Here is a 72,089-nt window from a genome sequence, read left to right as displayed (position 1 = left end):
TGGATAGGTAATTTGAATACAAAAAATACAGGTTCCAGTTAAAAAAAAACAAACAGCTGCTAGAACATGATAAAAAGAGGTGCTCATAAAACTGAGCAGTCATGCAGCATTTCCTTCCTAAAGACATGGTGCCATCTAGCAGTGGAAAAAAAAGAGTTCTCTTTCAGCCATCAGCCGGTGTAGGAATGCACGGACATGGCATCAGCACAGCCATGGCATCAGCCAGCCAGCTCGTGGCCAATATTCCCAGCATCTCTCTGCAAATCCTGGTACACTGGGAATATCTCGACTCTCTCAGCAAGAATCACTGAGAGTTATGATGAACGCTGTGTATGAAAGCACTTACTGGACGCCAAAGCATAAGCACGGCTTGATAAGAGCAGCTCAGGAAAGTCAGAGTAGACTATACATGCTTCCACTGTTAACACCGTCTTCAGCAGAGCAACAAGTAAATGCAACACTACAAAAACATAATCTCATTTCTTCACTCATAAAAGAAACACGGATTGCATATAAACAAGAAAGGCGCACAGAAATCTCAGCTGTAGCTAACATACAAGTCAAAGTTAAGGAAGCAGGACAAATTTTCCTTGCAATCCCATCAGCGTGTGTATTTGTGGCTGTGCATAGTCAATATCTATATCCATCTGCATTGCACTTGAAAATTTAGGCTCCTGATTTTGACCATTTGAACTGTACTGAAGGAAGCTGCCTACAGTAGCCTGAAATCAGCGGTGAACGTACATCACCCTTAGTATATTTTTCATAGCAAAGAATGACTGCAGTCACTAGTTGCCATCTGACTTCAGTTGTTTAAGATCAAAGATAGCTATCTGAGCTGGAAAGGACAAAAATCAAATAGCCTTGAAAGCTCAATGAGAGTTTTTTTTTCTCTCTTTTCCAAAAAGACAGCCCGCCCACAGCTAACCAAACAGAAATCGAAAGAGAGTGTGCACGGTAAGCAAAAGTGCCTCTTAAGCACCAAAAATAGCAAAACCGGCAAAACACACTACAGCATTTGAAACATATTAACTGCTAACTTTATTTATTTATTTATTTATTTATTTATTTATTTTGGTGTGAAGAGGTTTTTTTCAGAGCCAGTATTAAAAGCCAACCTGCAGCTGGTCCTGGTCAGTGAACCTGCTCCTTCTGGATGAACCCAGATCACCAAGCAGGGGAAGAAACAAGAGACACCGCTCTGGGTGGGGAATCACTCGTACTTGCCAAGTGAGGTCTTCTCGATGCAGCCATGATGGGAAGCTGCTCAAACACTACTTTCTTGACTCTTGATAGGTTGGGAATGTGTAAAAGACAAGAATAGGAGCAGAGGAGGGGTGTTTAAGACAGAGATGTGACACAAAAATTGCCTCCCCAGCCCCGGGAAACTATCATTAACTCAACAAGACCTGGAATGTCATTGGTTTTTCTCAGCAATGGGCAAGTAAGTGTTTTTTTATCTGACCATGCAGCCAAACGAATATGGCCTTTTCTGAGCGTCTGAGTTGCGTGATCCCATGCCAAGGCCCGTGCTGGCTCTCAGAAGGTACAGGTGTGAAAGGTATCTACCTCCATCCCCTTGGAGCTGCCTGTTCTGTTCCATGCCCGTAAATGGTGGGTGCAAAAACCTTACCTCAGCCACCATTTTCTAGTTTGCTTTTTTCCTGGCATTGTCTGGGGACAAGAAGATTTTAGTAAAGCATTGTTAAAATATTGAAGAAAAATGCTAAATTCATTTTGAAACTCTGAATAAATTTTAAGACCTTCTAGCCCACTGTCTTCTCATTACACCCTAAACACACACACACATTGAAGGGGAAAAATTATATGAGGAGCACACCCATAAAATATATTAGTAGGTCAGACCAGTCAGGGTTACATGATTATGTCATGAAAGTGCCTGCTATCAAAACAAATGCACGTTATTCACAAGTAAGTATGATTAAGGTAACAACAAGCCACCTGAACTCTAAATTCCCCCTTTTCTTATTTATAGCTGAAATATAACCTAGTAAGGGTATGATTTAGTGCATTAAACAGAATGGCCTTTTGGAAAAAATACCCGCCAGCATTGCTTATTGCTGCATCAACACAAGATCTCTCTCCCTATTCTTAGCAGTCCCAGAGTGCACATGCTCTTTCACCCACAACCCAGCATGGATAAAGATAAAAGATCAGAGACCCTTTTGAAGGCTTTAGAATTTGGTTCTGCTTTGAACGGGTTAGTTATCAGGGCTATGATACAATTCAGAGGCAGTTTTCTGATGAAGCTGAAACGGCCACTTTCCTGAGCTGGGAAAGGATGTTACTTAAAGGGCTCCATTAGTCACCAAAGCGTTTTTCTCTTAAATGTGCAATTTTTTGACCTTGGAGGTCAGCAATAGACTCTGCATCTGTTGTTGGTTGGTTTTCCTGAAGACTTGCATCTAAACGCTCAGGCTGATGTTTCCCTAATTGCGTTTCCTGTCTACAACAATTTGCCATGGCCCCATTCAAGAAGGGGTTCATCCAGCCTGGAAGCGCTTTTTGAGGCACTTGGGACAGAGTCTGCCCCATTATTTCTGGCTGAAAAAGACCTGCTAAGCAGAGCAATCACAGACCTTCACATGCCAGTAAAACCAACCAAAGGGATCCATTCAGAGCAAGGGAGGGGAAAAAAAGAACAATAACAATATACAACTAAATCAGAGCCATCCCACAACAGGGTCCAGTCAGCATGTGCCGGGCCACAAGGGAGCTTTTATTTGCACTCAACTACAGGCAGGGAGCTCCTAGCATATGAACAATGGCATAAGAAGGGGAATGACACAAATTACAACCAAAATCAACAAAAACTGCAAGACAGACAGACAGACATCTTTTTCCTTTTCAAGCAAATGGAGTAAAACTACAAAGACAAATGTCTTCGTTAAGAATCTCTCTCCTTGCAAAAGACAAATACATCAAAGCAGGAAGCAAGCAGCGTGACGCATCAAGGTTATTGATTGTAAGTGTTCTTCTTTCCAGTAACTATTTTGATCTCAAATGTGTGTTTCAGATGGTTTAAATAGAAGAAAGAGAAAAACAAAAATACAAAAAGTCTTCTAACAAATACAGAGAAGGAATATTTTTTTTTGCCTTGCTTTTCTTTCCAGCTACTTGAATAGCTCCTTTTTTCATGTGAATATTTTAAAGCAAATATCTTCAAAAACCTGTTTGCATTCACCCAAATGGTGATATACAAGAAAGGCAAAACACTGAGTATCCTGTATATACCTTCTACAGGTATGTAAGACCTAATTCTTTACAGTGCACATCTTTGTACAAAGTTATACTATCGGGCGACGATGGAGAAACTCAGTTTCTGTTTACCCTACCTGCTGAGCATGTCATTAGTAGTCAAGACAATGCCTGAAATCACTCAGGATTTGATCATGTTAAAAACAGCCTCTCGAGGAACAGAAAGCAGTCCCCCATATCACCGTGAAGATGACAGATACAACATTATGGATTAATATTTTGAAACAAAATCTGAGAACTCGAAGTTCCTTTTTCTTAAAAAAAAACCCCAAACCAAAAACACACACACAAAAAACCCACACCAGAAAAAAGGCCAGCTGCACTTGATTTCCTGTTGTCATATCCTTAAACCCTGCCAGTGAAAATGTCACTCAGGAACAGCATTAAATGCACATGCTACCCCTCTGTGCACGCTTGAGCATAAAGCAAGTTTATACAGACACAGAATGGGAAACTTTTCAAAAAGGTGACGAAAAATAACTTGCACCGGCTTTATGAGAAATTACGTATCTGAAAAAAAAAAAAGTGATGTAATATGTATCACCTTGTGGCAATATTTTGCCAACTAGACAAGGCTTTTCACAGTAGCATAAATACAGTCTGTTATTTAAAGTCCAAGAATTTCAGGCTTGAATTCCAAGCAAAATATATTTACTTCTTCAAGCTACTCTTTTACACTTTATGATATAATTGTAGAAGCTGTAAATTCATTTAGTAGAGGGTTGTATAAATTTGCCAAGTCTTCCGTACTCACTAGGTGGCACTACTGGCCCGTCAGTCCGGTGCTAATGTATCTGAAGCTCATCAGCTTCTCCTCCTAGAGCTGTCGCAGACATCTGTCCGAAAAGCGATGTGATGTTTTTAAGCCTTCTTTAAGAGCTCTTCTGGGTTTTAGCCGGACATGTCATCTCGAGCAGGAGAGCAATTTTTTAAAAAAACTGTGGAAATTAAAGCAAAAAACTGCAGCACATACCTATATCACTTTATATTTATAATGCTCTGAATGGTGATATAAGCCCCATAAAACAAAAGATCCAGCATGGCGGGGGGGAGAAACAACTAGTGTGTATCTGAAGCTTGACTTAAAGTGTTTATGCTTTACACAAGTTTTCTGTGAAGAAATTACTGAAGAAGGAAAAAAAAAACCACTATTTTGAGGCAGCAGAAATTTTTATCCATTTCTAAATATTCAGTTATGGAGCCTCACCTGTAACAGTAACACATGCTACCTGGTTTTTTTGTAGCCATTTGGTTATTGATTACTAAAACTTAAAGCAATAGCCCATGTAGTAGAAGTTTGCTGATATTTATTGAGAAAACAATGTGAAAACGAGGGGAACTGAAGTTAGAGCCTGACTTGTTTTAACCCGAAGAGCTAGTAACGCGGGGCGCAACGCCCGGTGCTTTCCGCCGAGGACCACACGCTAGCGGGGGGGGCAGATGCGCCAGCCCAAGGGCTTCTCACTGAAGCGCGCAGCCAGACTGGCGGTGCGGTAAAACGCTCTGAGAGCCGCTCTGATCTCTGGGTTGGTTTGCTCAGTAAGTCAATGCTTCGCCAGGCTGATTAGAAAGCGAAAGGTGGAAAGAAAAAGCTGATTTTGCTTGGCTGGCAAAGGGGAGCAGCAGCCTTGCTGTGTGCCGGAGCCGTTTCTCCAGCACGCGTGGCGGATTACTTGCCGCGGAGACCCCTGCGGCTCTTCCGCGGGCTGAGGACACGGCGGGTGCAGCCAGGAGCTGGCACGCTCCATCCCCAGCACCAGCCCACAGAGAAGGAAAAGGCGAAGGAAAGCTAAAATAAGGAATAGCTTTCCTGGTTGCCCATGAAAGGCCAGCGTCTGCTCCTCAGGGGAGTCTTCTCCTTGATGTAAAGGTCGCGGGCAGGTTCTGCTATAAAGCTCCTTTCCACTTCCGCAGGAGAAAGGGCCTGTAGCCACGAGGAACAGTTTTTAAGTGGTCTGTGGTCTAGCTACGAAACAGAGCTAATGCCAGAGGCTGCTGTAGGTGAGACCTGAAGGGGAGAGGCCAGAGTGCCAGGGCAGGTCTGTCCCAGCACCTAGGGAGGATGGTTCTGGATCTCAGGTGATGCAGTACGAGTTGGGATAAATCTGACTCTTAGAATGTGTCAGAATCATGAATGTTAGAGATGAAAACCCCTGTTAAATCATCCCTTCCATATTAAACATATTTCCAGTGTTCCCATGCAGTGCCTTTTTTTAAATCATATATTAATATTCATGGGAACGGCTGCTTCTGAGTAATTCCTGAGGTCCTTTAAAAGTATTTATTTGAATGTTTTTCTTCTTCCAGTTTGTCACTTGCTCACATATCAGAAGTTTAGAAAAAGGCACAGAGCACCAGTGTGCACACAACCAGCGCTCTGAATAGTCCCTCTGCAGCTGTAACTCAGCAGGAAAGCTAAGCTGCTTGGATGTGTTAATTAGTTGGCAGCTCTCCTCAAATTTTCAGCAGTAATGCTTAGTGCTATAGGTCTGTTGGCAGGCATACACTTTCATTTTGCTGTTCCACCAAGCAAATCCTGCAAAAGGAAAAACAAGTGCCGAGTTTAATAGGAGTCAATGCATTAGTTTACAAGCGCTTCATGGTTGAGAGTCTAGAGTCTTCCTTTCAGTGATTTAACGCAGACAGCTGCAAAACGCTAGGAATGACCCCCGCTAAATGAGTCCGTCGGTTCAGTCCGACCCCCAGCAGATGAATAATGGCAGAGATATCTTCCCTTCAGCTATTTGACCCAGCCTCGGGAAGGAAACGGTGTACATGTGCCTTGTCCTGCTGTAGCTGCACGCAACCAGCTGTACCTAAGTGAGCAAGCGTGAGGTTAACCCCGCAACTGCGACCTTGCGGCCACGGCGTGAGTGGATGTCCCTGGCACACAAACCACCCGAGAGCATTAACAGACTCCAACATGGCACCAGTTCATTAAACATGGAACCCGGGTATCTTTCTGTTCTGTTTCGTGCTGTGTCAGTGGCTCATTGCGTCGCCTCAGCTGAATGCACAATCACCCAAAACTCCAAGATGGGGATTTTTATTTTTTTTTAATTCAAAGTAGTATCTGCAATGAACAGTTAGCTCAACTGGTTCTTTTTCAAAGCAAGATTTTAGAAGTGCTTACTTTGGACCTTTACTAAGTTGGTTTAAACACATTTTAGAGTATCATGCTCAATCTCCTCAACACTGGGGGTTCTTTCAGACAGCACCTACCACATTATGTGCACTGCAGGAGGCTATCTCAGTTTTCAGAAACAACATAAGACAAAACCAGATTCACCTCCGAGCACTGGAAGGGTCTAGTTTCCAAAAGCTTGCGAATTTTCTTTTCCTATGTTTCATCAAAAAGCAGTAAGTAATTAGCACCCTCAGTATTATTTCTACCTCTGTTTTCTGGACTCCGTTAACAAAGTACACATTGAAAAAGTTCTTTTCATGCGTCGGTTTTCTTCTGCAGCTTTTCCTTGTTGCAGGGTAACATTGTGAGAGAACTTGTCAGCTGTATGTAGTACATTCGAGCCCAGTTCACCTGAGATGACATATTGTAACCTACAGTCATATATAATTATTTGTACTGGTGCAAATTAAATGCATGAGGTAAAAAAAAAATTAATTGCATATTCAGAGGTCAGTGAAGGTAAATGGAGTTTACCTAGATTTGTTTGGACAATCCAGCATTTAGCCACTTCTCATATACTTTGGATAAGTGGGTTTATCCTTAGTTTGCATGTACGTCTATACAACTTCCATACAGTCTGTCTATTCTTCCCTCACAGTTGAAAAAAAGGTCATGGAAGAAACGTCAGTCCTCACAACTAATTTTGCATTACGATGGCATAGCAAAAGTGCCATTTCAAGTGGCATTTGAATAGCAGAAAACAGATGACAGTAAGTGTGGGCCTTCAAGACAACAGGTCACGAAGACTAACTTATGTTTTTATGCAAACTGTGCAAAGAGCCAAACATGTTGCTTATCTCTGTTATTAGTGTCCCAGGGGAGAGAGATCAGCCACAGCGAGAACCAGTAGCCAAGAAACAGCACAAACCTAATTCGGCAACGGGAGAGAGGACTGGCCACAGTCACCCGCGCACGTGGCCAAGGCAAAGGCACCCACCGAGGCAGAGGACCCACAGCAGGGCTCTGCACCCACAGTGGTCCCAGCCAGGCAGCTTTGAAAAATACTCCCTTTAAAATTATTAGGGATACGGTTTGTTTATAAAATACTGTGTCATAAGGTCTGTTGCTTCACTTTCTTCAGACTGACTTATGCCAACCATTAAATATATGTCTTTAAAAAGAGTATCTGCAGTAGGAGAGTAAATGTGGAGTTGCTTGCTCCTCTGGAAAAATATTGGACTACATGATCAGTGAAGTGATTCAGCCCCGATATCGCAGTTTCTGCTTTTTAAGGAAGTCACCTTTAGTTTGGAGCTGAATAAGACTGCGAGTGTTTACGCATGCTGTCATACATTGAATATTGAGATATTATTGAAGTGTTTGAGAAAATATTTGCTAGCTTCATTTCCAGGCATTAAATTGGGGGATTAAAAAGAAATTCTGAATACAAAGTATTACTGGTAAACATCCACATCGCTCACCACTGGTTTTTCAGAGAAATAGCTTAAAAAGATAAAATATGAAATACTTGCCCTTTCTTATCCCCACAGGAATATTTGAGGTGCTACGATCCTTTTTCCATTTTAAGGCAGCAAAGACAGCTCTAACTGGTTGCACTTTCCACACCTATAATTACTTAATGTCTTTAAATTGTTTATTATGCGTGCCCCCCTGTATTCTAGGGCTTAAAAGGGGCCACAGAGCTGGCTAAAGGTGGTAAACACCCTCGCTGTGATTTCCGTGGCTTCCCTGCGTGATACCCCTCTCCCTGGGGTATCAGAGACTCATCACTACGGGAAAACTCGGTCTTCGACCAGCCACACAGTTAGCAAGCACATAGCCAGAAAAGCAGACGCTAATACTTACTGTCGTCTTAAATCTGTTTAAAAAAAAAATAAACCCCAAATTGTAACGCATCCCATGCAGCTCAGTTTCCAAGGCTTTTCCAGAAGGTGGCAATCTCGTTTCGTATCTGTGCCATCTCCAGCCAGACCCCTTGCAGCAGGACTGCGATCTGTGTGGCTGCAGAATGAAGGAAAAAACAACTCGATTTTAAACTGGCAACTACAGGCTTATTGTAGGCACAAAATCAAAAGTAAAGGAAAAAACCCTCATCTCTAGAGATAAAGATATTATAAAGTCGAGCATTTGGGCTGAAAACAGTATCATTTTAAAAAGTTGTTCTTGGCAGGTAGAACTATTTTGCAACTGTCCTTTTATTTATAATTACATTTAGGACTGAGAAACTGAGCATGGGCCTATTTTTATAGGCAGAACTTTTTGAAGTGGAAGTAGGTGCAGCGGAAAGCTTTCGTGTCCTCACTGGAGGTGCGATTTGCCTGCCTCACCGAACGAGCACAGAGCAGCTCCGCAGGGGAAAGGCACCGTCAATTTTGTTTCCTGGAAGATCCCGGAGTCATACAAAAGTAATAAATGTCCGAACACACAAAAAAGTTATTTGAATAGGTATTTGAAAAAAATGAACACGCTGCAAAGCAGTTCAGCCCTGGTTCGCGAAGAAAATGAGAGTAATTTCCCATGAATAAAGGGGAAGGAGTTCGTTCTTGTACAGGGCCTAAACCCACCGGCAACACCTCACTCAGTGAAGAACATGGGAGATTTACCACAGCAAAGTCTGTGATCCCTATTCACCTGGAGGAAACACGAGTCTGGGATGATTTTTCACTCCTCAGGTCTATCCTTCTCCCACAGCTTTTCTGTGCGTTTCGGGGTAGTTTGGTCATTCCGCACTTCCAAGGTCTTGGGTGCAGACAGAGACGCACCAAGACACAAAAGTGTGTCACAGAAAAGAGTTTTATTGGGAACATCTACAGGGATCACAGCTGCAGGCCTGGTTATAACTTCTGCCAGTGCCTGTGCTCTTTGGAGGGATTACTGTAATACATGCATGGCTTCACATAATTCGGTATTTTGCACCCCAGAAATGTTCTCCAGACTGAGGACATCTTGAAAAAGAACTCCCTCTTGCACGCTGCGTGTAAAACACAGAGATGAGTCTCTACAGAGGTCTGATCAGGTAGTAATAAACCATTTCCAATGTTACAGATTTTGAAACGTTTAACATTAAAGGAAGAGCTTGTCCACAAAGAGCACCAGAAGCTGAGGTTTCTCAGGAGCATCCTGTAACGTGCCCGGTGTCAGGATTTCCCGTAGCTGTACCTCAGGCACGTGCCGAGTCAGGCTTTTGGTGCATTAATGGACTTCTGCACCTGCGAAGGCAGCAGCTGAACTGGGCTGTTTTCTCCGAGACTCAGCTGTGCCTCGCGGCAGATGCTTTTTGATCATCATGCAAAATTTTTTCAAAATTCCTCCCTGATATTTTAGGCAGTCATATTCTAAGGGAAATAAGAGCACACAAAAGTGCAATAAAACTATTTCTGGTTCTTTGAGGCATCATCCGTTCACGCCATTCTGTGGCTGCTGAACCACGGAGGTCCTCATCCCCTGGCTCTGAAAATGTTGGATTAATTGTTGACATGCAGAGGACACGTTTGTGCTAGGGTCTGTAAGAGCATCAATCTCCCCATCCTCTCTGCAAGTGGCTGTTGCTCTGGGCATCGGTACAGCACAGTAACTGTAAAGGACAGAAAGCAAGAATTAGGCCAATAAATTACATTTTCCAAAGCACAACAATCATTACAAATGTGCACAGACATTTGCAGTTAGCGTAATGAAACGAGACTGAAGGCCCCAAGACCAACGGGTGTGGAAACCTTCAATCTCCTGCAGACATGTAATAGCAGCAACCACCCAACTCAAAGTAAGGCCAAAATAAATGACTAAGATAAGATAAGATTTCTCCAGGAGACTGAAAAACACTGGAACATCTGGAAAGGAAAAAAAAAAAAAGAATTAGTTGAATGTGTGTTTTGGATGCTCTGCAGGAAAAATATCTGCAAGAGACTCTCTTGTCTTTAAGCACTGAACATTGAGACCCAGGACATTTCCTGGGGATTAATAACTACCTAGGAGTGTTAATGACCCAGAGAAAAGCTGAGGTTCATTAAAACCAGTCAGCCATCAGCTCATTGGGAAATGCCCTCTACTGAAGTTTGTTATGGTTGCTGCTAGCACCCCTCCTTCTTGGTAAATACAAGAAAAGAAAAAAGTAGCAGCATACGTTTTTCTGCATAGCCAGAAAGCCCTGCAGCCACGCCTCGGCGAAGGGAAATGGTGGGGGGCACCACCATCGTGCTAAGCTTTCCAAAAAAAGACAGGAAAAATTCTCCCCTTGAATTTAGATTACATTACATAGACACTTAAATAAAATAGCACTTTCTAAAAGCATTCAGCTAACAAGGTACCGATGAGCTTGATAGCTTGAGGAGAATGTCACTAACAGCGCAGCAGATTAACGCATGGCAGAAGCTGTCTCTCTCCTCACTGTTAGAAGAGCATCACGGGCTACAGGGGAGGGATGGAGAAAAATTTCTGCCAGTTTTCTATGTGTCCCCAAAAACGAACACAGCACAACTGAATTATAGAGGAGGTGGAAACGAACTACAAAAACATTTCTAGACCTGAGAACAGTTTCTCTCTCCCTTAGTTTTGCTCAGCGAGTCGCTGCCCCGCTTCAAAGTGCTCCCTGAGCTGAGCTGTGCTGTCCATCAGCCCACGCGTGGGGGATCAAAGGGACACCATGAAGCCCGGGCCCCCCGGGACTACGGCACACGTGTGAAAGAGAGACCGGCCGGGGCACAGCGGGCGCAGCTCGCGCTGGGGCACCACCAGGAATGCACCCAACGCCCAGCGGAGCCATAGAGAGAACAGAGAGAAGGAAGAGTAAAAGCATGATCTAGAATATACGGTGCCAGTGTACATTTCTTGCAAAATTTTGTGTAACCATTGCGTTCTTCTGGAGTGTGGAGATGCACAAGAGGAAAGGCGATGCTATGTTGTGGAAGAGATTGAATACACCAAGTTAGGCAGACAGGCAAATCTTTGCAAAATCAAGTATTTAATCTATAAAATGAGATATGTATGATTATGAAGGCATTTTACCAGCTTGCAGTTTGGGATACATACAGTATCTGCACATTTCAAACATGAAAAGTGGTATTGTTATATTTCAGTGCCCTTAGATTAGGTATAGTTGTACCTGGAAAGTCTCAGACATCTTTCAGTAAATGCTAGCTATCCATTAGTTTAAGTGTTATTTATTTAAGAGGTTCTTTACATGAAATATTAACTTCATTAATAAAGTGCACTTACAGTTATTAATAGCACTTTTAGGTGAACAAGGACGGAACAGGTTTCCGTCTTAAGGCACCCAAATATTATCAGTTACCTGAACTCTCTGATTCGGCAATGAACATTGGGAGAAACGTGCTTATCTGAACGTTTCGTTTGTCTGAGAGTTCGCCAGTAATAAGGGCAAGTACAAGATAGGCAACAGCTACAGTCACGTATTTCCTACCCTACTTATATCCCACGATACTGTTGCAGGAGCCGGCAGGCAAAAGCAAAGTCACAATTCATCTGGAAAACATGTTCTTTCAGGGAAATCTGCGTGTGTGTTTAAGTTAAGGTAGTCAGCCATAAAAACTTTGAAGCAGCAAAGTTTCCTTTAACAAGTAGATTTGGTAGTGTAGCATATCTAACTCATGCATTTTTACAAAACCTGAACAGTAAGAGGCAGGGGAAGCGTTTACCAAAGACAGCTTGAACAAGCAGCAGTTATCAGTTATCTGGGACAGCCATCAAAGCCCTTAAACACCAATTTTCATTCTCAACCATGCCGAAAGATCAAAGTGGGCATAGATGGTTGAGGCCGTGAAATAACACAGGCACATGACTGGGGTCCTCCATATCGTCCTTAAGGTAGATGATAGCAAGGCAAGAACAACCAGGAACTGCCCGGGCCATCTCCTTCAGCAGCGGAAGCTTCGGATAGTTTGGCTGCACTGTCAAAGGTCTCCTGCGTTCTTCCCCCACCAGACTGGGGTGGGCAGTGGAGCTGTCTATGAGCAATTTAAGAAACACAGGGCAGGAGTTGTTCACCTCAGACAGGAAAATTTTTACAGACACTGCAGTATCTGTGTAGAGGGGACCTTCTGGAACAGAGGCGCGATTCTTTTAGAAGTCTCATTTTATTGATTTATTTGGGCAAATTATTCAGAGCTGATAAAATAAGTCTCTTTATTTTCTTCTGTACAGAATCTTGGTGCACTTTCAACCGGGAAACCTTCTTGCTTCTCTTGACTGAACATATGGCTCCTCTCAAGAGAAGCATTCCACCAAATTTCTCTTCCTCCCCATCCCTTGCAGGAAAAGGATGCACCAGACTTTGTTTGGATGTTACTCCTCATGACTTTTCAAGATGTGTCGGGGCTGAAATACGCAGGATAGAAAATTCCTTTTTACTTCAGGAAAGGGAGACAACTTATTTTTAAGTGATCCTACTTCTGAGCCAAGTGCCTTAATCTTTGAACCTTTGCTGCAGAATTTCTCTGCACTTAGAAAAATAAAAGTTCATCAGGAGGCAGAACAATCTTAGAAAGTTCAATCTAGCCCACTCTCACCAGTCCGAACTAGGCAAATGTGTTTCCCCACTGCTTACTTCCCTTCCAAGCTTCACTTTTATTTTCCCCGTCTCAGTTTGACAGTCGTAGGCAGCAGCGTCCTCCTTCGGCAGAGAATTCTCTTTTCGGAAGAGAAACTCAGCAGCCTCCGCAGATTAACCCACACATGATGGAGTTTTACCAGTCTTTTCTGTCATCAGCAATAGGCATGCAAGTAAAGTATTTGCAGTATCAGCCCTGTGATACCTTTTGAAGGGATAGCGTTCAATGTAAGTGTTGCAATAAACATGGAAAAGTGAGGCAAGGGAGAGGGAAGACTGCCAGCAAGTCAGAATTCTCTTCCAACATTTTATAGAATCCTTTCACTTTACGACCTTAGCTGGAAATCTGTCAAATAGGGCCTTACCATCCGCACATTTTGAACTCAAAACCGTGGCAATCAGCACAAAACATATGTAAATACAGGCAAATAAACAAGAAAATAGTCAACATAATAGGTCTATCATGTCAAACTTCCAGGACTAGGAGAGAGGAAAAAGAATATATGCAAATTCAAAACAGAGAGAGGCTTCCAATTTCACAGGCATAGTATTGCCAAGTATCAGGGACTACGTGGTGAGCGAATGCCAGCAAAATAAACCTTTATCACTCTGTAGACGGGTCTCATGCATCACACCAGGGGGATTAGGAAGGTGATGCTGTGAGCACACCCGGGTCTCCTACCAGCTGCAGCAGCTGCGGGACTTCACCTGGGCACCAGACTCTTTGCTCCACATTTGCGTAAAAAAACACTTGCTGTAGACAGAAAGTAGGTCTAAGAGGAATGTAAAGTTGTATAGCTGGGACAGTTTCTGGAAAAAGAAGTCTACTGCAAATCAAAATGTGTACGTGGTGTTTTTTTAAATATGACATGCCAAAAACTGACCAAGAGGACTTTTCAGACTTTGTTATGGGATCTCTCTGCAGCTTAATATTTCCTGTTACAATTACTGCTTCTACAGTTCTGAGGGACTAAAAAGACCATGTACTGTGAAAACAGCTACAGCAGGAAAGCAGAAAATGACAATAGCCGAAGTTTAAAATATGGTCTTTGTGACAGCACTCTGGAGAGTTAAGATTGCACTTGCCAAGGCCAGGGGAAAAAGCAAGCTACAATAACCTATATGATGATAGCCTTGACACGTGTTAAGTTTCAAGCTTCGAGCAGTAACCGGCTGTGACAACGGTGACTTTTCTAAAAATTCCTCTTTAGTCATCATGTGCAAAGTAGAGACTTACTAAAAATCAAACCTTGAAGACTGAAAGATTGTTTCTTCTCAAATATCTGTCCTACACCCATGAAATACATGCAGAAGGGTAACATTTTAATAGGTGTCAGTTCCTTTGCCCACCAGGAGCTTTTACAGATACATGGAGGCAAGAAACTGATAGAGAAGGGCAACAGAGAGTGACCTGCTGAAATTTAAGTACAATATCGGGCCACCCTTAACACAAACAAGGCACTTGGTTTGGGGTTGGGGAAAATAAGAAAGAGTTTCTAGAGTTTCCTTACACAGTCCCTGCAAGCTGGCAGGGCTGACAGCTCAGCCACAGCTTCCATCTAGGTCTTTGCCCTTTCCACCTACAAGATCGTGTGTCTGATGCCTGCTCTGCCAACACCATCTGCAACCACTGTGCTGACCAAAATTGCTTCTAAATTAAATGTTTTTCAATTTTTTCCCATGAAACCACACACACACACACAAAATCTTCATGCAGCTTCTCAGTTTAGGAGCCATTTTCAGAAATATGTTTTCAATCTAACTTATTATTCAAAGACAAGTGTTAACATATTCACTCTCTGGAACAACTTATGGAGAGGAAAAGGAGCCGTATCATTTAACACACGGAATGTACTACTATACAGGGCTTTTCCCAAATTAAAATGGCAAAGCTTGGTAACAGCAGTCATATTCTTGCAACAATAATAGCAAACTAGTAATTGTGACAATGAGTTTTGTAAGACAATGAGCTTATTGGGATGGAAGTTTCCTGAGCTAACAGGTTTCAGTGGTAGTCAGAGCTGGTAACTTGGATTAGCTTCTGCAGAGCAAGTTAACAGCCTATTTAATAATGTGCACCACCACATACAAACACTGTAATTTTTAGAAATTCAGAGCACTGGCAGCAGACACGAAACATTTGCTCAGGGAGAACAGGGCTGGGCAATTTTCTTCTTTCTTGACCTGGAACGCTGAGATCCTCCACAAAGGGAAGCTCTGGAGATAACACTGGCTTCTGTATCTTGCAAATTCATCATCTTTCAGTCTCTCTGTTAATTTTGCCAGACAGCTCTGCGTCTTATTTTTGAAGATAGTTGTACTAGAGAGGATGGATTAAGCTATCATAGCCTGAGGTCCAAGAAATTAAACTTGCTACTTCTCTGAACGTCACTTTGGGACTGCCTTAAACTTTTCTGGGGCACAGGGGTGGGATGTTGGATTTCTCCAGCCCGGCTGCTTTCTGTGTGCTTGCACACGGGAGGGAAGGAGAATGCAGCCCTTGCACGTGACACACTCACAGTACAACTGCCAGGCAGCCTACCCTTCTGCAAATACCATTAGGAACCTTTTTGTTCAAAAAAACCCAAACTTAAATCAACATTAGCACCGTAATTATTGCAAAGCTGCTGAATGGGCCGCTCTGTTACCTAAAGTCCATTTTAATCCCAAAACAACATAGTTAGGATGGGAAAGACCTTTTAAAGGTATTTGAAATATGCATACCCCATTTCAGGTCCAGGGAATCAAATTACCAGCCTGTAAGTGAGATAAGGCAGCGAGAGAGCGCCGAGCCCCCGGGCGGCTCTGGGACTTGGGTAATTTGCTCGGCTCCGTCCTTGGGCCCAGCTAAACCCGCGGGAAGACCAGCTGGAACGTGTGCTCTGCAGCCCGTTGGCAGCTGGGAGGAGAAAAGGCCAGTCACAAATTAAATTAAGAGGTGTAATATGGTGTGAGAAGAAAAACAAATTGAGATTGTGAAAACAGGTGCCAACTGACATTTACTCAATACTCAGTCACACTTTCCTTTCTCTCCATGTGATTAGCAGCTAAGCTGAATTAGGATAGATTTCATGCTTCAGTGACCTTCCAGAACCCCCCTACAGAAAAAGAAAAACACCTGTAGCTAGAAGGTTTTTTCCAGGAGGGTAAAAGTGCCCAACTACTGTGGAGCTGGGTTTGCCAGACTGATACACTAAGGCAAAAATAGATGTATATGTTGGGTGACTGCAATCAGATTAACTTTTTTTTTTTTTAATTAGTCCAATAAGCAATGCTAGACACAGGGCTTTAAAGTAGCACCGGGCTGGCAATCTAATGAATTATCTCATCTCCATCATTTAAGACTGTCTTAATAGTTGTTTGGAGAATAAGCTGAAGCCCATGGGCACTATCCTGAAGTCCCTGGGAAGGGCTGAAGTGAAACGCAACGGGTCCAGTTGTTCCCTGCAGAATCTGGTGCTGTTTCTGTGCCTCTGAAAGCAGGACTGTGATTTTGTATCATCAGCTCCATTCGGGGCTCCTTGAAAGAGAAGGTTTAGCTGGGAGGGCACAGGAGATCACCCTGATACCACTACACCTGGACATCGTTCCTCCACCGGAGCTGGTCACATCGCATGGTGGGAAACAAAACTCTTCTTCCACTGCCTGGGCAGCCTCTCCTGCTTGAGTGTGGAGGCTCCCGTGGGCTCGGCCCCGAGCGCGGCCGCTCTCGGCTGGAGGCTCACCGGAGGTTTCACCAGGTTTCTCCTGCTCAGTGCAGGCTCCACACAACCAGGTCGTACTCTGAGCTTCTCTCCTCGCAGAGAAGCTACTGCAGCTTTATTAGCAAATCGAGCTGGAAACAAACCGGTTATTTCTCTTGAGCCAATTCAGATGCCAAGGAGGTCCCTGACACAAACCAAACCTCCGGGTGGCCTAATAGTAAGTAGGTGTGCCAGGTCTAACTGCTAAATCCAGGCCAATCTCCTCGTACAGCCCCAGCCCTGGTAATTGTAGAAAAGCCTCCTTTGAAACAGAAGGATCTGCAGGTCTGTTAAGTAGGGTCTGTGGCCACAGAGCAGACTTTTTTTTCCTAAAACCACCAGAATTAGTGGAACAAACTATTTTGGTGGAGCTTACTGCTGGCTATGTAAGGATATACCCATCCTGATCACTCTTGGCTCGCAGCAAATACTCAGCCCCGTCCTGTGGGGCTCAAACACGCTCGCTCCTGCCCCGCTCAAGCCTAACTGCAAAACGTGAACAACCCCAAACATGCTTCGATGCACAGATCCCAAGTGCTTCAGGGGAAAATGCTTCAAGGCACACCTTCCGCTCATTTTTAAGCTCAGTGATTTCTAGGCGATAACAAAAAACCCCCACGTTTTGGGACTCCGTTAAATGCAGCAGCATCGAATTAACATTTTTTTCTCAAAACCCTCCGCAGCTGAACAGATGATGGCAAGCACGTACCGTAAGACCACTTGATGAAAATGTCAGGGGCCTTAGAAATAGTTCACATTCTCTGGCCTTCGGTTTCATGATCATTATCATAATAAAATGTTTTTGCTTATTCCTTGCACACCTGCTATGTGTCAGTTTTCCCCCCTTGCAGCTCTGTTACCGCGTGCGCTGCTCACACTCACATATACAATCACTTTCTTTATACCAAGCAGATCTTAGGCACTGTTGGCCCATCACACACTGATAAAAACCACAGCGCATAAAACGCTTTGTAAAGAGAGAGGAATGTAGACCGGGAACGTGGTGCAGGGTTAGATTAAATGAGAACAGAGGTCTGGAACTTGCTGTCGTTAAGTTTTGGATCAAAATTCATAATTCTTTCCGAAGTATTTGTTTTCATCTCATATGACCAACTGTTCTTATGAAATGTCAGCAGCAAATCAAGCCAAGAGATGGGCTCCTTGAATCTTGAAGCCATAAACCGTAAGCAAAACACCCTGCAGGGAGCAGGAAGGACGGATGGAAGGAGTGTAGATCCAAGAACTCCATCGCCTGACTTCTATTTAACCTCGACAATTCAAGGGGGGTTACATTTGGAGTTTCAGTTCCTCTACCCCACTTCTTCACAATCGCGCTCAGTGACTTCACTGCCTGTCCATGAGTACCTTCGCACACGTGTCATTCAATGTAAACTTGCAGTATGCAATCTCCCTCAAAATAAATCTGTTTTTAGAAGCACACAGTCCTGGTCGTGCTTTTAACAAACCAATCCAAGGAATAAAACATGATAAACTATTGACTATATAATTGAAAGAGAGCACATTTTAAATAATGTTTTATCTGGTTTAAATGTATTTGAGACTGCTTTTAGTTTTTTGTAGGTTTAGCTAGTTTAACAAGAACCAGTCTCTCATACATATTCCTACACTGAGTAAACACTAACTACTGCAGCAAAACCTACTAAGCACAAACAAGACTAGAAATGTCTGGTTTGCTTGAAACACATAAAAGAAAAAAATCAATAGCAGATTTTTTTTGTTTTAACTTCACATGTTACACTATGCAAATGTTGAAAATCTCAGGTAGTTATCCTTGCAAGATCTTCTTCTTAGGTCTTGTGAATTGAAATGAACTAAAAGACGCAACAGGCTATTAGTATTAAGCAATGGTGTTTATCTTGCATGTGGAATTTTCAATAGTAAAGAGAACATTAATTTAAATGAATTTATTCGAGGCCCGTAAGAGACAGGCCTTGAAATAAAAGTCCTAAATGAGATTTTTTTCTGCATTAACTTCAGGAACTGCCACCACATAGACGGCAAAAGCATTCATGGTCGAGTCAGGCTCAAAGACAGAAAACTCATTCATTTAGCTCTTGCGTTACTGTTTTGTTACCAGCTTCTGTTAGCCGAGATTTCACTCTGTGTCCTTACCTGCATTTATACTGAAAAAAACCAACTTTAACAGCTCAGGTATTTCCATGCTCTGAACATCCACAACTCCCACAAAACACCATTCTTTCCCCACATCTTCTCTACAGACACAAAGCCTCTACTTCTAAGCCAGCCCAGTGCTCTTGCAATGCATGGAACCGTGGTGCCACTCACTACAGTAAAGTTTGAGTTTACATTGTCCATATTTCAAGACCAACTTCACGGAAAACATTCCAAGTATCAGAAAATACTCAATGTCACTGAAAAAGACATGCAAATGTCTGCCAGTCTTTTTCATGTAAGGGCTAGTTGCAAATATAAAAGTACTATGATAAGATTAAAAAAAAAAAAATCAAGAAAACAATCAACCAAAAAGACTACTTCGGAACGTTAACAGACGTTAACATTATCATATTCTTTATTTTTAAATGAAAAATAAAAAGCTTAAGTCTTTGTTTTCCCCATTCAATTTTAAAATAGTAAAGTTCCTCAAAAGATTGACAGAAGGATCTGTTTGTACTTAATACTTTGCATTGCAACATATATATATATAAAAATGATTTTTTTATATGAAGTATAAAACCTCCTAATGTTATAAAAGGTGATAATGGGTGTATGTATCAGTACTCCTTGTTTTACTTTTCCTTAGAAAAAGGAACATGGGATTTTCTGGAATTTTTTTGGAAAAAAAAAATTAATCGGAGAAAAACCGTACACTACCTCTGGCAATTCCTAGTGGTGGTACTTCATCCTTTTTTGTTAAAAAGGCAAATATTTTCTAGCTAATCTGACTGGCCAACAGAGATTTAACTAATTTTTTTATGTAGTCAACAAGAGCAGCTTACATAAACTATGCAGTTTATTGGGAGAGTAATTCTCTGAATCTGTGGTAAAACCTATGAACAGTTTACAGGAAAGGAAATGAGTATTTCTTGTGAAATAGTATTTCACTGGTGTGAAATGCTTAATGCGAAATGCTTGTCTCAGAACCACACATTCACACAATATTAGAGATGCACAAAAATATTAATAGCCCAGTAAAGAAACTGCCGTTCACAGCCTGCAAAGTTCATTTATTTACAGTCTAATTGGTGTAAGTGGTGTGAAAGCTTGAAGTGTTGGGGTGGGAAGGGAAGTTGGCGGGGTTTTTTAAGCTTCCAAAAGAATTCTGAAGCTGAGGGTTATTTCTGACCCATCTCAATTTTTCTTCCGCGTGCTTTCTTTTCAGTTTATTCAAGTCTCTAAGTTAACAGTGGTAATACTGTACTTCACAGGCTGTTGCTAAATGGGTACAAAGTTTTACTATTTGCTTTGTGAAGAAACTGGTTACTGGACCCGTTACGAGAGCACACCTCTTTCAGTTCAGTAAACTGTCACTTGACTCGGCATAAAATAAATCATCGGCACGATACTTTTCATTTAATTTCAAAAATTAAAAGATAGCTTCTTACGGATTCTTATTAATGCTAGGCCACAATACTAGAAGAAAAGTGTTATGGTGGCCACAAAAGTGCACACTTATTATATGTATTACTGAAAATCAGGTGAAGGATTTCTTCTCAACATGAATAGCCCAAGTTGCGAGTCATTTTGTCGAGATAAGAATTAGCAATCCAGTTTTCTTAACTATGGATTTAGTAGATGATTCTGCGTAAAGGACGTAGCCCAGTCACATTTTCTCATGCCATTTACAGTGAAGGGTATAACTATTGTCTTCTCTCTTCGCATAGAAGACAGAAAGCCTGGGCAGAGCAAGGTGTGATGAGACCCGCGTGTGCACTGATACTACTTCGTCTTTTGTTACACAACATTGCAAGAGCTGCTCTGGCTCTTCTCCCTCCCCTCAAACAGATCACTGTGCCGGGAGCAATATTCTAGCTCTGGATTAGAAGCTAAAACTAATGTTGATACCGTTTAGCCAGCTGAATTCAGCCGTGTTTCTACTTAGTTTTCTCTCCAGAAATACTGTAGTGACTTAGAAACGCATCTCCCTAGTATTACCAAGAAATGACACCACTCCTCAAGTCAAATGAGCATGCATGCGGTACAACTGATACTGGTATCATTTATGTGGAGAACTGTCCAAGATCAACCCCACTTTTTTTAAAAGTACAGTGGTCGAAAAATAAAAGCAAGCAGTCCCTCCTCCCCCACATTTTCAGACTGCAGGAACCCCCTGACAGGCTACACAGGCTCTATTTGTATTAGAACTCCCCTCATTACCCAGTATTCTCAATTCAATACGCTACGTCAAATGGAAAGAAGATCCCAGAGACTTTACACAAATCCCAGTGAGACAGAGAATCAGTCAAGCGAGTCACATATAAGACCTCACTTTGCTAACCGCCCGTATTGATTCCTTCAAATTCTTCCCTTGATTACAAGAAACCCAACTATATAGAAAATTGCTGAGAAGAGCTTTATATATGAATTCTACAAATTGTAGAGACTAAGTAGTCATCCCATACCCTTCTACCTCGCTAGCAAATAATGAATCATTTCAACTAGTGCTCAATGAGTAGTGGCAGCAACAGCGCAGGAGGAAGAAACCAAAAAACTTTCCATACAAATTTAAGGAATCAGATTCTTGACAGTGGCATCTCTTTACATACTATTTTAATGAGTTTTACCCAGGTTTTGTTTTGTTTTGTTTTCTCTCCTGTTGGTGAGTTGGATAAAAATGCAGAAGTTTCTCTCCCATCACAGTCAGAAAAAAGTTGACAAATGCCTTCCTGTCTGGTAACCACCTGCACTCTAGTCCATACAAGATAATCTGTTATGATAACCTGCTATGATTACCATGCAGTTGATTCCAGTGTTTGAATGATAATACAGCCTTTGCCATAATAAAAATGTTGCCGCATAAAGTACCATAATACCAAAAATTTAACTTAAGAAGTCAAATGACTGCTCAAGTAATTCTGCTTATGTATCCTTATTTCAATAAATTACTGGTTTATTTAGAAAGACTACTACTTATTACCCTCTATAGCATCATCCATGAATTTTACTCCTGTCCCCAATACTGTCAAGCCAAGAGTCCACCTACACAAACAGCCGCCTACTGAATATTACTATGCTGCTTTTGGCTCAAGACGACACACTGTCTAGAGACTATATTTTTGGTAGTATCAGTACTATTGGGGGTGGGGGGGCGGAAATGATGGAGTCTACAGCAAGTGAAATAGCACAAATATTTTTATGTGGAATCACTCAGGTACTTCAGTAAGTTCTTTCCTGGTGAGAGGCCACGTCTTGTTCTAAAGAACCCTTGTCAATAAGCCCCAGGCTTTTGCAGCCTGCATTTACTTTATTAGGCTGCCTCGTTGGGCTATAGCACATTTAAAGACATTTAGCACAACCATTAACTGGAAGACTCAGCACCACTTAGAACCTACATATAAGAAAAAACATCTTAGTTTTCTTTATATATATGATACACAGGAGAACCTTGGGCCCTTGTTTCCTCCACATGGCACTGCACAAAGTCAGCTAAATTGTTGAATTTCCAGTTGCATGGCATCCCAGTTCCACTTCTCACTGATATGATTACCCAAGACAAAACGAAGCTCTGATCCCTTTTCTCCCCAAAACACATCTTGTGTTCTTACATTAGGTATAAGCAGGCCTTGTCTGTTTGCAAAAACGATGCAGGGATTACTGGCAAGCCAGTGATTTCAATCAGCATAGATAATATAAAGGTGAGCGGGTAAAATTTTTTAAGCAGACTATAAAGGAATGTTTTGCATGAACTCCTTGAGAACAGAAAGGAAAACGTTGTCCTTGACAATCAAATTCTAATGTCACCTGCAAACTTAAAAATAAGAAACTGGTAGCTTGCTAACATGAGGCAACTTGTGCAAAGACATTTTTGTACCTACCCTCGCACTGGCTGCCTGTTTTTAGAAGAAGAACAAAACAAGTAGAAGTTTGTTTCAAGTTCTGGCTACCCTGCATGGAATAACCAGGTAACTCACACAACCATCTTCTACATGTTCTAAACAAACAAGAGTGTTCCCAATACTCATAATTTTACCAGAATATTTTACCTAAGCCACCAGTAAGCTGGTTACCGAAAATTCAGTAAGTAATCTCGACTTAATTCAGAATTAGCACATTTTTAGACCTCAAGCTGAGAAAATTCAAAACACAAAGACTCAAGAGACTACTTGGGACTTGCTTTTAAAACTCTTATGGTAAGAAAGAGCAAGTTCATTTTTGAAAGCTACATTCCTTACTCCCAGTACATAGCTCTTGATTGCCCACAAATTCGATATGATCTAGTTTTATACTGAAATCCAACTTCAGAATTAATTTATATAAATTGTCAAATGAGAACTCCAGTCAGCCCTTCCTGAACCAGGTATCAAATTAACTGACCCACACAGATTATTCCAACCCCAACATGCCGCAGTGATGTAAAGAGACACGGCATGGGAAAAAGTTATTTGAGATACTTAAATACAACAGTACTCAAACGTATTGCTGCATGCGTGCAGGGGAAACTGCAGTGGCACAGATGTTTCAAAGTGTTTCATTAAAATAAAAGCTTAATTTCTTTGGAAATACTTAAAAGTCAACTCTCTTAATTATATAATTTTCTTTCTTTCAAGACATAAACCATGAAATCTGTGGTTAAATAAATCAATGCAGAGTGATGCTGATTACTGAACTTTACAAAAACTTTAGCAATCCTCACATACTCAACAGACATCAAAACAAATATAAGCCAGATAATGTAATAGACTGAACGAGTTAAATAAACCACAGGCACGTATTACTCTCACTTAGCAAAGAGCAGATATTTTTTATCTGTAGAAATCTTCATAATGGGATTTCTTGCTATGAAATTATCCTAGGATAACAGCTTCAACAAATAAGAACTTGCAGTCAGCTAGTGAAATTCCTGAGATGTATCTATATCCTGCAGCAAAAGTGTGTAAGTTAGTGAAAGCAGTAAACAGTTTACCCTAGGGTCAAAGAACTAGCATCTCTGTAGGACATCTTTTTGATGAATGTTAAACAGCTGGAATAAATATATCAAGGGTAACAATTGTGCTCCCTTGGTAGATCCAGCTGCTGCAGAAATAAACCCAGGGGAAAAAGACAAAGAGTAAAAAAACCCAACAATATTAAACAAACACCCCCCCCCCCCAATTCCACAGTTTCCACATATGTCCTTTTAGAATACAAGACATGCTGCATATATGTGCTGAAAACTAATTTAGAGATTCATTTGCTAAAAGCAAAACCAGTTTACAAACTGCTTAAAAATCAAGGAATAAGTGCTATTTAAAAAAAAAATCAGTTAACAGCAATATTTTTTCTTTAGTGATTTTTTTTTTCCCCCCAGACTTGAGGAACATTCGTACCTGCTAGCGAGGAAGTTATTTTAAAAATAAACAGTTAGAGACTCACAGTAATCCTGTTAATACTTTATTAGTGTAATTTTTTAGCCTTCTATCGGACAGAACATAAATGCAAACTCAAAAAAAAAAAAAAAAAAATTCAGAGTCCTCTGCCATTCAGTAGAAGTGACCATGGCAGCCTGTTTCATGTTCATTCTTTGTTACGGAAAAGGAGGGGGAAGCATCAATAGAACAATTAGGCACACAGCTGACACTTACTGTACAATGATATGCACAAGTAATTTATAACAGTTATATTCATGAGATGTGCTCTTCAGATTTTTCCCTTGTAATATATGAGCTTTGCTCAGATGAGCAAGGATCACTGAGAACAAGAGAATTCATTAACAAAGGAGTAACAAATAAGACTTTTAAAACAAGTCCTTAAATAAACTAACACAACAACAGAATGCAAAATTGTTCAGCTGAGAAGACATTTTTAACCTAGACTTCAAAACATTAAAAAGTCATTTATTTTACAGTTATTCAAATACACATGCATTAAATGAAAATATTGCACAAAATTAAAATTTAGATTGTGGAATTCATATATTTTTATTTTGGTACACATTCTGGTAGTACTTAAAATTTACTGTTTAGTTCTAGCAAACACCAGCAGCACAAGCTTGAGGATGAACCAAATGAAAAATTCAATTGCTCATTTTCTCTTAAAAGTAATTAAGGCTAAAACAAGTGCATTTGTTGACAATGGCACAATTTTCAGCAGCCGGTCACAGCACCCAAAGGCCAGAAGATACACCCAGACACTTAAGTGCTGTATATTAACATTCAGTTTTGGAGACTTTCTAGGATAATAGGCTGCATGGGTTGACAGGGCAGGTATTTAAATCATCAACAGGAAAACCACTTAAATAAAGATAGATACAAACTCTTTTTAACAAAAAGTATTCATTTCTGATGATTCTTGCCAGCCAACAGGCACCACTGAACTAGGAAGCTACATTCTGTAATTAAATACAGAAGACAAAACTTCAATACATATATACATATGCACACATGTGTATAAATGTGTGTATAGGTATATATATGTGATAAATTCATTACGCAAAATGACAAATAAACATGGCATATTACGTTCAGTTCACATTCCTAGAGATATTATTTTATTTTTGTATAGAAATGTACCAGATAATTTAAAAAAATCCCGAATTTGCACATGATCACTATTCTCTTGAAATTTTTCATGGTACCTACAGATAGATAAAAGGTTGCACAGATTTGACAAAACAGTATTTGAACTTCCCACTTACATACTGCGTAACAAATTCAGTGATTTAAAAGACATAAATTAGATTTGGTAGGATCAATGATATATTTACTATATCGCCAGGAACAACTGCTGAACGATCTTTCATCAGTCAGATGTCAGGTATTGACAGGCTTGAGCACCCTGACACCAGAGGAAGATACAGGCATGTAAACAATAGGAGCTGGCTATGTTGATTACTTCACACAGAACTCAAGAATTTTGTTAAATTCAACAGCACTTAATCATCACGCTTCTACGGAACCTGCAGAGAGGAAGGGGGAAGGGTTCTTACATATTTACCAACTTGTCTTCCTAGGGATTATGAAAGAAAGGGATTTCATTTACAGTATTTAGTTCTGCAATAAAGAAAAAAACAAAACAAGTGCACTTGAGCCCATGCATACTGTATGAGAATGTTAACAGTACTATAGGATCACCATTAAGTAGTATGATAAAAGGCTACATTGCATTAATAGAGTCCATGAGAAAAAATGATTATATAGAAGCTTCAGTCAATTTAACTAGGTCCTTTGAGAGCCTTCTATCTTCTCTTAGAACACTTTCATAAAAGGTCTATGTTCCTCCCTCACACAGAAGGATCATTTGTTCCCATTAAGACAGAAATTACTCTAAGGATCCTTGATCAATAGCTGTATCTTACCCTGTATTTAGCATTCAGAAACAAACGGACTCTATAGGATTACTTTCTATTCACCCAGATAGTGGTGCTCAAACAGTAGGGGATTATGAAAAAGAAAACACAAACTAAGATATGCTGTGGCCAAACAGGATTATTCAGTTGTTACTTTATTTTTAATTGGACAGAAATTCTTTAATGAAACTAAACAGATGGATGTGGGGCCTTGATGTCAAATGTGGGGCCTTGGTGTCAAATTTTTATTAAAATTTTACACTATGCAAAAAATAAAAAAAATATTTAAAAAAATATTGTAGTTTTATCTCCTTTTTATTTTCATATATACACTGAGATGCGTTCAGGAATTTCCAAGTGTTTGCATATGACTAATGAAATCTTTTACCTGTGAGGAACCAGCTAATTCTAGCTTTTTTCCATATGAAGCTTACACACTAAAAGGTAAGGAATCTTTCAGTTAAGTAGGACAGCCTTTTACACCCAATAAAATTTTCAGATTTCAGTGGGGCGTTGCGTGTAAACTGTGTCATAGTGCAATTTTCTCGTCTTCTAACATGTTGTCTGTCCTCTTTGAAACATGTACCCCCTTCCTTCTACAACTATCAACTTGACGTATGTTCAAATACGCCAACTGAACATAAATATGATGCCCCTTCTCCACTGAAGTTACATGTATGCCAGCTGCTGTAAGAGCAGAATATGGCCCTTAAAGCTACAGAATAATCAGAATAAAGGGTTTATTTCTACTGCACCTCTGCGTTTACTGAAACTCCCATTAGATCTAATGTTAGTTTATTTTTCAAAACATGAAAGATGAAGCAAATGTGGCATAAAAGCCACATTACTTCAACTTTTCTTTAACAAATGTACTTTTACGATGGGGCTATAACTATTTCTCCCCTCTCCTGTGAACCTGCTGTTCCAGAGACTGCTTTCCTGTTAGCTCAGCCTTTACAGGAATGTTAAAAGAACCCTACAGAGCCTCAACAGTCATAATGTAGAACAATTCCACTTGATTCTTGCACTATCTCCCAGTGCCAAAACATCCTTTTCTTCCATTGCATCACCACAGTTGTGCTTTACTTGAACAGTCTGGCACTTCTCATTGCTGGCAAAACATCGACTCAGGAATGGAAGGAATCAGCATTCTTACTTATTGGGCCAGTATTCTTCTCAATGTTGCATGAAGACGCACCAAATCATTTAAGACACACAAACCCTTCTGGTAGTGGTTGAATTACAAGTGAAGATGAGAAGATCCACAGGTCTTACAGATGCATTAATAACCTAATATGTGACACTAGAAGACTGGTGCAGAAGTAACAGCATGTGAGTTTGAAGCCCCAGAGAATCTGCCCAAGTAATTAATCCTGGACAAACATACACCAGCTTAATAGGTTTGAAGTGTCACCTTTTCTGTAAGGAAGGCGCTTGAGTAGAATGTAGTCTCTGCTTATACCTCTGCATCTGCTTTGACCGTGAATGTAGTTTGTTGAAGAGCTCATGGAACTTATTTTGTGGAAATAAGGTTTCTAGGAATCTCTCCAGAAACACATACACCATTCTTTTATTCAGCTGAGTGTGCTGGAACATTTCAAAGACCCGAAGAATGCCTTTCCGTGTTGTCTCAGCGCCTATGATGTGCTTCAGTTCATCTACAAAAAATGAAGTTACACAGAAGTTTAAGCTAAATTCTGCTTCTCTGTTAACAACAAACTTAAACTGAATATTAAGTCTTTCAAATTACATAGCTTGGAATTTGAAGTAACAGTGCCTCTATTATACATAACGGGACTAAACTAAAAGTTCTCTTACAGCAGAAAGGATTTCTGAAAATTACTTCAGTTTTACACTCTACATGTGGAACCATGTTATTTTACATGAAATCATGCTGTATTGCAATATCGGTATTTCATGCACTAAACTTAAATTCTCTAGTGAAACTGAATACTGGGTTAGCGCTAAGAGAATTGCAGTTGCAAAGTCACAGTACATGTGAAAACATTCAGTGCTTTAATAATTAAAAAACCCTTTATTTAAATGCAGTTCATATGTTAATGTTACTTTTCAACATTTCAACAATCAACAAGAATACTCACATTAATTCTAGTAACAATATATAACAAGAATTATTAGGCTTCAATCCCAGACTCACTTACCTGGCATTACCTCCAGTAATTTGGTCTTTCCAGCCACTCTTGTTCTCATTCTAATAGCTTTGTCCCTCCGTGGAACAGTCTCTGCTAAAATGCCGTTGGGCCAAAAAGCATCTCTGTAACAAAAGCAAATCTGTCAAAATACATAAAAATTTTATCAAGTGTAAGGCTCTTTTTAATCCCTCAAAGCTATCTCATAAAATAAATACAAGAAAGTAATTTTCACACAACCTAACACATACTTCAAATATTAGAAAAGGGAAAAGAAATCAAAAGCTAGAAGTATAATACACTCAACCTATTAGTAGCTACCATATACTTTTAGTACAAGAATAAGATGAAAACAATTTTCAAGGAAATATTACACACCAAAAACATTCAAATATCACATAGTTGTTACATAAGATTGTTAGGTTGCTGTTACATAAGATATGTACATAATGTATCTAAGATTTGCTTTTGCCAATCAGTCTCTATTGCCATTGAGAGACTCTAGACGTTGGTCTATTAATTGCTTCATTAGATCTCTGACAGTAGTTAACCTATCAACAAGCTAAAGCTGAGATGAAGTAGTTTCAGTGTAGTACAAAGCCCAATGCAAAAGACATGCCTCTGTCTAAAAAGCTATGTTGCCTCAGTGAATGACATACTCTTTTTTCGGAGTAAGAAGCACATGTTCTTACTCGGTTTTAATAAAGAATAACAGAATATCTGTCAAGTATGACTCTTTGGCTAATATGTTATCCTACTTTATCTCTTTCAGCCATTAAAAAAAAAAAGGCAAGGGGGGTGGCTCTCACTCAACAACACTGCAGAAACCATTAAGACTTTTAGGAAATGGCATGACAGAGCCTTTGATAGTTGCAAACTCAGACTTCAGTTCTGTTTTATCTGCCCACATGTGAAACACATCAGCTTAGAGCCAGGGGTTTTTTTAGTAGTAATTGTTTGCCTTTTAAGATAAGGCATGCACATGCCCTCATCAAGGTAAACAAGACACTTCATCCAGTAATATTATGAAATTTGTAAGTATACCCACACTCTAGCTCCTCTAGACTGGTTAACAAAGAACTTTTTAAGGAAGAGGAGAAAACTAATTATTCTTGTTCATGTGATCATTACTTTCTCCCACTTAACACATGTAAAAAGCAGTGTATGCTCCAAGTAGAATTCTGTACAATAATAGTAATTTCCTCACATAAAAAGACTGCGAAGGATGCACAGATTGATTAGACATCAATTGGCAAGTACTTCATATTTAACATCTATGATAAAAGACATACCTGAAGCGTTTCACTGCATCTGCTACTTGCTCAGGAGATGTCATCCAATCAACATGATCAACTATTTTTCTAAAACCAAAGCAACAACTTTCATTTAATTTTTAAAACAGAGAAGAATTAGGTATAGCATTTTATAGAGCACTCTAGGGCAAACAAAGTATGTCAGCTTTCTCCAACTCTGTAAGTAAGTTCTATAAAACTGCATGCTAGGAAGGCAAACACTGATTCTCAAGATAAAAGTGTAAAATCACTGATCACTCCTAAAGCAAAAGCCTTTTTCTTTTTGAGTAAATGTATAGTGACAAAGCAGGCTTGAAAATTGATGTTGCATTTCCCATCAGCATTAGATAAATGTTCTGCTTGTAAAGCACTCCTCTTCATAGAGCGGTCTTCTAGTTCTGCTTCTGTAAGCAAAGAACCTGCTTAAAGTATCAAATTACCATACTTATGCATGGAGATACATCATAATCTTTAACAGAAGATACAGACTGATCATAAACTTTGGCCTTCATTCATCAACACATACACACAGGTCAATGTCCAAATCTAGTATGTTTACAGACATGATACATGCATCTGTGTGTCACCATGATCCCAGGATTATCTCCCTAAACATAATTTGAATTTAGTTTTCTAAGAAACAGAAAAACACAATTTTGCTGCAGAATGACATTAAAGCCCAAGAATCTGCTAGGAAAAGGTATGACTGCTGAACCAGAGGAAGCTGTGAGTGCCTGGAATAGCTCCAAATGCAGAAGCAAAATAGTTCTGCACACACCCCTGCAATAAGAAAGCAGAAGCATATGCACAAACTCAGCCAGTTATACTACAACCTGAAAACAGCAAGAAGTATTCAGAGTGTTCAACATGGCAGCATGTTTTTGGGAGCACAGGTCTCAAGATAATTGTCACCTGGCCACAAGGAATTATTTGAAAAACACCAATGTTATTATTATCACATGGTTGCATCACTACTGGTACCACAAGAACTGTCTATATGTTAAACAGTGATGATGAAAACATAAAAAATATACTTGTGAAGGATAAGAAGTAATGACATAGTGAGGAATGTCCTGAAAAAGTTATAGAAACTACTCCTCACCTATGGGAAATTAAGTTTTTGATTCTTGGCACTAAACCAAAGTGACAATTTAGTGCCAATCCTGTTTCTTTTTTTGTTCTATATTTTTATTTACATTTCAGAAACTAATTATTAGAAGGGAAAGCCTGGAAACAGTATATTTCTAAGTTGAGGGCAAGAAACGTTACTTATTTAGCACTACTAATTTGCTTCGCATTTGCATGAAGAAGGGTGTATGTGAATTACAGAGATGATGGGGATGCAGAAAGGACCAAGTAACAATATTTTCCTTCCCCCCACACCTCAGTCTTTTAAAGTGTGAGAGCAAAAACTTAACATAGCAACTCAGTACAGTTCATGTAATTTGATAGTGCCAGTATATTATTTGTGGCATCAAAGAATGTAAACAGAAATTGTGCAGAAAGTAATAAATAGTATTAACAACAAAAAATGGAGTGTAAAACACAGGGCAAAAAGCACAGACACCATCAGTACTAAGTTACATTCACAGAAACATTTACTCTTGTTGATATGTGAAAGCTCTTTTGGAAATTTTCTGGCATATGAGAGTTACTGGAATTTGTCTTTCAGCAATGTTTTGTGTTTATCTCCATGTCACACCACATTTGTATTTGGCTTATTAATCCTCTTCAAAAGGGAATACATGCAAATTTAAACCACAATAATTTAGTAATACCAAAAAGGATTTATAGACACAGTCTCACTCACACCGGCACTCTATATAAGAAAAGCAGTACCTATTAATTGTGTCACCATATGTTGCTCTAATAAGCTGCTGAAGCAGGTTTTTTATATTTCTTCTTAACCACTGATTTCTTTCCTTTAAATCAAAGACTTCATCCATAAGGAGGAGCATTACTCTCAGCGGAATATTGTCATCCACCTGATCAAGCGAGAAGTACAATCAGTAAACTTTTATTTCAGTTCAAGAAAGCTACAGTTCCAGTAGCTACCTCACAGGTCAAATGCTTCAGTATAAGCAGAGCAATGACAAAAACACTTTGTTCTGTATTTTACTGTAATATGAAATGTTCCCTAAATCTTCTGTAACATTACTAATAGCAAAGAAAGATTGAAAATTAAAGATAAAATAGGCTTAAATCCATTGAATTTTTAAACTGAGACAAAAAGAAACAGTTATTTCACCAATGTTGAACAAAGTTAATACAAATAAGCATGTCCCTGACCTCTTCCTTTAGTAGTTATGTTTTCAACTGCCTAACATGAAAACTGTGGACGGAAATTTTCTTTGGCATCTTGTTCTTAGGGATGCACTGTGCCAAATTCAGAACCTCCTAACAAGGACATTTCATTGCAATAAACTATCTTTAGTTTAGATAGCATTCTAATCGGCATTGCTATTAGGTGCTTTTATGTTTGTAGATTAAGAAAAGCAGCAATATCATTTTATTATTTAAAAGAGTATGTTACACAGATTGGCTTACAGAAAACAACTTTTATGGAAAACCTAGAACAGAGGATTCAGTAACTGTGTAAAAGTTTTTAAAGATGGATGGTGTACACTTGCAGTAACTGTCACGATTTTTTCAAATATTAAAATTTGAGGGGGAGTTTACTAAATTCTAGCATGAAAGTATTAGATCTTTCATCTTAGTTGTTATTAATGTTTCCCTTACAGAAACAACAGCAGCTTCTCATGGCCTGCTTATACAGAATTACAATAGAATGGTTTGGGTTGGAAGGGACCTTTACAGGCCATCTAGTCCAACTCCCCTGCAATGAGCAGGAACATCAGGTTGCTAGCAGAAACTAGATCAGATTGCTCAGAGGTCCACCCAACCTGACCTTGAAAGTTTCCAGGGATGGGGCATTTACCACCCAAAATGCAAGCCTACATATTGTTAAGCTATTGCATAAAAAGACAGCATTTGGAGTTACAGTTGTATTGCATGAGAGACCACAAATATTGATCTCAAATACAACAAATACAAATCTGATACAGCTTTACCTGAAAGAGTAGTAGTTTGCACTATGTTGTTAATCCTACACCAGAAGAAGTAGCAAGATCTCAGAGCTATGTGGACATTTTTTTTGGTGGACTACACAAGTACATCTTTATACACAACTGGAATACAGACAGTGGATTCACAATCCAGCTAGAGATTCTATAGATCCATGCCTCACTTTTACAGTAGTGCTTCTCCATGTAAAATTCCACTCAACTGCCGTATTTTTTGTCTGATTTAGTGACTGTAAGTTGTGAACAATGTATCTTAAAATAGCAGTTGCGAGTTGAAAGGTTTTAAAACATCTGAAATGTGCCTTTTGGAAACGCTTGGTATATTAAATTAAAAACCATCAAGAATTGTAGCTTCTATTCATTTTACAGAAGATCAATGAAATATTTGCGGAGAAGCTGCTCATATACTTGAATATGATTTTGTTTTGCCTGTGCAAAACAGAAGCCTCAGGAGTATCAAAGATACTTCGTAAAGTTGACAAAGTAAATTTGTAACTACAAATTTACGGATACAGTCTGATATAGTGAAAAATAATGGGTAACAAGAAAACACAGAACTACTCAAGGCTATGTTATTTGAGCAAAAATACATCTACCAAGCCGTCATAGCAGTTAATACACATGAAGACAAACTGGAATGCTTTGATGTGACCAAAAAGCCCAAAACATGAAGGGCAGAACAGGTGTAGATTTATGACCATAGCAAATTGCATATAATCACTGGTAATCTTATGGCCTTTCTGTCCTACTTAAGAGATAAAAGGGTTTTTTCCAATTGTTTTCACATATATGATCAATGTTTCAATCAAAACAATAGCAAAATGCCACAGGTTATGATAACATCAACAGCTTAAACTTCACTTTCAAGTTTCTAGTATTACTAACTTTATACATTTTAGGTATCCAAATACTAAACGTTTATTATTTAGGAAAACATTCTGAAGGTTTTTTTCCATAAAAACACGGCAAACACTATTTCTGATCCATTAAACAAATGCCCCATAAAAGGTCACATCAGAAATCAGAATCCATAAAATGCTAACGGAAATGATGCTAACAGTCTGGTACCATACTACTTTAAACAGACAGGAATTGGAGGGAGGAAGGGGAAGAAAACCCCAAACAAAACACAGAAGCAGTAATGCGTACACTCGTTTAGTACTAACAAAGGTGTTAATTTAGAAGGAAGCATGTAAGTTTCTTTTTAAAAAGTTAAGAACAGTTTGTAAGTGCCTGGTATAATATTAGGAAACAATAAATACATAGTTTAATAAGGAACTCATTCATTTGGTTTTAGAGGAGTCAACGTTGAAAGCACAAACGTCAGACTCACATTGTCATCAATTGGTGCTGCAACACGGCAATGGTCAGGATCTGAATACGTTTTCTGGATCAAAGGAGGCACCTGCAGTGAAAAAAAGGTAATGCTTATGAAAGAAAAATACTTTAGATTACCAATAAATCAGATCAATTTTCATAACCAATTTGGTTATGAATATAAAACCCAAACATTCAGTCAAAAGTCAGTTGCATATTACCACAGATAAATATACAGCAATCCTTTAATCTTCCAACAAACCAAGCCTGTAGGTATTCTTCTATAGCTATCAAAGTTATCAACACGTTTAGGACAATCCACAACTATTTTCTGAAGTGCCTAACACTTCAACTGAAAAAAACCAAGAAATTCATATGGGACTAATATTTCTTCTGCTATTTCCTCTTGATCTTAAGTCTCGCCTAGTCACCGACTTCCCAGTAAGTATAACTGCAGATATATTGTTAGTCATACACCAGAGAAGTTACCAGCAATGAGAAAGTCCAGAGCCAGTCATTTTGTCTCATAAGTAATGAAAAAGTTAAACAAAAAACCCACAAAAAACCTACCCCACACCACAGATTTATTATTCCCTTTCATGGTTTAAAGGTTAACTCATCTCGGTTGCTGTTCTACATTTGCCACATAGAACTGTTCTGGTAACACAAAATGGAATAATCCCTGATCACAGACTTTACAGCTACACACAGAAAGAGGAGCGCAAGGGAAAGGAAGGCAAGGGGGACATGTTAGGCAGATTACTACTTTCATACTACTTCTAGATAGCATGCCATGCTACCATTCCCCACCTCTAAGGTATTACATTTTAGGAATATAAAAGATGAGGAAAGATGGCAGGAAAGACAGAAAGAAAATGTAATTAGAAACACAATTCAGCAATAATAAGCAGAAAAGAGGCTATCTCCTTATTTTAAATTTCAAAATGTATGTGGCTTTTAAATGAAATGAAGCAGATGCAGCAAGCTAGCTGTATGAGAATGGTTGGTAAAAAAGTAAGAAAAACAGTGACTCGTATTCTTCTGAAGTGGCTGCATTGAATTAAGCGAAGAAGGATGGCTGTTAATGGTATGTAGATGCCAACTTAAAATGTGTTACTTAATAGCAAAGAGAACTCCATGTTTATAGTGTAATGACTGCTGAACCTTATTAAAAGGGTGTAGGTATAAAACAGACTGCTTTCTTGTCTAATGACTTGACTTCATTTTAGTATGCAACATATGTTTAAGTGAGTTGATAGCTAACCTCCTATTAATTTACTAGTATGTATTAACTAGAGTATTTTCTTACCTTGAAAAATGATTGCTTTATGTCTTGTCCCAATCTCTCTGACATTTTACCCATGTTGTCTGACATTTTAGTCATTCCCTCTGCCAGGCTGTCAGGGAGAGACTTGACTGCATTTGATACATTTCTCATAGAGTTACGCAGTGGGTTTACAAATGTGTCCATCTGAAGGGGAAGATGTTTAACCAGAATTGTATAATCTATGAGGACACCAGTATATGAATACACTATGAGAAGTATCACAATGTTCCAGAGAACGGTAATATAAAGAACAACTCAGATTATGCTGTATTCTGTAACAAACTTAGGCAAAGTTTTAGCTTCACTTTCATTTATATTTCTCACTCCTTACAGCCCTACTGTAGCTATTCACATCTTTCAACAGATCTTTTTCCCTCGAGTCATTTCCATTTCCCAACCTTCAGCTTTCTTAGCTTGAATTTATTTTCCTTTTATTCTCCAGTCAATGCCATTTCTCCCTTCCAAGCTTCCTACTTCCAGGTGTTTCACTTCTGCTTTCAACTCTTCATCTTAGAAACATGCCTCTCAAACAGCACTGGGGTAATATGCTTTAACATCATGGCAAATATAATTAAAAACATAAAGTAGTTGCATAGAAACTGTTACAATTTCTCTTTCAGTACATACTCTAAATTCAGTCCAAACAGAGGCACAAATACTAGTGTGATGCCCTTAAAAAATTAAGTTTATGACAAACCTGATAAGCCCAAAATCAAATCTTAATCAGTCATTACATAAACCTTGATAAATATTTAACTGTTTCACTGTTAAATATTTAAGGAATATAGGTAGAACAACAACTTGAAGTGACAATACAGCTGCAGATGCTTTTTTATATCAAAATCACTAAAAGTTTAGAAATAGCTATATTTGCAAAGCAGATGCCCACAAACTGGTCAACTGAACAAAAATTCACTTGTCTGAAGAGAGTTCTGGTGACTTAACAAAAAGGATGCACAGCTCAGAGCTCTGAATTTGGCCAATGACTCTGAATGGTTACAACACTATGTAACAGCTGCCTTTGAAGGGAAATGCATTTCATCTTTTGGGCTGAAGAGCAGAGAGCGTGGTAACAGCAGCAAATACAGAGTAAAGAACTGAAAAAAGAAATTAGAAGAAGTGAGCCTATGAAAAATAAAATCACAGATGTGTGAAAGTAACTTGCAACGAACAGACTTCTAAAGTAGTCTTGGTGCAATACATGGTGTCAAATTTGAAAATTTTATTTCCTTGTCATACAAATAATTTTACCTGTTGTAAAAAAGGTAAATTTTTGGTTCTGTATGTCCTCAGATACTTTGCCACTCATGAAGTATTACAGCAACTCACTTGCAAGTTGTTTTCAAAGTGCTGTATACCTTTTTAATATCTATAGCTAGTTTAATATCAGTTTAACATCTCTGTTTAATGTAATCATTGCACTAATGAATGCTCTGAAGCTCCCTTGACAGTGCAAAACATTCTTACCTTCCGTGCAAAATCCCCCTTCCCTTTGCTGTAGGCTTTATTCTCCAGGAAGTCATACACATAATGGGCTAAAGCTGGAGAAGCTTTCATCATTTCAGGATTTAACAAGAGCTGAGTGAAATAATTTTTAAAAGGTGCTTTTTAATACATAATGAAAAAGGCCATATCATTCAGTTTAGTAAAAGTTTATCATGCACAAAGACACTACATCTTGTAATGTATTTTCTCATTCATTCTCTACATTTTATTCCAACATTACACTATTCTGAAGATGGAAACAACGTGCTTCTTGCTAATTCCCACAATTTTAACTAGTATGTTCATTATAGCATCTCACAGAAAAATACACACCTTTATGACCGCTCAAACTGCTTCTAAAACTCCAAGGAAAAAAAAAAAAGCAAGCTGTGACTGAAAAAAATATTGCTATTAAAAATAGGGCATGTCTCACACAAAGGAAAAAATATTAGCACTCTAAAAAGAGCAATCAGATTTCACAATGTTTTATTCATCTTCGTTATTTATTGTTAACATGTCCATTGAGTTGGTCAACATATTTTAGTGCTAAATGACCAGAAAGTCCCCATGAAGCAAGACAACTGAATTCCCTTAGTTGGGCTGATACAGGCCTCATCTGAATGGAGAAGCTGTGTCGTTTGCTACACTGCTGGAGTGGGTGCCATGCCAATTCTTATGCAACGGCACAAGAGAAAGTAACCACAAACATGAATCTAATGGAAGAAAGTTAATGCTGTAGAGCTCAAAACCAACACAGCTGGAATCTCACCAGCTCAGAGGAGTTGTCACAGAACTGGCTGAGAATCAACCAAAACAGCAAAGAAAAGGCAAACTTACTAGATAATATGGAGTTCTTAAGGTATACCATTTAGGATTGTACACCACCTACAACACGGCCTCTTTTTTTTTTTTTTTTAAAGGCACGCTAACGAATTTTCTACTTCAGAAAAAAAGAATTCCAACCAAGAACACAACTAAAAAAACCCATAACGGCTTACCTGCAAATATGCATTTAAATCTTTTTTCCTCTTTTCCAAAAATTCTCTGTCCATATTGTTAAATGTCTTTTTTCCAGGAAGTTTCAGTATATTTGCAAGATTTTCAAACTAGAAAAGAGAGAAATTTTTTTTGTTCTGTTATCAGAAGAGTTTCAAATCACCATATAAGCTCAGAAATTATAGAGGCCATTATATTCACCTATTCTTATCTACCATATAACACCTGACAAAATTCCTGCATCAAGCCCGGAACCTGGATTCCTTGGAGAAGCCAAACTGAAAGGTAGGCCATCAAGAACAAATGCACGAAAATTCTCAGGAGACTGCCAAAGGCAAAATGTAATTTCTGAACACACAAATGGCATACTCACTTTTGAAATACAGCCTAGTATAGCATGCAAAAGATTTAGGCTCAAGATTCATCATTGTTATTCGGGCAGAAGTTAGTAGGGTTATGAGACTACATCAAGAGAACTTGCAAATCTTTCTAAAACACTTTCCCTTTCCTCCCCCGATCAAACCTACTAAGGAAATGCTTAAGCTTTTATCCCTGGAGTGGATGGCAGCACCCAGTTTACATATAGGTTATCATACCATGCTTGATATGCCATCACCTCTCCCTTTTCTCCAGGTAATGACAGTGATTGGCACTGGTTGACATGTCTTCTGCTGTTCCAGTTTTACGGAAAGAATGGGTGTTCAGGGAAGCAGCAGGGAAAGAAGAGGCCCTAACACTTAAGAAGGCTGAATATATTTGCTACAACGCACAAAAACAAAAAGAGAATAAAACTTGAAGAATCAGGTTTATCCACATATAGAATCCAGACATCCTGTAAATAATAATAATAATAATATTCTTAAGGCTGTAAAGAAAGAAAGGTATAGTATCCAGGGTTTAAGAAATAACCTAAAAAAAAGTTGTATCCTTTTCTCTGTAGAGAAGACCACAAAATTAGAGATTTAATGAGAAATTGAGTCCATTCAGTCCCTGCAAGGTGTCTTTTTGCAAAGACGTCATTAAACTTTGGAAGCCTCTCTATAATGTTTATGGCATGTAGGAAGCACCAAAGAATATCTCTTTCCAACTTTACAAATCCCATTCCCTTGCAAATAGGTCATGTGGGAAAATAACTGAACAGAAGATGGTCTAGTTTTTATTTAGATACTTGTATCTAAACGGAAGCAATGTAAGCAAAGAACAGCCTCTATTTGAAATATAGATACCTAGTTCAAACAATATTTATTACATAAATAATTACCAATAAAAATGTCTCAGACAAGCACAAAAGCAGAGCATTCAGTGTATCAGTGACATTCCTGTTCCTGTAAACTCCATAGGAATATTTATTTTATTGTCAAAACAAAGCAAAATCGTTGGGAGTTTCTGAGACGGCTACAATGAAGGATGGAAATTTTTTACTTTTTGCAATCTTAGTGTTCTAGGATAACAACCATTTGCTGTAAATTCAAAGAACTTGGATCTAGCCACACGAAATTTCTGAGCTTTCACATTTTGAAAGTTTTTGCTTCTGTCATGTTTTTTCTAGTCATTCACTGGTTGGTCAGTTTTAAGTTACTGCCCCATATCAGCAGAACATTAACTCGCTATAAGATCTGGGAACCCATACCTGTTTCAACAGGTCAGGGATTCTTCAAAACAGTGAATTAGTTTTTAAAAAAAATGAAAAAAATCAATTTGAAGAGGAGCACAAAAATTGGTATTTCAAATTTATTGACAGGACACTAAGATAATCAGAAATTCAAATGAAAGCCAGACTTAATTTATAATTAATAAAAAAGCAAACATTGTATGGAACATTTGTAATAAAGCCTTTTCCATTTTTACTACTGTTGTGACTTTCACAATGTTAACTTACCTGCACAGAACTTGTTCTCTATGCCTCTCTATTAATAACAGAGTAAAGAGATATAATCCAGCATTTCTGACTAGTTCAAAGGTTATGTGGCCAAAGCTGACTTCTCCAAAGGCTTGGTTTAAAAGCATTTCACTCTCCTCTTCTAAAAGCACTGTATTTTTGACACTTTTTCATGTCAGCAAGTTTTACTGTGCACCAGCTGGTGAATTAGAAGTCTCTATTTTTTCCTTCTTTCATTTTAGGAGGGTTAAGAGTCTGAGAATACAAGTACAGCAATAAAAGGCAGATAGTCTAGCAGTACACTGAACTGCCAATAGCTGTCCCTTTTGAGACCCCACCGATACTTAACATTTCACTTAAAACCTAAATACCTATTTCCCAAGCTCAGTTTTTATTTTTTAATCTCTGTGACATACGCAGCAAATGAAATACGCCACTGTTCGAGACCAATAGTACTTCCACAAAAACGTTTTAAAGCAAAATTAATCAAAGGAGGGGAGGTGGGGGAAAGTTCCATCTCCTTTTGTTAGAGCAATCATATAGCCATCAGGTACTAAACTCTATAAACATGCACCTGTAAACTGCTCAGTACAAATAGTGTATGATATAAATGGTAAAAAATGGAAAATGGAAAATGACATAGTGCTGTAACTCCACATGTTAAGTCATTTTGAGAAAGCCATACTCATGCCATACCATCACACAGAAAAAGCACTTTTCAAAGAAACCTTAAAAGGTTTTTATGAGGTTAATTACCTGCTCAGTGATCCTCATGTGAAAGTCATGGAAGTCACTGTAGCGTCGATATGTCTTCCATGTCTCTTCGCTGTTTGGATTTCGCCGATGGACTGTGATAGCATACAGCGCATATGTCTTGCCGTGGTCATTACACACTCCTGCCACAGCATATGGGTCACAGTCAGCATAGACTAGTAGTTTAAAAATAAAATAAAAAAGGAACAAACAGAAAGAAGGAAGACGAAAGGACACAAACATGAAGTGAAGCAATGTCTGGAATGACAGACTCAAGAGACAAAAATGGACATGCAAGCAGAAGAGTAAGCCATCCCTTTATCCAAAATCCTCCAGAAACTTATTATGTAAACTTAAGTAGAGAGATTAAGCAGCCTTTAAATTAGACAAGTTTCACTGGCATGCAAAACAAACAAAGAATAGCAAAGGTTTCAACTTTTAAGAATAATGAGTAGATTTTTTAAAAAATAATTTTAACTTAAAGAACTCAAGATAGGGGTGAAAGACAACTGTGAAACCAGAAGAAATTCCAGTCTGCAGAGTACTCTAATTGCAAAAGTTTGTCCATCAAAAAAATCTGTATATACAAGACAGTGCTAGCAAGCTATAAGCATACAGTTTTATTATTAACATCAGCAGTTTGTTATTAACTGGAAGATAAAAAATACCCCACCCCCGTTTAAATCAACAGAAACTATATATACACACACACGTGTATGTATGTATTCTGTATGTGTGTGTACATACAATATATTGTGTGTGTACACACACACATGCACACACATTTTATGGAGAAGTCAATTTATAAATGGAAAGAACACAGATAGCTATCTTAAAGAGAATCAAACATCTTTTTGTTCTCCATTGAAAATTTAGGTTCTCTTAGATACTACTCCATCACAGAATTCACCCAGTACAGAGTTTGTTTCAAAAATTTTCATTTGATCTACAGAATAACCTAGAACCAGTACTGTTTACACTGCAAGCTGTTTAAATTGGTAACATGTATCTCTACATACTGAGCCAACACCCAGTAATCACAATTTTCCAGTGGCTAGATGAAAATACTTTTTAATCAAGTTCTGTGAATTTTTCAATGCACCCACACTCCATAAAATACACTTTTACTGACAAATCATCAGCTCCAACTTCTGTTGTGCTTCCAGCCTTGACTTGACTCTGAAGTATAATGGCAAGGTCTAAGCAGCCAGGGAGCACCTCTAGGATAGGGGCTGCTGCTGACAATGTAAGAATTACTCACTAGTGAGGTGCACAGAGCATCTTTTCTTTGCTGTCTACCCTCTAGAAAAAGAATGTTGAGTGCTGAACCCCAATAGAAAAGAGCAGGCAGTCAGGATGCTGCTAAAAAGCTGCCCAGAGAAAGGAGCGGGGAAACACCAGCCCCACAGATGTTGAGCAAGCCCTATTCTCTAAACTCATGTTGACCGCTCTGCTGTGCAGCCACCAGCCACTCAGGGGCACTGCTGAGTTTGCACCTTTAGGAGCACCGCTTCAGAAAGTAAATGTCAGAAAAAGAAAGAAGTTGTCCCCACCACTCCTCATGTCATAGCCTCTTATCAGCATTTATTTTGCAACAAAGACAAGGTGAACCCTCAAAGATTATGGAGAGGATCTTGTATAAAACCCACAAGCACAGTAAAGTGTACTAATTGGCAGAGGAAAGGAGCCTGCACACAGATGCAAGATGCACCTACTGCCTGTAGCACCAAGAAAGCAGGGACTTGTATTTCTTGTTCAAACATGAAGTGAAGAGGAAGAAGACATCCAGTTTAATCCTATCTTACAATATGAACCCGTACATATCCCCTGGTTCAACTGGAGCATTATGGATTCACAGAGTCAAGCTGATAGTTATCAATACACGTTGCCATCAAGATTATAGATTTAACATAATTTGTGTGGTTCTAAGTTTACCTTCTTTCTTAGATCAAAAGAATGTAACTTCTAAGTTTAATTCAGGAAAAAGTATCACATGCCATTTTAATAAAAAAGCAAAACTGTGAATCTTAACTTTTAAATTATATTTACTCCTTCTCTGAGGACTGACTGCATGAGACTTGGATTGCACTGCACTCTCACACTGGGTTGGAGTAACAGAGTTTAATTAAAAAAGTCAAGTAGTTCAATTCTTGCTCACAGCTCATGTGTCTGCTATATAAATGCACAGATTTAAAAGTCTATTGCATAGTAAAATCCACAAAAAAAAAGTATCTGAAGATCAATTCTCAATTTAATTACCCAGTGCAATCTCATCTAAGTAGAACATTTGCAAATAACATCTGAGAAGTTTTTATTATTTACTCTCATGTAATAAAAACTTCCCATTTATTACTAAGCAACTGTTTTCCAAAAGATAATAAAAAATGTCACCACTGTAAAGACTGAAGTCATATCTTAAATTAAGTCATAAGGAAGCACAAAAAACAGGGGAAAATACTATAGTAAGAGAAGTTAACTGTCAAGAATTAGAATTGTGTGACTTGAAAAAAAGAATCAGAATCTGTTCTTTAAATAATTGTTAAAATAAATGCCACTCAATATTAAGTTTAATTAATGATTTTCCAGAGATAGGAAAAAATAATAATACCATTAACAACAAAAATGAAATCACATTTAAATATATAGTCTACAACCTACAGCACCAATTCTGTAAGGATTTCCATTCCAAGAACTTCATGGGAAATGTGAATTCAAACGTTTTATGAGGTTAAAATATTAAAGGATTAGGATTTCAAGGGCCTGTAATATTAAAAAACTCAAAATAAATGATGGTAAACAAGTAAGCAGCCATCATAACAGATTCACTTACCAGTATCTGAGATGTATGCATGGAGTTGAATTGTCTCATCAGAAGGTACATTTGAAAGGTCATCTAAGGACTGCAGGGTTGGGGAGAGGGGGAGGAGTAAGAAACGCGCAAAAGAGAGTAAGTTCACAGATACCTCTCATTTGAGAGATGCTTTTTGATTCCTCTACTTCATTTTCAAACTTTCAGTTCACTACACTATTAGAATAGCTTAATGCACTGCAACAACAAAAACAGGTGTTTGTATTACCTGGTAAGTAAAGCCCGCCTTTTACATAGACTGTAGGACCCTTCAATTCCCCTACCAGTTTCACATAGTTTTGTGATCACTCTAACGTATTTGCCACTTTAATTTGGTATCTCAACTCTAGCAGAAGTACAACTACAAATAGTCTTTTACTGAACATTACAAAAAACCCCAAACCACCAAAACCAGAACAACTGTAGATACACAGATGATGTTCTATATCAGATCTTTTGGGTTTATCTTTATAGCATTCTGTTTTCTTTCAAGTGACTTAAAGCACTACACAAAGGTTACAGTGCAGTAAAACTTGAATAATTTCTCTGCTGTATGTAAAAAACACTGTTTTCCCTCATAAAAAATGAACAGGTACATCCTCAGCTGGCTAAAGCCCTGTCTCCCTATTCAGTGATTACTGGGATCAAAAGAAGCCTAACGTGTCTTTTAGAGAAGCTTTGCTATTATTTAAAACTAGTGCATCTGACTACTAAGAGTTAATATAATAAAGCTCTGAAAGATTGTTAGGTGAAAAACTTGGATACGCAACTGAAAGAAATACAGGATGGGCCACTACACATGTGATCCTCATCTTAAATTACCAGGTAAAAAAAAAAAAAAAGATGGAGCTACTTAAGTAGAATTCATAGGCACTAGGATCCCAGCTTTACATATTTTACCCCAAAATTCTAAAATTGTTCAAAGATAGCTGCATATTGATTCTGAATGTGCATCAGCTATATTTTATAATTTAACCAAGCCAGTTTAATAGCGAGTTGCCACAAAAGTTTACCTAGAATGGGACCTACTGGGTACCAGTGCCATACTCATGTCAAACTAAAACCCCAATATAGGTCAATCAAGTTTCAAACCTCCTCTGCTTCCTTAAACATAAACCAACCTTACGTGATTACAATCAAAAGTTAGGTTGGATTTGAAAATGTAAATTATTTAAAGCCTCTGGTCTTGCCCCTTCTTCATCTGAATCTTTATCATCTCCATAATATCCCAGCATAACACTTCAGTCCTTCCTTCTGAAGCTCTCTAGAGGAAATGGCTCTTCTCTGCCTCAACCACCTCAATCAATCTCTGCGCAAACATCCACAATGGAAGGTGAAGGAAGTAACATTTTTGTTATAAAGTCTAGATACTGAATAAATGGCAACGTTAAAAAGGTCTGAACACACTGACTATGGTTTAATCAGTATTGCAGTAAGTATTGCATCTCCTAAATATCTTATGATACATCTTGTAGGCTTACAGTACCAAAGTCCCAGACTCAAAAATGGCAGAAGAGTGAGCAGCTGTTTGGGAAATCTGCTTGGCCACTGCATGCTATAATGCTAAAAGTTTATGTCTGTCCAATGGTAGAACAGATGAGCACACGCAAAAATATTTTGAGAACAGACATCATCTTTACCTCAAGAGTTCCCAAATCTGTACATTACTAGATGCTGGAGAGTATTCTGGTAAAGTATCACGTAAGTGGACTGTTCCTATAATCATCATTAGACACTTGCTTTTGGTCATTGTTGAATATAGGGCTAGACTTTCTCTGACCTAGTCCATTCTTAAGCAAGTCACCCTTGGACAGCAATAAGCCTGCAAGTTGTGCTCTATACTGCAGTGCCCAAATTTAAGAGCTGAAATTGATGAACAACAAGAATTTGTGGAAGCTTGAATACATGCTTGATATTCTGAGAACTCTAGAATTTGATTACCAGTAAGATGGAAGGGATGTTATTAAAGAAGACATGTAACAGTCAACTGCTCTAGTATTTTGTTTGCTATGAAATATTGACATCAAGGTACTGTGACTTTTTTTAAAAGGCATCATTATTTCTTGTTTTCCTGCCTTTCTTCATTGCCACTCTGACAGTTCAGTTTTCTTCTTGATAACTGAATGGGGTCCAAGTTCACATATCCCAAATACTGTCAGAAGTTCAACCCAGCCATTTCTGCTGCCATTCAAGGTCTTGGATATGTAACACCTGTGTAACTCCTTCTATCCACTCAATGCAAATGCAGTATGTAAAGCTCACATTATGGATCCATTTAGGTGAAATTTGCAAGAGTTTATAACTATTCCTGTATTGTTTTATACCCTCAAAATATTCCCTACTGGTTTAATATAGTAGATTAATGTGTCAAATAAAAGGCAGAATTAAGAAGATACTTTTGTGAAATAACTTTTCCTCAAAATAGTTTTGAGCCTGTCTTCCAAATAATCTTGAAATACATTCTTACAGCAAAAGTATAAACTGCAGGAGATGTATTTTATAATAGAAACTTTAGGAAACACTTAACTGCTGTGGCACTATACAGCAACAATGAATATAAGTAAATGAAATGGTTGAAACTTGAACAGATAACACAACAGAGTTTGCATTTAATATGACCTAATAACTTTGACATTAGGTATATTCACAGGAACACAAAGTTAATTAAAAAGCAAAACTATCACACCACAACCCAATCTTATTTAATGCATTGTCATTAGCTACAAGTACAAAAATTCCCTGACCTTTGAAGTAACCTTTTCACGTTCTATTTTTCTTTATGTAACTGACTAACACAAGGGAGCTGAACTATGTGTACAGAATTTTACTCTTGACATGGAATTCAGCCAGGAAAAACTAATGTACCAGTACTCAAACACCTGTAAAAGCACTGAAAACCCTGAACAGCCCTGAACAATATGGACTACAGAAAGCAAAAGTTCTTCTGCATAAACAGCGTTTTATTCCACATTTCTGCTAGAATATTCTTCACTCTTCAGAAAAATAAGAAATGTCATATTCTGCAAATATACTTTTCACAATAACAACAAAAATCAAGAGTTGGAAGCGTTCTATGCAAATATCTATTTGCATTGCAACAGTGCTTGATAAAGGCTTTAAGGTTTTCTAGCTTAGTTTGGAAAGGCCACATGAAACTAAGCAGCTGATAAATATTAGCCAGAGGAGCCACTGCCATGACAAATCCCCATCCACAAAATATGACTTTGATATGTCAGAACATTCTTAGAAAAAGTAATTAAGAGACATTTAATTGACTAATCACTTAAAAAGATCTTTCAAAAGAACCTTTTCTGAAATGTTCCCAGAACTGTATGTAAATTTACAAAAAATATGGCTAAATTCAGCTTTCCTTCTGTATCTAACAAGAGTTTGTGTAAATTATATCAGCTGACCACCTCTGCTTTTCTTCCTATTTCAAAATGTAAACATAAGGAAAATAACAGAAAAAGAAAATTCCAACTTCAAAAAAATAAAAACAAAAAAAACCAAACAAAACAAAAACAATCCCCAGAAACAAACAACCCACCCCCCCAGAGAAACATGTTTACATTCATCTTAAATGTATTCCTTTAAAAAATAAACTCTATTCCTCTGCATGCAAGCATAATATGACCAATGCACTGGAACTGCTAAGGAGCTACAGCATCTTCCAAGAATGAATTAGAACGGCCCATGAATCACATAAACCAGCAAACTGCATGCAGATTGCAAATCTTTCTGAAACTAAAAGATCTGGAAAATACTCTCATATGCACAATTGAACCTTGTGTATCTTGTGGCTCAGCTACATATAGTCTGAAAAAACACGGAAGAGAGATTTGATTTTCGGTTTAAAACATTTTAAACCCAGTATCATCTATGTGGGACAGATCATTTGGGAAAGGTCTGGTAGAAGTACACAGTTCTCTTCATACATATGCAACCACTAGTACATGCAGAAGCATATTTCAAGTATTTAGGCACATTCATGTAACAAAATAAAGGTTCTGACAAACCAACTCAGTCAAGAATTAATTAAAAAAATTGAACTTCAAATTAGTAGGATTAGAAACCAAAGTTTCACATTTTGAATAGATAAACTAGTTTCCAAATCAAGTCCTTGCTGAAAAAATATAAACCAATCAACCTATAAAAATGTAATTAAATGCCTCATTTTACAGTCAATTTGAATTTAATCCTTCGAGATTTCAGTTTCAAAGGATTTGTTTTCACCTATTACTATCTAACTGCAAAGTATGCTTTGCATAAATTAACTACAGATTATTGCTGTTTCTGTGAGACACAATGCAAAATTCCATTAAATACAGAGGAAAGTACAAAAGGGACAGTCTTATCTTACAGATTAATTGATACCTCGTGTGTTTCAATTTGATTCAAGAATTTTTTCAGAAATTAAACTGCAGTGAAGTAAAACCTCTAACATACATAATTTAAACTATTTTTATAACACTTTCCCTATTGTTAGGGAGGAGAAAAAAAAAAAATCCAAGCACTTACCAGATTTATGCTGCCAGTAGGAGACCCATTAAAAGATTCTGGGAGTAGTGAGGAAGTGGAAAGAAAACAACAGGTTAGAACATTTTCTCCAGTGTAGAACCACAGACAAGAAATAAAAATGCAAAGACAAAACATTACGGAAAATAATGGACTATTGTGGCATTGGGCAAAACGTTGCACCCGACATAAAAGTACTTCAAGTTTCCTATAAAGACACCTAAAGGAAAAATGTAGGTAGGTTTATACAGCTATAGATATGAAATAAATACTCCAGACAACATTCCTTTTTAACCTTATATCACCACATGAAATTGCTTCATTAAGGACTCAATTTAATAGTTAAACAATTTCCATTACACTTGTATGAGAAGAAGAATTTTAATTGCTTTAAAAATCAGATCTCGTATGTACTTTCAATTTCTATTTCCAGATAAAGAATACTGTTATGTATTAGAACAATCCAACATGTTTAAGAACCTCAAATATTTTTGAATGAAAATGAGAATTATAGAGTCACATACTTATTTTAGCAACACACTTGTAACCAAGACTTGACAAAAAAATTTATGTGAGATTAATAACGTTACTACAGAAAAAAACCCTATTTGACTCCCAAAACAATTTATAAAAAAAAGCACAAGAAGGAAACATTAATTTAAAAATCAGAGATGTTACAGGACCCTTTTGATTTCTCAAAAACAGTGTGGATAATTTTCTTATATTCATTTTAAAGCAGAAGAATGGTCCCAGAAAATCCCCCTTACAGATATAAAGCTCACCTCCTTCACCATCATCTGATCCTCTGAAACTAGGATCCTTCAGCATATCCAGCTCAGCTAACATACGCACATACAACACATTCTGTTTGAATGAAGGGTAGAATCTTTCATCTCGCAGCATCAATTCATACACCTTATTGGAATAAAAATGCCAACCTTAGAAACACTTACTCCATTTTTTAATTAATCAGACAAGCTTTCATAAATTCTCCTTGACCAACATATGTATCTCTGCATTCTAGCATGTGCCTCTGGGTTTCCTTTAAAACCCTAATGGGAGTTTGTGAAATTTCAATTCAGGCTTACTCTTAACGGAAAGGTTTTAAGAACTAATTGTGCTAGAAATATAATACAGTCTCAGGAAGTATCTGTCTAATTAGTGAGACATACACGTATAGGAAGGAAAGTTAACTGTAAATGTTTCCTTCCTCTCCTCTTAACCCTTTGAATTGCACTATAAACATATTTGGTCTTCATCCATTTCACAACAGGTTTTCTCTCAGAATCCCTTCTTTGTTGATTAATTACAAATGCAGACATGCAAACAGGGGGAGAGGTGAGAAGAGGGAAAGGAAGGGAGGAAAGACACCGCATTCTACTTTCCTGAAAATTTCTAGTTCAGCCAATACAGTATAACCGTACCTCACAAAAGATTTAACCATGCCACCTCAAAAAGTTATCTATATAGCCTACACAGTGACAGTATATATACATATACACACACGTGTCTATATATAGTGGGAATAAATTCATAATGTTTGGACATCCATGTCAACTCTAGAATATTTTAATGTGTGTTTTTTCCATGGAACACTTTGTACAAGTGCTATCACCTGGTAAGAATGGCTAAAAAAAATTTCATGTTGGTCTGAGGAAGTAATTTTCTTTTGCAACACATGAGAAAGTTATGCTCTTCGGCAGAAATCACACGCAAGGTCCTTGTAACCTACTTTGAGCAATACAGATTTCACGAGGTGTTTTCATTAGTTTTAAATGTGGGTCTCAAGTACAGTAGAGTGATTCTAAGCCCTACAGCTCATATCACTAATGTTTAGCATGAATAACATTAAGTTAATGACCTAAAATAAAAACATCTCAGACTGGGTATGCAATTTACTGCCAGAATATTAATACTTCACACACACACACATATATATATGTATTAGACGTGAGTGATAGTCTGCCTACGCAGGTAGTAAAAAGACTTTTATCGTCAGTACTTGCTGCTTCTGAGTGCTACACTGTACAGGCTTGCAGAAACAGAACAATCAAATTAACTCTGGAAAGAGATACAGAATTCAATATGGTAACCTGCTTACATCCTTCTTTAAAACAGAGTGCTAAAATGGGACCAAAATTGTACCACTTAGCTGTCCTACACAGGCACGTTTTTGTGCATAAACACAAATAATAATACCATAATTGTAAATCATGCTTCATAATTAATTTCATACAGGACACCTATTCTTTCTCTGTCTATTGCTTTGAAAACCATAGGCTATGTAAGGCTAAGCAGAAATTGGCAACTTAGAGTATGATTTTTATAGAATAAGAAAGTGGTAAAACATGTTTTAGGTTTCAGCTACTTGAGTTCCTTCCTCCCTTTTCAAAGGTTGTAGTGACATTTAATACTCTGTAGCCTTAACAGTTCTTATGAAATACAGGATGAAAAAAGTATACCTTTCTCTGAATGTCATCAAAGATTTCAGGTGTTGGATCCTCATGGTTCAGTGTTTCTGCCAGTTTTGCTACTAAGTTGTCATCAATATTAACTCTTGGAGATGCCTGTCATAGAAATCTAAATCAACTTTTGCAGCATAAAAATAAGAAAGCTTCTATTTTCACAAATAAAGTCCAATACAATTCTATAATTCTCTAAACAAACTAAATTTCTTCATGCTGAGTGTTTCTAGCTCTAGAACTGTCTAGAACACACAACAGGAGTCAGACATGCCCCCACCCAATAAGTTCAGAGTTTGTATTTAAAACTCAGAAGTTTGAGGATTAAATACTAAGAATCACCTCAAAAACTATTTATGCACATTATTTTGAAGCAATACCTAAGCCAGATCTACTTAGACTTAAAAACAGCTTTCATTTATGAATAGCAAGATCTAGATTCAGAAAGTAAGAACAAGCCACTAAGAAAATAAGTAGATGAAGACCTGAAGCATTTGAGGAAAGGCTAACAGTTTGTCAACTCTGCCAATTTCTGGAAAGATTAACAGTAGCTGTTAAAGTACAGCTACCAGCATACTAACTCCATCAGCCATCAGATTCCCAGTCATCCCTTGGTATGACATAGTTCAAACCACTGCCTGTTAAGCATTCTTTTAGATGAGCCCAAGTTCACACACTTTCCCCGTTTTCTATTACGAGACAGGGAGCCAGCACTCGACCAGACCCAACATAGCTCACACGATCTATTAAGCACAGGTGAGAAGCTGAGTTTATCAGCTCTGGAATAGCTCTGGTGTTAGATGGCTTCTGACTTCAAACTGGTGATATTCAGTCAGCTCAAAAACCTATCTGAGCAAGCTCTGCACAGTCTAAAAACCACCACGTCAATAGACTATTGAGGTGAAAAAAAAGAGTGAAAGAAATTATGCGGAAAGAGAAGCATTACAAGAGATTTGAAGGATAATTTGTTAAGGGAAGTTTTCCAGTGAATTGAGAGGTAATTTTTATGTATACACAAATTGAGAACAAAGATGCTTTGTTAACACAAGTTGACAAGTGTTTTCTTTCACAGAAGACTCAGTTACTACAAGACCACTGGAAGCATTCAGGCTTAGCCTACTGAAAGATAGACTCAAATAAGTGATATTTGAGCAATTTATACAGACAATTGTACAAAGGCACAGGAAGTTTTTTCATTTGAAAACCCAATCTTAATCCAAGTTTGTCCAAATGTTGGGTTGCATCTTTTTGAAAACATTTCTTCAGGTGGTAGGGGTGCACAAGGCAGGGTAAAAGGAAGGGAAAGGGGAAAGGACAGCGCACACACAAAGGGACAGATTTTCTTATCCTGTCTTCACATTTTCTCTAGTTTCTCTCTATTCTAGAAGGTCAGCTTCTGAGGAACACATACAGTGCATTTGACAGGATAGTCAGGGCCAGTATGAGACTTTTTAAATGGAGAGGAGGGGAAAAAAAAACAACTGCTTACTGCTTGACAGAAGGAAAGGGAATATACACAAGTAATAGCTTAAATGTCAACTTGTAAACAACTTGTGCTACATCCCATCCATTTCATATTAATGTAGCCATAACTACTAAAGAAGCGTCTGTACAAAGAATAAATTCCAAACAACGCAGAAATAAGTTATTTCTACCTTTTCTGATAAATATTGCTCATAAACTCCAAATGCAGCTGCTCTTAATAGACCCTTGGTTTGATTAGTCTGATGTTTTCCATCTTTCTGCCGGCTTTGAAGTACCTCCAGCTGTTGCTGTGCCGTAACCCTGTATCCTTCCACTGTCATCCAGAAAAACAGATGTGCTTGGCCACCAGTCTGCTGCATGTAATCTACAGAAAACAGCCACCACACAACCATAGTTACTGTTGTGCATCTTAGAATAGAATTCTCTATGATGTTAACTATATATGGAACTCCAGAATTTGGTTATACCTCTGGAATAGTTGTCATCTACAGTCAAAAGTAAAAAGTACTATATATACTGGTGATAATCAATAAACAAAATTGGGAGCAAAGACTAGGAACTAAGCACTGAATCCTAAAATGCACATGTAAAAAGCGAATCCACCATCACTGTGTAGATGTAATAGGCTTGTACAGTATGATACCAATTGAGAGGAAGTTCAAACTGGAATTCTAACAAATCACATGCATCTACTGCATTAAAAGGACTATCACCACCTACAAAACTCATCAATATTCTTAGTAATGACCATCGGCAGCCCAATTAATTCACGGAAAAGAATCAAACATTAGAAAGCATTAAGAATTACACAACTTTAGTCCATCTATCAATATCTTGATCATAAGGTAAACCTAAAATAGTACATAATTCACTGCCATATTTTAGCTCCTCAAATAGACCACCTTCAGTGACCTTGTAATCTTCTAAACTTCAATCTAACATCTATAATCATTAGTTCCATTAGCTTACTTTTGCTTTTCTCACTGAAGACTAATGATTGTGGTAAGTTTCAGAGTCATTCCAGTTATAAAACTCTAAGCAGTTCTTGCAATGATTCTGTTCTGAACAGAACAAACTTGTGAAACGACAGACCAAGAAATGGTGCAAGAACAGTCTTACAGAGATACCAGTATTGAAATAAGCTTGATACCAGCTTTTGGAAGTAATGAGTATGGTGTGCTGAACAGTTAATTACGGACTGATTTGCAAAAACAGTTTTGGTTCCCTCTGGCAAGAGGCTTATACACATTTAGCTCTCAGTAGACAGCTATATTTAGCTGTTTCAAGTGTATAGTCCTGTGGCATCTTCTTTATAAATAAAAAATGTCAGATAAATTGATACTTACCCATAAAAAACTGTAGTGCAACATTGTCTACCAGAATATGGTCCAGAGGGACTGTGCAAAGTTTTCCAAAGTTTGCTGCCAGTTTCACAGTATCTATTTCCTGTAAGACACAGTTCACTGTGTTCATAGGCTTTATTTTTTTTAAATTAGCTTTAAACGTTTCTGCTTACCACAAAGCAGACGTAATAAAAAATAGTTTACATTACAGATAATGAAGCAGCCTCTCAATGGTTAGTTATTATCACATCACCAGTATGTGAAGATCTAGACCATAAGGTCACGTTCTCATAACTATTTGCTTTCAATATAGATTATTTCTGCTACATGGGAAACTGGGTATTAACATTGTTGTTCCTGTAATACTATACAGGTCAAATTAACCCCAAATTCCTCACCAATAGTGACAGTAGCATACAAATCAATTAACAGAATAAACTAATTTCAAAATTTGATGGGGTGCAGGTCACCACAACTTAAATTCATCTCTGCCCAACTTTCTTCTGTTAATACCACATTTCTTGGTATTACAGTAATGGTTCTGGATCCAACTATAGAATACGTAAACATTTTAACAGTCAATATGCACAAGATTACATTATATTGGAGCCACATCTACATCCAATTAAGAAAGTCAAGAAACTAAGCGGTCAACCATACTGACTCTGTCCGCCTTAAATTATAAAACAAAATATAAAACAAACGAAGAGAACTACATGAGGTTCTCAAATTTAACATCCAGTTTGCCTTAGGCTTTTTGTACCTAAAGAAGTAAACATGTCTGACAAAAGGCAATACAAGGCATTGCAACATAATCAGCAAGCGGTACCTTTATCAGCAAGAAAAAGAGATCTTTGCCAAAGACTAAGCTTGAGGCACAGAAGGTATGCACTGGAGCAGCAAAACAGAACTCAATCTAGGTGCATAAATACAAGAACGCTTTGCATCTATGTAACATTTTGGTTTAACTCTCGTATTGAGAAAGTAGGAATAGTTAAGATGTACTGACCTATCTGATAAAGCCAGAATCCAAAAAACTCTAAACATGTAAGCCTTTAGAAATTCTTTCTGTACTTAAAACTGCAAATACAACACTAACTTCAGTTGTAATAATGTATTCCTATAACTGCATACATCCAGCTGTGTTTCAAAATGCAAGAATTAAAGCACTAAACAGAACTACTACATCCTTTGCTGCTTCACTTTCAGAACTAAAAAAAAAAATTCTAAAACACTTACTTTTCCTGACTGCAACCTCTGAATTCTTGAATCACATACTTTAATAACATATAATAAACTGTTTATCTGATTTTTTATAGTGTTGATATCTGAAAGCAAAAAAAAAAAAGAGGATTAAGCAATGCAGATGAGTATATAAATTGTTGTTCTGAAATGCTCTAAAAATATCACACAAAAGTGGCATATGACTTACAAAACATATCAGTTTTGCAAAGAAGTTTTTTTCAGTTTAAATACCTTATTGATAGAAGTGAACAGGAATAAATATTTTTCTTTGTCGTTTACCTGTTAACTGAGACTATCCACTAATACCTGAAGTGTTACTGAATTTCAGACCCACCAGTCAAGGCAAGTTTCAATACAGTGCAAGTAGACATACCTAACCAATTTATTTAAACAAAAAAACCCAAACACACACATATGAAGATTCAAGTTTTAACACTTCACATATAATCTATTTATTTTTTAAATAACAAAATGTTTTATACTATGTTGCAGCAGTGGTTTTATTTTCTAAATTTTTGGAATATACTTCAGAGAGCATGCTGGCAAACGCATTTCATATTTTGTAAAACAATACAGCACTAACCATCTCCTGCTGTATCTAGAGATCGAAGATATTGCAATTCTTCACTCGCTTTATCTTTCACTGCTTCCAACTCGCCTATATTATCACTTAATTTAATAATATTCATAAAGGCCTCATAGTTACAGTTGGAATCACGAATCTGAAACAGAAGTTTTACAGTGTGAATAATGCAAAACAGGTATACACACATGATATCAGTTTTCATTAAATGAATTATTTTGATACAGCACTGCAAAGCGGCACTTTGGAAAACACTTTGATGCTTCTAAACCTTCCTCTTGGTACTAAAATTTTACACAGACCAAAAATGAGGAAGCATGCGCACAGTCAACACTTACTTTACACCATCATTTTCTGCTTTCAAAAAGTACAAAATTCACTTGGAAAGCACGTCAACCTCCTTAACGAAGATCTTGTCCAAAACTCAATCAACCTTCTTCTGCTATTACCCATCCCCTTAGCTAAGTAGGCAGAAACTGGTGAGACCACTGAAGAGGTTTACACTTTGCCAAGGTCCCCTGCAAGTGTACATGCTCCCAAAGTAAAGGGCTTCTTGGCTTCTTAAGATACAGAGTTACAAAAAGAATTAAAACATTCTACAATGTAACCATAACCTACCGGGAGAGGCAATTACTGAATTAATCATAGAATCATAGAATAGTTTGGGTTGAAGGGAACCTTTAAAGGCCATCTAGTCCAACTCCCCTGCAGTGAGCAGGGACATCTTCAACTAGACCAGGCTGCTCAGAGCCCAGTCCAACCTGACCTGGAATGTTTCCAGGGATGAGGCATCCACCATCTCTCTGGGCAACCTGTGCCAGTGTTCCACCACCCTCATAGTGAAAATTTTTTGCCTTAGATCTAGTCTAAATCTGCCCTCTTTTAGTTTAAAACTATTACCCCTTGTCCTATTGCAATCAAGCCTACTAAAAAGTCTGTCCCCATCTTTCTTATAAGCCTCCCGTAAGTACTGTAAGAATATCCTCTCTGAAATCCCACTTCAGATAGCTTAATAGTATTTACAGGGGTATTTCAATACATACTATTTTCCCAGTATTGGCATAGGATGAACCTGCTCTGGGGACTCAGGAATTTGTGCAAGTAAAGGAAGCCTGCTGTGCTGCTGAGGTCACTGGAAACTGTGCTGTGAATGCAGCGTGAAGATCAGGGGAGGGCTGGCAGCAATACAGCATGTGCACACAGATGCAGAGGGTTGAGTTCTAATGCTGGCTTTACAATCTGAAGCCAAAAAAAGACACTTCACCCACATCTTTCATAAATGCTCATTTTGATATGGAAATGTAATACTTGGTCTGAACTGCAGAAGTGCATTGCTATGAGTTGCACAGAGCAGAGAGAATGAAAACCGGATACTTTTGACCAAAGTTAATGGAAAATCTTTCTAGAAATACGCTTTTTAAATTAATAGTACAAGCAATACTTGAACTCCAAACATGTTGTAAAAATGTGAATTTCACAGTGAAGAGAGACAAGTCTGGATAAACTTCTAATTTTATGCTGAAGCTTTATATTTTATTGCCAGAGAATTAGTATTGAACTGTGGTGTGCTTAGAAACATGGAATTAAACCTCACATTTTCAGAAATTGAATTTTTTCATTCAAATCTTGATTTATGTCAGAGGTTGAAAAGGAGCCAGAATTTATTTCAGTCATCGCTACCTCTGACCTTAATTTCTATTACAATCTTCATAAGACTTGTATTAAATTTTTGAAAGCATTTGTTCTTCCTTATATTTCCCCCAGCACATTTACTTCCTCATCTCAGAAAGCAATTATGAAAATTAATATTTGGGACATCACCATCATAACAGAAAGCTTTATAAAAACCTCAGAATTCTATCTTTGGATGCAGCTGGGGGCAGTGCTCAGTAAATAAAGAACAAGGCCAAGTTACAAATAAAGAACATGCGTAGGAGGAAAGGGGAAAAAAAATTGAAATGTTTGGTCCATATGAGCAGCAGTATTTTTTCTTATTAAAGCTAGGTTCCTGTAGAAATGCAGTGTGCAAACTTTTACACGAAATGGAGGTGGCTAGACTGAAGGAAGTGTTGTACACGCATAGTTGAATTCATTCCGTACACAAGAGCTCTGACATCCAAGGGTGTTTTCAGGTAGTACTTGAATGCACACTATAAAACTAAATTACAGGAATAAAAGTAGACAGTACTTGGGGAAATTAAAAAAAAAATAAACTTGATTCATGACCTATAAGGGGTAATAAACTATAAGAGTAAGTTTCAACTTGCTTTGCAAAAAATCAATAACATTACTTAAAAGTGTGAATATTATATTTATGTGAATTTCACTACATATTACTACTTTTAAAAGTTTGGTGGCTTTTTGCAGGTGCATTAGAGACATATCAACGTAAAGACTTTGTTTCTTCCCACTCAGTTAAATTATTAAGGGTTACCACAAGTACTGCTAAAACAATGACCCTGAGATTCCTTAGCAGAAGCAAAACAACCCAATCTTACTACTCGTCATTCTGGAGGCCTCAAGCTTTAAAGGACACATTGCAGAAAGAGTCAAGGCCTTCCAAGGTTACTGCCATACATCCTGAACAGCTAAGTAAAACGGTCAGAGGATGCAACTTTACGCTTTGTCATACATCCGTCCTCAGTCAGACGACGTCTGCCAAACCACCACAACACAGAGGACAGATAATACAGCTAGAGTGTGAATCTGTATGTACATATAAACATAATACATCCATACACACACACACATATACACAGAATTTAATATAGCAACTGCAAGTTCACTATCTCTGCCAATATTCATTGGTAACTTTTCTACCAGATATCTATCTGCCATGATTACAGGAAACATGAGTAAAACTTTATATGAACATACTCTGGAAATATCATTCATTTTAAACATTATAGATCTTACCATCCATATGACATACTGATTAATATAATCAGGATCACTGAGCTGGGTTATTAATGGAAGAAGAATTCCTCGGGAGAGGATTTCCTGAAAAACAAAGTAAAACAAATAATTTTATACATTTATTCATAAAGCTAATATAACTGCAAATATTTTAAAAAAACCCCACTGAGTAAAGGCTAAATAAAAAATATGTAATTACAGAAAACATTCAATAGGCACTTAGCACACTCCCTTCCAGTTAACATTAGAAGATGTTAATAAATACCTCAGGAAAAACAACATCCATTTTACCACACTCTTAAAATGTTGCTAGAGGTAAAAGAAACTTCAAAAACATTTCACACAAACTGTTCTCTGCTATTAAATACTTATTAAGATCATACTTTATTTAAAATAACCTAGTATTAAATTGGATTAATTTTACAAAATAAAAAAAGAGCAGTTCAGCTCACAATTTTTTTTATGGCATTAAACCAAAGAATTGGGATGGATTTTGGAGTCCATATTTACCCTGACAAAGTATCGCATGATCTTGTTCTGGAAGTCTCCAGGAGGTAGCAATATATACAGTAAAACCTCACACAGATCCCTTAGGAATCCTAGGGGGCGAGAACAAATTTTTGCACAGTTTTTGTATTATGTTATTTCACATCTCACCTGGTATCATAAAACCAACAGATAAATCCTTAAAATGAAATTCAAATATACAGTCATATATATTCTTATAGTCCAAGCGTCACAGTAACACTTTTCAGACTGAATATAAGCAGCACTGATGTAAATCTGAGACACATCTAGAGTGTCAAAACCAAGACAAAAGAAAGCCAAATTCCAAGAACCAAAAAGCTAACTCAAATGTATTTCCCTTATTTAACATATACAGGCTCCCACACCCCCCTCCACATTTTGCCCAAAAAGATAAACTGATTTCTTAAATGAAGATTATGGAGTAGTGATAAGGAAGGCAGCTCTAACAACAAGCAAACAGAATCTGCAAAGACATCCTCTGCCTCCCAGAAAACATATTTCTGTCTTAAAATTCTTCCAATGAAAAGGGGTATAGCTACATATGTACACACTTCATTACAGTTACAGCATTAATATGTATAAATTAGAGAAAATATACATGTACAGTAGATAATCATGCTTTGAAAGTCACATGCTAAGATTTCAGTATATTTCATATTGTGAACACAATTGTTAGTATTTTAATTCTATAGTATATAGATATAGTGTGTGCGTATATATGTATGTAGTGTATATATATATGTAGTATATACTATGCTTTATTAGTCTTCTATACTGAAATAACTTCAGAAGATAATATTGAGAAACCTTCTTCATCTTTGGGAGAAGTGCAGACTAGATCACGACAGACTTCTTTTTCCATTTCAACTTCAACCTCAAAGAATGTATCTACAAGTTCCTCTGCTTGGTCTAAACAGAAGAAAATAAAAACAAACATACTTTTTTGTGAAGATTGAAACTTGAGAGCAAACTTGAATTATAAAATAAAGCTAACTATATTTCACACATGTATGATACCTGCCTACTGAGACTCAAAAAAAAAAAAAAAAATTTAAATCATTACATTACCTTTTATCTGATCACCTTTTTCTGCTATTCTTTGCTGAGCTTTTCTGAAAACTCGAAGATGAGTGCCAAAGTCATCAACAAGTCGTGTAGTGAAATAAGGCTGCCAGTCTGTTTCCTTAGACCTACCAGAAAAGGACATCCACGAAAATGAATTATTTTATCCTGAACACAAAGAACAGTAAAATTTCTACTTCTCCTTCCTCCCTGCCAAGAACCACATTGATAGTACATATGACAAGCAAAGAAATAAATCAGTCTCCTAATTGCCTATCTGCTGAAAACAAATCAAATATTGTAAAATACCACTCTTGCACCACATTAATATTTATGCCTGAATTACTTTAAGGTCAACATTAGTATCTGGGATAGTGTTCTGATTCATAACATTATCAACTATCTGTGAAAAATCTTGATATAAACAGTCTACAACCTAAAACTAAAATACGCCTCAGGTCTTTTTCAACCATACTTTCTATCATTTTGGAAGGCACCTAAACAAAACAATTTTCTTCTGAAATTGCAGTATATGCATGCCTAAAACATGTTTTACTTGAAGCTACAAGCAACCTAATGTTATCAACAACTGATGCCACAGCTTGTATGAGAGGTAATTAGTGTGAATCTCCAACAATGCACATCGGTTAGTGCCAGAAGATAATCACTGTTAGATTTGCATAAAACTATTTCCTTAGTGGTATGAAAAAGATGCAGAGATGTTCTTATGATGTCCATGCTTTACTAGCCAAATTGAAAAGGCACTTGTGCATTATAGGTTTCATAAAGCTAAAAGTTAATGATGACTTTTACTCTGCCCTAAGTATTCCACTACCTGAATTCTCTCAGACACCTACTTTGTTGTAACATAATCCTTCCAAAACTTCCTTTTTTGTGTTTGTTCCCTCACCTGCTCTTTCTTCCCTCAAAGAGAAAGAAAGGGATAAGGAACTCTGGACAGAGACGGAAGCCTGCTGCAAAATCTAGATGTGGAAATAAGAAGCAGAGCTGTCTCAAAGGGCAGTCAATCAAAACCATCAATAATCTGGATCCACTACACTAGGTGGCAGCCTTACATCATTCTTCCAAACGTGCAATTCTCAAGAAGGGAAAAAAAAAAAAAAAAAAATGAAATCCCACTGTATCCATTCTCTCCAGAAGCTCATAGGGTATACGAAATTAGAGATGATGGTAGTAACCTAAGACTGCTACAGCTATATCCAGCTACAGTCATTATAAATATACTACATTATCTTCTCTTAATAATAACAACTGCTGTAGTCCTGTGAAACCAATTTGATTTGTACAGAACTGCACAGGAGAGGTGGCTATTTTTGAAGAGCTGTAGTACTGTAGGAAAAAAATTTAAATTTGCTATAACTTGACCTGCTTCGCCACAAAGCCAGTGCTTGATACTATTCAATGAAGTAACTTCACCAAATAGACAAAAACATTGAAGTTAGGTAGCCACATCCATTTCATGTAAGCACATTCTGTAACATACAGTCTATTTAGCCTGGTTTTCACTATTTCTAAGACTGTTTCCTAGGACTTCCATTATTTCACTACCAATAAGATCTTTTTATAATGAATTTTTCCTAGCATTAAACCTAGCTCTCCATCTCTGACTTTTCTTGCCAGAAAAGCACACTGACCTACATTTTCAAGTCAAGAGAGGGAGGGAATAACACCACCTCAAAATTGCTAAATAGTTTATTGTATTTAGGTGACCCACAACCTCTTCTGAAAACAGATAACAATCAGCACAGTGGGATGAATAGCTGAAATCATTACTTAACAAATGTAGATAGATATAAAGGCATGCAGTACCTGGGCTGCGAAAACAGCCATACTAAAGAAGATAAATATTTCCCAGACAAGTTCCCTGACTTCCTGCTACTTGTTTAAGCAACAGCGGAAAAAACAATTAACAAACTATCCATTTGTTCTCAACCAACCCTATTTTTGAAAAAGATTTACATATGTGACGTATCATTTCGTTCCCCAGATTACCATCCCTTTAAAAATACTCATTGTTCTTACACAATGAAAAGCAGTATCACTTTTAAAAGTTATCTGAGCTGATTCAGGTATCTGAATTAAAGGCTTTCAGACTGACTTACCTTGGGAATAGCCCCGCTGTTTATATGAAATAGACCTGCATATCAAAAGGTGACAATTCATGCAACTCAATGTTTTAAGTTGCAGAAAAAAAAAGCTATTCAGTAATTTCAGACATTAAACTACTTTTGAAAAGGACATTTTGCAAAACATCACAACTACAAACATCATCTCCATTCTTTCCTTAAGGGATCAGCAAAAGACTGTAGTTCTTAGATCTTAAAATTTTTTATGTTCTTTCCCTAAAATGCACTCAACTGTGCCAACAGATAAAACTTAATCATTTATCTACTACCATACAACCCACAGAGGTATTCGTCCCCTTGCTTAGGCAGTGTATTGATGTAAATACAAATAATCTTACCTGGCAGAAAACTGAACAAGTGCATACTGAAGAGCCTGCCTGATTTCCAGAAGAAATGATTCATCATCACTTAGTGTGTAATACCAATACTGCACATAGTCTCTCAGGGAAAACTGGATTACCTAAAATTGGAAAGGAAAAAAATAAAGATGAACAAATTAACAAAAGACAAAAAAATATAAAATAGCTTTCTGTGCCTGATAATGCAACAGCGGTCTTCTTAAACGTTAACATAGTGAACCATACTCCCTGACCGTTATGAAATCGTGAGTGAAACAATATAAACTCACATACTGAAACCTCTTTTTCATGTTGGTTTACATGCATTCATCACCACTACGCTGAGAAACTCTAATACACAGAAAACAGACTCAAATATTGCCCATTATTCTGGCCCATACTGAATGGTTTTTCACTTACCACTCTCAAGCATGATAAAATTTCTCAACTTTTATTTATCTCTCAACTACTTAGATATTACATAGTCAATACTTGCAAAAATAAACATAGGTTAAATAGTCCTGGTTAGAACTTACCTGTTGCAAAGGCTCATCAATTATATTTGCACCTGTTAGTCTTCTGTCAATCTTAATAGGTCTGGCTTCACGTTTCATTTCTTCTATGCACTTGGAAAAGATCAGGAAATGTAACTTTGTAGGTTTTAGCTGTAACTAAAAATCAGCCCTACTGTTTATGATATACGTATAATTCCAATAATTACTTTATACAACATTTTCCCCTATTATTATAATTTATAGAGTAGAAAAAATATAATCATAAGAGTCATAGAATGGTTTGGGTTGGAAGGGACCATTAAAGGTCATCTAGTCCAACCCCCCTGCAATAAGCAGGGACATCTTTAACTACAGCAGGTTGCTCCAAGCCCCATCCAATCTGACCTTGAATGTTTCCAGGGATGGGGCATCTACCATCTCTCAGGGCAACAATATCTGTAGTTTTCACTGTGTAGTAAACAATGGTGAAGAACTAACCTGAAAACCTACTTCTTGCTTACTGTAAAGGAGCAACTTTGCTAAAATACCAGATCAGAAGGAAAGAAAACTCAAATAGTTATTAAAAAGGGGGAGACGGGGGGGAGGACAGGATGGACACACGACAGCAACACAAGTTAGTTAGTGGGTAAGACCAGAGTTCCACTTGATTATGAACTTCCTGTGCAGTCTCAGGCATGTAATTGTTCAGTAGTTTGTGGCTTTTTTCTCTCTGTTTCTTTACCCATCTCAGTTTATTCTATATATCAGAAGAGAAACTACTCTTTTGTACCATCACTACTTAACAGATGAGTCTTTATAAAGTAATTGACGAGGGGGTAAAAAATTATTTTTTGCAGAAGGACTTGTAACTCAGAGCAGTTAAGTCCAAGAATGACTTCATCAGAGCTGACTTTTGGCAAGTGACATACTGAAAAAAACACCGTTTATTAGAGCTTCTCCAAGTGGACTAATACAGTGTCTTTCTACAAACTTAGGATGAAATCTGCAATAAACCCTTTTATACTCACAGAAGTAACAACTCAACAACCTACACTATTGTTAAAAAAAAAAAGTTATTTTATTCTTTGATCTAGAGAGAAAGTTATGACTGTATCAGAAACATAGAGGAACTGCCAAAAAAACATAAATGAAAAAATTATAAACCGTATGTCCAGTGTTTCTATTCTACATGACTCTCCCTAAGTATCTCACATTCAAACCAATTAATGGTGAATGACAGTGAAACACCCGAGGCCAGAAAACATTCCTCTTCCTCCTCCTCAACCAACTCTGTATCACAACACAAAAGTGTTTTGTTGCAAAATTCTGTATATTTTTTAACTTTCAAGACAAGGTAACAGTTCAATGAATAAAGTTGAATCATATTCAAACAATACTTCAGCTATATACTAATGAATTCACAAAATATTTTTGTCTTGACAGTATCAAAAATATAAAAAAAAAACCAGAATGGAATGATTAAATATTTTTACTAAGCACAGCATAGTTCAAATTGCCAAACAAAATTGTTAAAAGAGAGCTTTGAAGATTGAGGCCTGCATGTATAAAACCACATTTGGAAAACACAGAAGAAAAAGCAGCAGCAAAAAAAGCAGCAGCAAGAAGAAAGAGGGAGAGACACGCAGACAATACGCAAAGTTACTTGGTAAAAATCTAAATGTTCATAGGCTCATAGAATTCAGGTTTTGGTCTGGACTTCAGCAAGGCATCTTGTCCAACCTCCTGCTCAAAGCAGAGCCAACTATGAGATTAGACCATTCTTTCATATTCTTTTTTTCTCCAGGGAAATGTTTATGTACATTCCACAGCTGACCATAGCTCTCACTTGGAAAGCATTGCCAGTTTTAAGCCTGGCGTTCCAGACGCTGACTTAGAAGACGGACTTAAAAGGAAGGTCACAAAACTGTCCTATTGACTGTCATTTCATACACAGTATTAGTCTGACATACTCTACCAGTATTAAATCATTAGTTAGGAAAAATGAGTATCACTTGTTATTGTTAAATCTGACACCTACTTACTTCATTTTAAGCAGGTAAGAAACACTTACGAGGAACATGGGACAAACTCCACAAAGCGAGATGCAGCACACAGTAAAAAACCCAGGGTTCACAAGCACGTAATTGTGGTAACCTGGTAGGCTTCAGACCTTTGTTTCACTGCACTAATAGATATTTTTAAAGCCCTTTTTTGAAACTATGCTAGGTAACTGTTAAATATGAAAAATGCCTCATTTGGACCGTACCAATGTTTCCCAAATCGCACACTTGTCACAGACTTTCATGAGTGGACAAGACGGGGGATTTACATGTCTGCATCAAATTCGTAACACAGCATATGACCAATTGACTCAAAATAAAGAGATTCAGAGACTAGTCAGGGATCAAATATGCAACTAGCATTTCTAACAGTGATAATTTATCTTATACTAATTTAGCAATATTGTACACTGCCTAGAGAAACTCCTTGTCTTTTGAATGAAGCTTCAGAGACATCTATTATGATAAAATAGCTGAACATTCCACATTTCTGTTAAAGTTGGAATGAATCTGTAATTTTTATTGAAAATGGCATTCTAGTTAACAGTTCAGAAGGCTCTAAACTTGCCTTTCATTCAACATTATTTTAACATAAACCTGCCGACAATTGTGTATCTTACAGAGCCAGTACATTATGGCATCATCGAGTACATTCCTGACACACAAGTTTTATAAAACAGACTTGCAAAAGGAAAAGGAAGTCTAATCCTAATTTTTAAACCTCCCTGCATGTATGCAAACAAACAAAAAAATAGCAAAAAGGTATATAATCTTAGATCAAAGTTACATAACTATTTCTCCTTAATGTGAGGCATTCACTATGTATTTGCTAATAAGTGGAAGCCAAGGAAACCTATTGGCACCAAATCCTCTGCTGTAACTTAGAGTCTGGTACATTCTACACATTATTTCCATCCACAATTTTGGTGCTCTGAATTATAACTAACTTTTTTAAAATCAAGCATTTGAACATCCATCTTAGCCTAAAAAAAAGTCCCCAAATATCAAAAAAAACCTCAAAACAATCGATAAAACTGACTACCTTTGGGGAAAAGAGCTTCTTATAAAGAAACTCTATCATCAGATTACTTCTCAAAATACAGTATCAGAAAAAAATGTCATATTAAAGTGAGCTCAGTTTGTACTTGGTTCACGGAAGAAGCATAGCCTGTACACTAGCCACTTGAAAGAATATTCATTGTTCCAAGACGACTTAGGGCTACAATGGCTTTAAACATGAAAAAAGTTTCAAGTTAAAAATATTATTTTCCAACCAAGATAAGTCAGCAGAAATTTGATATAGAAATGGCAAATAGGAATCCCAGGCAAACCACGTATTTGGTTTTGGTTTGGACTCATCTGTTCTTGCACTGCTACTGAAAAGCTCAGCTAAACTAGCTAATGCTGTTTTAATACAATGGCAAAAAATAAATACAAAACATTATTGTAGAAGACAAACAGATTTAGTTGGAGAACAACTTCAACCAGCATTTGGTATGACAGCTAAAAATAAATACCTTCATACTACAAAACTTAAATCCAGAGATTAGTCAAGACACACCAGTTGAGAAAAGTGACGTGTCAATAATCCACACTCAAATCAGAAGTGAAACTACTGAATTTGCAAGGATTACGCAAAAACACCCCACAACATTTTATTCTTTTATAAAGCAACCAGAGCATATGTACATACTGAGCTCAAAAAAGTAACATTAACATAAAAATGTTTCAGTGATGTAGAGGAAATTTAAAAGACAGAAAAGCTTCTTGTAAATCTGCTCTCAAAACACGAGACATAAGCGACACTCCACAATCCATATAAGACAAGCACTAACGTCTACATAGCACAAAGAGTCTTAGTCCTCTAAAATGAGTTTCATTAACAGAATGGGATCATTAGTTGATTGCTGACTTGCCCCTTTTCAGCCTTAAACTTTATATTTTTCGTTTGGAACAGTGACATAACTTTATGGTTTAGAATATACTTAAGTTCCAGATTTATCTCAACAGATTCAAAGACTTAAGTGAAAAGGCCACTTACCAACTGAGCTATGAACCAGTTCTGTGATTAGAAAACATACTGCTGAACCACAAAATTTCTATGTGCTATTGATAGAAAGCCCTTCCACAAACAACATAAAGCGTAGTGACCTGACAGCTAAGAGCAAGCAGGATGTTTCAGTAGAAGCAGCTGTGAGATTAAATGTAACATAACTAGCAATCTTTGGGTTAAAATGTTTTCTCTATTCTGATGAGTGCAAATGGAGTAGGCCGAGATATATCTAAATTTCTGAGCTGCCAAAATGTACTGGTTCATAAACCAGGAATTCCTAGAAATTCTACCTCTTGGCTATTAAGAATTTGTTCTGTACTAAACAGATGCAGATTTATCCAATTAGGAACCCTGAATTTAGGTCCATCAACCAAAATGATGTGTCTGTTAAGAATTGAGAAAAAAAGAAAAAGAGCTGAAAAGGGAATCCCATTCCTGCTCTACATTTATCTATGCATTTCCAGGATTTTTGCCTGGTCTTAAACATAGCCGAGGATAACAGCTTCTACATCCCTGAAGTACTGTAAATCTAGACGTTATTGCAATTTAATCTTCTTAGTTAGGCAAGCAATTTTCTGACCACAAATAATCAAAAGAATCAAAACTGGAGAGATTACAGATCTAGTGATGGAAGAATCCTAACTAGTCATGAATACCTTGCAAGAAAAAGCAAGAAGGAGCTACTACTCCAGCCAAAAATACCCAACACAAAAGTAGTCTAGAAAGTAATGGTTTAGTAATCCCCTCACAGATAATATTAGCCAGTTGCATCTTACTCATTTACTCATAATGAAGCCAGAAACAAAACTTGAAACAAACTTTCCATAAATGCTTTAAAAAGCTTCTATTTCAAAGAGGAAGGATCTTGCATTTCACTTGCACATTGCAGCTGACTCAAAACATAAAAGCAGGCTCTTTCGCTTTGGGAAAAGGGTACAATTCTTAGATTAGAACTGATTATTAGTGTCACTCTAATTTTGTATAAAATCTGATCTAGAAGTTAAGACCAGTAAACTCTCCTTACCTTAGGGATCCCAGCTGATGTACAAGGAAGAAACGAATGTTCACACTGCTCAAGGTATTTTTCTGAGTTGCTTTTTCCAAATAAGAGAGTAACCACAAAACCCCTAAAATGGAAAAAGACAGACCAGAGAGAACAAGGGTCATCTCTTCCCTTCCGCTAGAAAATATTTCAGAGCAAGTTACAAAATGACAATATATGGCAGTTCTCACTGTTTACTCTTCTAGTACAGTGCTCTTTCACAGTGTAGCGTGCCGCTCAAAATAACTGACACAATCCCAAGTATGAAGTTTCCCAGTCCTGTATTATCAGTCTTGATGTATTCTTATTACGCAGCAGATACATATAACACAGTTACGCTACACAGCCTGCTGCATGAGAAGAACCTGTGATGGCATGCTACCTATGCTCACAAATATTAGTGCACAGAAAAAGGGGTACATACATAAGCTGCTCTGGTTGTATTTATACAAAGATTCTTTTACTTCAACACTATGATACATCTAGACCTTTGCATGCCACAAAAACACAGACCAGGAAGAACCTGATGTAATAAGTATAATTAAGTAACTACTGATTGCACATGTTTAAACAAGAAGTAAGAAAATTTTCAACTGGGAAAAAAAAATCCAAAAAACCACAGTAGTCCTTCCAGGCTGAATAAGAACAGTCAAGGAAAAAATCTAGAGGATAACTGGAATCAAACACAAAGTAGTGTTTTGGGGGGGATGTTGTGAGTTTGTTGGGGTGTTGGCGTTTTGCTTTTTGTTGTTGTTTTATTTTTAATTAATTCAGCATATAAAAACTAAATAAATGCACCCCTGGCCCATTTATTTTAAAATAATGTTAGATCAGAAATTAATTATCTTCCTCCCTCAATTCTACAATGATGTTTAAATTATTACTTATAGTTAAGCAGGAGAGCAGTTAATTTTATTATTGTTTTCTTGATGATATAATGAAGGCTTAAGGGAAAAAGCAACCATTACAAAAAGTTCAACCTTGCTACAACAGCAATAATTTATTTAGCCCTTATGACACTAAGGCACAAAAACACATAAACATAAAGCTGGTTTTACTGAGAAATAGATGGAAACCTAAAAGCTGTGCCAATTATAGCATAACCAAAGTATGTAGCCTCTGAAAAGCCAAGCATTAGAAGAAAATGAGAATATGAAGTTACTGCTGCTCAGACTAGCCTTAAGATGGCTGAATACGCACAGCTTTTCACACAAATTTGAAAGCATTCAATTTAAAGGCCAACTGACCAACGTTTGTGACAGGAGCTCAAAAAGTTATTCCAGGCTTGAAACGTGCTGAAATTATACATTCCTTTAATATAGATTGCTGTTGATATACCATATTCTTACTTATATGATTAGAATAAAATTCCTAACCAAGGTGAACAATCCCAGGAGACAGACAGACAGACACACACACAAAAAAAAAAAGGCAAGATATACATAGTTACTATCAGTAACTTGATAATGTATAAGAAAATTTCACTTGATATTCCGATTCCCTTACAGCCATCTTTATCTGCTAACCACTTGTACTTTCTACATCTGAGGACAAAAAAAAATGAAAGCAGATCTAATTGCTCTTCTGCTCCAGATACCTCCAGATAGCTTTAAAATCATAACACCAAAGGTGCCAGCAGCATCATAGTTCAGTTCAAGGACAAAAACTTGCTTAGAAAAATCTCAACATTAGTTTCACTGTGATAGAAAGCTAATTAATGTCTTAGTTGGGGGGGTGGTGTTTCATTGGGGTTTTTGTATTATTAAAACGTTTGTGTTTTCTTTTTATGATCTACCACTTTTCTATTAGAAACCTCAGTCATCTTGGAAAGAAAACAGTGTATCCAAAAAGCCTTTTTTTGGGAGACAAAAATCAGTTTTAACTTCAAACATGTATCAGCAACTTGGCAGGCAGGTAAAGGCAATGAGGGTAGAGGTACTTCTTTTATTCAAAAGGATTGAAGCCATGGAAATAACTAGGTATAGATTATACATCTGTTTTCTCTCAAATGTTATGACGCTTTTGAAGTTAATGACTCATTCAAAAAATACTAATATGCTACCAATATAGTTTAAATGTATGCTTATCTTCTTAGATGCCTTTAAGTATTTTTCATTTTTAAGCTAGAAATGCTAGGAACTTCTGCCTCTATAGCAGAAATGAATACAATTTATTCTCTAATTTCAAATCTTGTGCACATTAGAAAAGGATACATAGCCTGACCATTCAGTGTATCTGTTACCTGACAAGAAACTTCTGGTGTAAATGCTTATCTAATTCCTCAAGAGGATATTCAATACAGTAAATGAGAAATCATTTTAGTCTTTTTCTCTAAATGAGCAGAACAGAAAAAGGAACAGATTATATTTTACTTAAATTTTTGTTGTTAAGTTTTTCCAAATATTATTGGAAGGCCATCTTTTCACAGGGACAGATTAACAACAGAACAAAGGTGAAAGAAAAACAAAAACTACAGATTCATCATTCTCCCTCAAGTCTGAAAAATAACAGCCTCAGCTGAATGCTTTGTTAAAGTCAAAAAGCAGCTTCAGAACCTTTCCCGACTTGGTCTGCAGTTAAATTCATCAATGTAGGCAGCCAGTCACATATATATGTATGTGATTAAGTATCAATAATTATGTTTTTTGACAACAGAGCAATTTCCTTTAAATGGCAAAACAATTGATGGTCAAAGAAATTTAGATTTTCACAACATCAGAAGCCTAGGACTGTTGGCAGAGCTGCAATTCACATAATTTTTATTTTACTTCCTTAGGATTGAAAGAGGGAAGGAGAGAGAGTAAGGTAAGAAACATTCAAAGAAAAGACAGATGGTAAAAGACAGGCCCTTAACCTGAGTTAAGGGGTTTGCACCAATACTTGAGGTAGAGGCAAAAATATTTCATGAAGACCAACACCATCTAACAGTCTTGGCTGCACAGGTTAAAGAAATAGTACCTACCTTTTGCCTCCTGCTTCTGGTGGAAAAAGCTCAGTTCCCTAAGCAATGATTTACCAGATCCTGGATTGAAGGGGGATGTACTAAAACCCAAAAAAGCTAACTTTTTATAAATCAGTCTTGAAACAAAACAAAATGAAACAAGGAGAACTTTTGATTTACAGCTTTTATTCATATACACAAATGGTTTCAGTATCCTTCCATGCACACAAACAACAATAGGACACTTACCACAAGCTATCTGTGCAAACACACAGTTAAGAGTAAATCAAAAAGAAATAATTAGATAGCACATAATAGAAGTGAAACAGTATAAACAGACTGACTATGTTGATAGAGCTATGGCATCACCACTGTATTCCTTCACAACTCACTGGTGTATAATTTAAACACTTAGGTCAATACTAAGAATGCAACCAGCTATCATTCAACATTTTCTTTTCTCTGAACTGCAAAATGGGACAGAAGTGGAATCCCAGCTAGTGGAAGTCAGAAGCCTTTGATAACAGGCTGCTGTTTCTGAGCAAGTATAAAAAGTTTGAAAACTGTGTGACACATTGGACAAGAACTCCAAGTCTCCACATAAAATTCTACCATAAAAATACATGTCCAAAAATGTTATTTTGCTCCAGATAAGGGTACGGTAAGTACTAAAGACCCTACTATAATCATAAACCAACATTAGATTTTTATTTTCTAGATTTATGTACATGATGTTATGATATATAATTGCTAATCATACGTGAAAAAGTTACTTCATAACATTAATTTGTTTGTTTCTAAGAGAAACATGACCAGGTATTTTGTGTAACTTCATAGGAATTAATTCAAAAATAAAAAGCAGGCAAGAGTGATTTAGATACAAAGCTATCTGACCTAGTTGGCACTCATGGTTCTATATGCTGAATGTTGAAACTTAAAAGTAGGTGTGTCACTTGTCAAAGATTAACAGTGTAAAAAAGGGACAGATCACAGCCTTAGCCAAGAAGATGTGTATGTTAAAGTAGTGAAGTAATGACATTATCCTGAAAGGGCTGAGATTTGATATCTGTAAGTAAACATGTAACAGGGAGATGAACACAAATTCTGCTTTAACAGATACACACTACCACAAGATGCATTTATTCTTAAAATGATCAATGTTGACTGACTAGCTACAAAATTGAACCAAAGAAGCAAAAGAATCACAGCAAAGAGAGATCAGAGCCGACTTGAGATGAGCGAGCTCAGGCACCAGAGGCAGTCTCATACTGGCGAACTGTAGCTGACTGCAGACACACTCCACAAGAGACTGCTTTGACTGCTAACCTTGAAAAGCCAAGCAATTGAAACTGAGCAAGAAGGAATATAAGCTTCAAAGAAATTATTATACCCCATTTTTCATAGTGTAAATACTAAGGAAGTGGTAATACAAAACAGTAAATAGATGAACTCTTGCCCTTTGGACAAACTCTGACTTTTGCCCTGGACAAGCAGCCAGCAAAATATGCCAATCGTACATGTATCAAGACTCAAAAAGACAAAAGCATTTA

At 37.4% G+C, this 72,089-nt stretch overlaps 1 protein-coding gene across 2 annotated transcripts; it reads right to left on the bottom strand.

Moving 5' to 3' along the window:
* Positions 1-27,605: 27,605 nt before the first annotated feature.
* On the bottom strand, positions 27,606-62,575 carry SNX13 (sorting nexin 13; the record flags this gene model as incomplete). 2 transcript variants are annotated; one of them, XM_082015029.1, is made up of 23 exons in its annotated part: positions 62,486-62,575; positions 61,950-62,071; positions 59,471-59,592; positions 59,210-59,311; positions 58,385-58,473; positions 57,875-57,958; positions 54,959-55,097; positions 54,370-54,458; positions 53,134-53,233; positions 51,958-52,151; positions 50,303-50,407; positions 48,623-48,755; positions 47,844-47,881; positions 43,308-43,377; positions 40,481-40,653; positions 37,848-37,955; positions 36,832-36,942; positions 35,347-35,508; positions 34,054-34,125; positions 31,477-31,622; positions 29,638-29,706; positions 28,358-28,470; positions 27,606-27,853 (listed from the first exon to the last, which is right to left on the bottom strand). In XM_082015029.1, exons 1-23 carry the CDS (start codon positions 62,561-62,563, stop codon positions 27,606-27,608), a joined length of 2,667 nt encoding a protein of 888 aa, XP_081871155.1. In that variant the 5' UTR covers positions 62,564-62,575. The 2 variants fall into 2 exon arrangements, with proteins under 2 accessions (XP_081871155.1, XP_081871156.1); XM_082015030.1 differs by having other exon boundaries at positions 40,481-40,620.
* Between the last annotated feature and the right edge of the window lie 9,514 nt (positions 62,576-72,089).

Source organism: Phaethon aethereus (assembly GCF_964289735.1).
Source record: "Phaethon aethereus genome assembly, chromosome: 2".
NCBI classification, from domain to species: domain Eukaryota; kingdom Metazoa; phylum Chordata; class Aves; order Phaethontiformes; family Phaethontidae; genus Phaethon; species Phaethon aethereus.
This window is presented reverse-complemented; position numbering and strand designations above follow the sequence as displayed.